Source organism: Gopherus evgoodei, chromosome 8 (assembly GCF_007399415.2).
Source record: "Gopherus evgoodei ecotype Sinaloan lineage chromosome 8, rGopEvg1_v1.p, whole genome shotgun sequence".
NCBI lineage: Eukaryota > Metazoa > Chordata > Testudines > Testudinidae > Gopherus > Gopherus evgoodei.
Window position 1 is genome coordinate 23,671,999 of NC_044329.1, and position 71,092 is coordinate 23,743,090.

A 71,092-nucleotide genomic window follows, 5' to 3' on the forward strand; every position below is an offset into this window, starting at 1 on the left:
GACTCCTCCCTGCCCTGCGCCCAGCCTGGGGTCCCTGTGCACTCTCTGTCCCCTCCTCATTCCACTTTACCTGGGGTGGGGGCTCTGTCCTCCCGCTGCACCAGCTCCCCCTGGCATTGTTGGCTGCTCTTCTCAGCAGCCCGGTCCTGGAGCCACTCCCCCATGCCTGGTGCAGCACAGCAGCTGCCCAGGAAAGTGCTTGGCGGCAGCAGCAGCAGGCTGCCTTCCACCTGGGCTTGGCTTCCAAGACAGTGGTTGAGCAAGTCAGAGTCCCCCTGCGCTCCTTGGCATGCTCAGAATCGGCTCCTGTCCTCAGAAGCTGAGCCTGGGCAGGGGGCAGCCTGCTGCTTCTGTAGCCAGATGCTCGCTCTCCCAGTCAGCTGCTGCGCTGCACCGGGCAGCTCCCCAGGCAGAATGTCTGGAAGAGGAAAGGCTCTTGCCTTGGCCTTTCCTCTCCCTGTCTGGGCATAGGTGGGGGAACTAAGAGTGCGGGAGGTGCTGTAGCACCCCCCTGCTGCTGGCCCCGCACTCCCAGGCTCCTGGCTACCAGCCTCAGCTCTTGGGGGACAGGGGAGGGAGAAGTGGACGGGGTAACAGGGGGCTGGTTTTCAGCACCCCCACTATTAAAAATATTTCAATGCCACTGTGCCAAGGCTGGCTGTTGGCACTTGACCCTTTGTGCCCCTCCCCCGAGTCGCTACTGCCAGCAGGGAGCTGCACATGTAGCTGAGCCTGGGTTTTCAGCCCCCCACACTGCCTTCAAGTCAGTGGAATGCTCCTGGTGAGGACACGCACCACCGACAGAAGGAGGGTAGTGTGGACATGAACCACCATGACACCGTAGTAAGTCTGTAGTGTAGACATGCCTGCAGGAGAGCTTGTGTAGGGGCTCCTGGGCAGAAGGAAGGAAGAGCTGGAAACGAGAGGCTTGATGCTGGAGAGTGGATCCTAGGGCAGTGGAGTGAGGAGTCTTGGGGCAGTGGAGCACTGGGGGAGCCTCTTGCAGCAGACTTGAGTTGGAAGGCCAAGCTCAGCTTTTAGCAATGACTGGACTGAGGGATTGCATGCAGGCAGATAACTGATACAAAAGGTTCTGTAGTCAGGATTCTTAGGTTGCTCTACTGCCTGTGCTCAGCTGTCAAGTGTTAAATAATTTACACTGATGATGCACTAACAGAGTAGTACTGAAACCTGGTGAGTCTTAAATAACATATAAAGCATCACTCATAGGCCTTGTCTACACGGGCAAGTTACACTGCAGAAAGCTGCTTTACTGTGCAGAAACTCCCCAGGTGCGCACATTGCCAAGCTGCTTAGTGTGCAGAAAGTGCGCAGTTGCAGCGCTGTAAAAAAACCACCCCAATGAGAGGCGTACAGCCTTCTGCGCCAGGGATACAGCGCTGTGGTGCCAGTGTAGACACCCTGGTCAATTACAGTGCTGCAAATGACCTCTGGGAGGTGTCTCTCAATGCCTGTTCTTGTCTCTCTAGTCATCGGTTTGAACTCTATTGCCCTGCCTGCAGGTGACCAATTGTGAGACCCACCCCATAAATTCCTTGGGAATTTTCAAAGTCCCCTTCCTGTTTGCTCGGTGGCACATTTAATGGTCTCAGCACATCTTTCCAGGTGACCATGCCTGCTCCACGTAGCAGGTAGTCCCCCGCTTGGAGCAGTGCCAAGCTGCTGGATCTCATCAGCATTTGGGGAGAGGAGGCTGTCCAGTCTCAACTGAACTCCAGCATAGGAATTATGATACCTATGGACAGATTTCACAATGCATGACCAAAAGAGGCCATGACCAGGACACACTGCAGTGCAGGGTCAAAGTGAAGGAGCTGCAGGACACCTATCACAAGGCGCAGGAGGCAAACTGCCGCTTCGGTGCCTCACCCACGAGCTACCGGTTCTACAAAGAGCTGGACGCAATACTCGGTGGTGATCTCACCTCCAGTGTGAAGGTCACTGTGGCTACTTTGGTTGCTTGCAAGCCAGTTGAGAGTTGACTGAGCCAGGAGGAGGAAATCTTGGATGAGGATGGGGAGGGGAATTGGGAACCAGAGGCAAAGGATGACTCGGAGGTCAGAGATGCATGCAGCCAGGAGCTCTTCTCTACCTTGGAGCTGGCTAACCAGTCACAGCTGTTGGATGTTGGCAAAGCACAAACAGGAGAGGAGGCCCCGGTAAGTGGCTTTGATTTTTGGGAATTGCTGAAGCGAGATGTTGTGGGCAGGAGGGTTGCAGAAAGCAGGCTTGTGTCTGTATGATGCACATACTACCACATGCCTAGTCTGAGTGGAAGAACAGGGTGTTGAGTGACTCCCTCACTTCATGGGAATCTGCCTCAGAGATCTCCAGGAAACTGTTATGGAGATACTAGGCAATCTGCTGCTGCAGGTTCTTTGGCAAAGCTGCTTTGTTTCTTGCCCTGTTAAAGGTAACTTTGCTGCACCAGTCTGCCATCACTGGGCAGGGGGGACACCAGTGCTGCACACAGGTGAGCCGCATAAGGGCCAGAGCAGAAGTCGCAGTCTAGAGAAGACCCTCCCTTGATTCCCTGCTGACCCTCAACAGCGAGATATCTTCCATAATGAACACAGCTCTGGAAAATGTGGGGACAGGAATGATAAGCCCCCCCCGACCCCTTACAGTGCTGGCTCTCTCCAAGAGCCATGTGCCCAGTGTACAGTATTGTCCTGGAACACTGATTTCCCCTGCCCCTGCAGTTACTCACCATTTTGGGGGTCTTGTGACTCACATGTGCATGCCTGAGGTGAGCCAGTTAGTGACAGGTGTGTGAATAGTGGCTGTGTTTTAAATCACCGAATCTGTGTTGCAAACAATACTGCTTCTGTAAAATGTTGCATTTTGGCTTCACAGAGATGACCTGGGGATCCCAGCCTCCCTCTTTGTTATTGCTGGCTGAACAGCTGTGCAGAAAGCGGCCATGAAGAACTAAAGAGGACTTTCTGCGTGATGTCATGATGCACTCTGCAGCTGAAAAAGAAGAATTGAAGGAGTGGTGGGACAGTGAGAAGAGGAACCAAAAGAAGAACACAGCACGCCACAATGAAGCCACCGAGCAGCTCTTAACATTATGGAGCACCAAGCGGACACGGAGGCACTACTAGCACTGCAAACCGAGCAGCTCTGCGCCTGCCCTTCCCTGCAGCCACTGTCGCAAAACTCTTTCCCATGTCCTCCCCACACACTGCCAACACACTCTTGTCAACCTCCTGGCTCCAGTCTGTACCTGCCTCATTCCACTCCTCCCTTCTCACAGTCCAGCACTGTGGACTCCCACTGCACTCAAACCCTCTGCTGTTTAGCCCAGCTGAAGTACAGAACCCACTACACTGTACTCCAAAGGACAAAGTTGCATATGATACCTGGACATAGACAAATCTTTAACCATTCCAGGACCCCATCTCCTCCCGGGACCCTCCCTTCCCCCATCCCCACAGTTCTGGTGTGTGTGTGTGTGTGTGGTTTTTTGTTTTGTTTTTTGGTCTCTCTCCTCTGATTGTTGTTTTTTAATAAAATAATTGTTTTGGTTTGAAAGCAGTCTTTATTCCATTTAATTGAAAGCAAACAGAGCCCTGCAAAGCAACAGGCAATTTTCTTAAACCTTCAGGGTGCATCATCTGCGCCAATCATAGTCACCTCGTAGCATTACAAGCACTGCACTTTCGAGCATAGCAACAAATTTTAGTGGCTTTCAGAGTTCATATTGCTGCCTCATGGCATCCCTGATCCTTAGGGAACCATGCTGAACCTCTTTAACGGCCCTGGTCTCTGGCTGTTCAAATTCAGCCTCCAGGCACTGAGCCTCAGTGAAGTTTTCACCCTTCCCTTCACAAATAGTATGGAGCATACAGCATGCAGCTATAAGCATAGGAATATTGTCATCAGCCAGGTCCAGCCTCCCATATAAGCAGAGTCAGTGGGCCTTTAAATGGCCAAAAGCACACTCAACCTTCATTCTGCACTTGTGCAGCCTATTGGTGAACTGCTCCTTGCTGCTGTCAAGGTGCCTGGTGTATGGCTTCATAAGTCAGAACATTAAGGGGTAGGCAGGATCACAATGGGCGTTTTGACTTCCCCTACAGTGATCTTCTGGTCAGGGAAAAAATCCCTGCTTGCAGCTTCTTGAACAGGCCAGTATTCTGAAAGATGCGTGCATCATGCACCTTTCCAGACCGGCCTGCATTAAATGTCTCTGAAATGCCCACAGTGATCCACAAGTGCCTGGAGAACCATTGAGAAATACCCCTTCCAATTAATGTACTAAGTGGCTAGGTGGTCTGGTGCCAGAATTGGAATATGTGTGCCATCTATCACCCCTCCTCAGTTAGGAAAGTTCATTTGTGCAAAGCCATCCACAATGTCACGCACACTGCCCAGAGTCACCGTCTTTCAGAGCAGGATGCGATTAATGGCCCTGCACATTTTCATCAACACAAGTCCAAAGGTCAACTTTCCCATTCTGAACTGGTTAGCGACCAATCTGCAGTAGCCAGCTTCCACAGTGCAATTGCCACGTGCTCTCCAATGACAGGGCAGCTCTCATTCTCGTGTCCTTGCGCCACAGGACTGGGGCAAGCTCATCTCACGGTCCCAGTCCCAGATGTGCATGACAATGTGATCTCACTACTCAGTGCTTATTTCTCAACCCTCAAAGTGGCATTCCACTGTGGTCAGCCCCTCCGTGAATGCCACAAGCAATCTCATGTCGTAGCTACTACGTGTGGTGAGATCAATGTTGAACTCCTCTTGCTTTTGTAGTTTAAGGAATAACTCTACTGCCACTCGTGGCGTGTTAGGGAGAGTAAACAGCATATTGGTCAACAGTTTGGGATCCGTTTCTGCAGACCGAAGAGGCAGAGCACACACTGCACAAACCGTTGAAAGATGGCACCAAATACAGACGGAAGCACAGGGATTGCTGGGATGCAAAGCAATGCATCACAGGGCATTGGGACAGGACCCAGGATGCCCTGTGACTCTCTCCGCCTTCCCACAACTCTTAGCAGCAGAAGAGGAAGAGATGCTCTGTGGCAGTGTTTCCCAAACTTGGACAGCCTCTTGTTTAGGGAAAGTCCCTGATGGGCCGAGCCCATTTGTTTACCTGCCACGTCTGCAGATCTGGCTGATCGTGGCTTCCACTGGCTGCGATTCGCTGCTCCCGGCCAATGGGAGCTGCAGGAAGCAGTGTGGGCTGAGGGACGTGCTGGCCACCACTTCCAGCAACTCCCATTGGCCTGGGACAGCAAACCGCAGCCAGACCTGTGTATGCAGCAGGTAAACAAACTGGCCTGGCTCACCAGGGGCTTTTCCTAAACAAGCGTGTCAAACCTTAGTCCCAGATTTGGACCTTAGCGTCCAAAATATGGGGGTTAGCATGAAAACCTCCAAGCTTAGCTACCAGCTTGGACCTGGTACTTGCTGCCACCACCCAAAAAATTAAAGTGTTTTGGGGCACTCTGGTCCCCCTGAAAAACCTTCCCTGGGGACCCCAAGACCCAAATCCCTTGAGTCTCACAACAAAGGGAAATAATCCTTTTTCCCTTCCCCCCTCCAGGTGCTCCTGGAGAGATACACAGACACAAGCTCTGTGAATCCAAACAGAGTGACTCCCCCTCTCCGTTCCCAGTCCTGGAAACAAAAGCACTTTCCTCTTCACCCAGAGGGAATGCAAAATCAGGCTAGCAAATCCAACACACACAGATCTCCCCCTGATTTCTTCCTCCCACCAATTCCCTGGTGAGTACAGACTCAATTTCCCTGCAATTTCCCAGAAAAGAAAACTCCAACAGGTCTTAAAAAAAAGCTTTATATAAAAAAGAGAGAAAAAATATATACAAATGGTCTCTCTGTATTAAGGTGACAAAATACAGGGTCAATTGCTTAAAAGAATATTGAATAAACAGCCTTATTCAAAAAGAATACAAATCAAAGCACTCCAGCAACTATAGACATGTAAATACATGATCTCTGTACTCACAACTTGGAAACAGAACATTAGAGAGCAGAAATACTTCTCCAAAGCTCAGAGAAAGCAGGCAGACAGAAAACAAAAACCTCAGACACAAAATTCCCTCCACCGAAAGTTGAAAAAATCCAGTTTCCTGATTGGTCCTCTGGTCAGGTGCTTCAGGTGAAAGAGACATTAACCCATTGCTCTGTGGGAAAGCTTCCCAGAGTGCACTGCTCTGAATACCGCTGTGAGCAAACACACTATTGCGCAGGCAGCTGACAGTGTGAACACACAACTGTGGTTTCCCTTCAGCGCTCTCTGAGCAGCACTGTAACTGCCGGCGGTGTAACTCTGCCAGTGTAAACATACTCTTAGTGATCCATGTCCTTTTTTCTCCTGAAGGACATTTGTAGGAGATTGAGATAGTAAGTCCAACCATCAACCTATTAATTAGCAACAAGATTCTCTAGCATGAAGGTTTAGAGAAGAGGTTCTCAGAATGTAGTGGACTGTGGAGAGCTGACTGGCTGGGTTGCTCTAATTTCTTCTTGTTTCCAGCTGATACATTTCAACATTATGTTCAAAACTGCCAACGTACATTAGATACTTAGCTTACATGCAAAAGTAATACTAGCAATCACTGGAGTTTTTCATGTTTATTACATATTTAAGTGAATAAGAGCATAACAGACATTGAAATATCAAAACCCTTTTGGTGTAGAATGGTTTTTTGGGGGAAGGGAGCATGGAACTTGGGAGATGAGCTGAATATTGGGGCACTGATCTGAGCTAGGCAATGGGGATGAGGACAGGTCTGCATCCCATTGGTGTTGATCACCCTTAATTCCCATTCATGTCAGTACTGCTTGTGGATGTCAATACCTCACAGGCTCAGACTCCAGGGGAGGCATCAGGCAGATCTGCTTTCCAGCCCTGCACCCCTATCAATCTCTCCACTTTCTAACCATCCAGGCCGTGCTCCTTGGAGAAATTAAGCCTCAAAAGCAAGACTCCAAGTCTCATACACCTGCTAAGTCTTGGCAGACTGAGACTCCCCCAGGTCACCAGATGGAGACATTATCTCTAGCAGAGGTGCGCTCTTCAGGCAACTCTGGGTCCAGGTATTTCCTACCATTTCCCTCTGTGTGTTGCTGATAGAAGCTAGGATATGGTGGGAGGAGCGTGATGGGTTGGATCACAGAAACTCCCTTGGGAGCTGCCAATTGATGTGCCAAGACTACCTCTGCTCCTGTTTTCCCTGCCAGCTCAGGACTCCAGCACCCTGTCTTGCTGAGCCAGATACTCATGTCTGCTCCAGCAAAGACCCAGGGTCTGATTTACTTGCCCCAAAGCTGTAGGTTTACCTGAAAACACCTCACAGAAGTGTGCTTGTCTTTAGCACTCAGATGCCCAACTCCCAATGGGGTCTAAATCCAAATAAATACGTTTTACCCTGTATAAGGCTTATGCAGGGTAAACTCATACATTGTTCGCCCTCTATAACACTGATAGAGAGATATGCATGGCTGTTTGCTCCCCCAGGCATTAATGCATACTCTGAGTTAATTAATAAGTAAAAAGTGATTTTATTAAATACAGAAAGTAGGATTTAAGTGGTTCCAAGTAGTAACAGACAGAACAAAGTAAGTCACCAAGCAAAATAAAATAAAATGCGCAAATCTATGTCTAATCAAACTAAATACAGATAAGATCCTCACAAGTTCCAGAATGCTCTCTTTTACAGACTAATCTTCTTTTAGTCTGGGTCCAGCAATCACTCACACCCGCTGTAGTTACTGTCCTTTGTTCTAGTTTCCTTCAATTATCCTCGGGGGTGGAGAGGCTCCTTCTTTAGCCAGCTGAAGACAAAATGGAGGGGTCTCCCACGGGTTTAAATAGACTTTCTCTTGTGGGGCGACCCCTCTCCTCACTCCTATGCAAAGTCCAGCTCCAAGATGGAGTTCTGGAGTTACTTGGGCAAGTCACATGTCCATGCATGACTCACAGTTTTTACAGGCAGAAGCCATTCCCCACATGGTATCTTGTAGGTCTCCAGGAAGACTTCTTATGTGGATTGGAGCATTCCAAGATGCATTGTTCCCCAAGTGCTTCCTGATCGCGTACTTAACCTTGCGAATTCCTTCCTAAAGAAGATGACCAAATGCCTCACAAAGCTTACTTAGCAATCAAGCAGTATACAACCAATATTCTTAACCTCAAGTACAAAATGATATATATGTACAAATAGGATGAAGAGATATAGTAGACTATAACCTTTATAGAGATATGTTACATGGCACAGGCAGCACAAAACACATTCCAGTTATGTCATATTCCCATAAAGCCTTATTGGAGGTACTGTCACAAGGATAAAGTTGAAGCCAAAGCTGACTGAGAAGTAGAGCTTCTCTGGTGACCCTACTGTGGTTAGCCAGAAGGGAGCTGTGGTGTGACTCAGGGACTCACATAGCTGAAGGAAGCAGAGTGGGGAAAACGTGGATGGAGGAACCTGGAAAATGCAGCTAATGTTTTTTGAAGCTCTGGTCTAGTTCACCAGAGTGTATGTTATTCTGGGAAATGGTCACTGCATGTGTGTGTCTGCCACCCTCCTCTTCTCTGAGCTTCCTATAAAAACAAGAAAAGAAACAACACTTTTCCTATACTGTCTTTTCAAAATGGAAAGATCTGGTGTTTTGACATGCACAAGATGTTAATCTTATAGCCTGAGTATCCCGGCAGCTCTGGCAGTAAAATAACCCAGGTGCTAAGTTTTTTCATACTGAGTCTTAAAAGGGGAAGAGAAAAAACTGTAAAAACCTGTAAGCATATCACTTCATATTGAGTGAATTCAGTATAGATTAGAAGTACCTTCCTCTACTAGGTCTCAATGCAGGTGATGTGATAGCATTTACTACGCAACCTATATGCTAGACCACAAAAGTTTTCAGCCCTACAGAAAAAGGTTTTCTAATTTTTTTTATTGCATGACTGAGCATTTAGTTAAACACATGAGCTTAGCTCAAAGAGCCAAGAAGGAGGGTGCATTTTCTTAGATCATGTTTCATAATACACATGCCATATGTGCCAGACATCTTATAAGCCTTAATGCCTTATACTTTTTCAGCCTGAGTTAAAAGAAAAGCTAACACTAGAGAAATAGGAAATCAGCTGATTCTCCTTGAATGTGGAAAGGGAGAATCTCTGTGCATGAGCAGAGCACCCCCTTGAGTACCGAGGTAAAATCCAAAGAGACATGTCTTTTCTGAAACAGACCAGGAAGCCATGCATACTACAGTATTAGCAACCAGGGCCAGGGAGACTATGGCGCTTTCTAGTGGATAACAGTGAACTTGATGAGACTTTCATCAGGAGAGAACAGATCCTTATGGAGGCAAAAGCTGATCAGAGTAACTGACATGGAGGCAAGGGTTACAACTCCCTTTTCAACTCCTTTCTCCCAGTGACAACATAAAAGCAAGACCCTCATCCACCCCAGAACTCAATTCAGAAGACTGGAGGTAGGGATCTTGCTAACAGATGCAGCATTGCCAACTGTTGTGATTTTTATGTGAGTCTCACAATATTTGATGTTTTTTCTTAAAGGTTCAGAGGCTGAAATCAAGAGATGGCAAAGCAAATCTCAGGCTTCATTTATTATTTGGTCTGGGTCATGCCTTTGAAATAATGGGGGTTGGCATTGCTACAGATACCTTTGCCACTACACCAACTGCCTCTCCACTTCCAGTGACAGGTGGAAAGTGAGGGGGGAAGAAAACCCCTGCTCAGCAGCCTCTCCTTATTAAATGCTGCTTCCTGTGTGTCTGAATCCCCTGTAACAAGCTTTGTAAATAAGTTTTTTTCAGCAAGTAAGATAGTATGATTGTGTTTAAGCCACTGTAGGTAAAATTCTCCCTGTTCAGAGGAAACCACACAAGACCAATACAACTCTGAAGTGCATTTGTCTGTCCCTCTCAGGGATGTTTCACGGAAACACGTAAGTGTCCAAAGTCTTTGGGCAGACCCTTGCTGAGGGGTGAATTTCCTCCTGTGCGAATAGATAATTTCTCCCACTTTGCCCTCTTCAGTTTGCTAGTTTCTGGATTTTCCACTTCTTTTCTGTAACTCTCCAAGTTCTGTACTTGCCTTAGGTTCATTGAGCTGTGGTTTGTGTCATACAGACAAGCCCTGGAAATAACTTCTCTGTGGTATATAGCAGTGGTTCTCAAACTTTTTTTTTTTTCATGGACCACTTGAAAATTGCTGAGGGTCTTGGCAGACAACTTAATGATCCTTCCAAATGTTGTTTGTACCATTAGCTAACTATTGTAAAGTGCTTTGGATAAAAGCGCTATATAAAAAAAACGTAACAATACACTTCTTTGTTCTACAAATAAAAGCACCTAACTCATATTTTAATATCAGTAGCCTTACCTTTCTAAAACGATGGATGTGCTCTATCTCCCCCACCATGGCAGTCCCCAAGCTGGGGCTTGGAAGGAGGGAAGTCTCTCCCCAGCCACAGAGATGAGGCTGAGAAGGAGGGGGATCTCTCCCATGCAGCTGCAGCCCTGGAGTTGGGGAAAGTCCCTGTGATGGTTTCAGTCACAGAGATCCCCTTGGGACTGTCACCTGATGTACTGAAATTACCTCTGAGCCCGTTTTCCCTGCCAGCTTAGGACTCCAGAACCCTGCCTTGTTGAGCCAAACATGCTAGCCTGCTGCAACACAGACCCAGGGTCTGGGCCTCCTCTCCCAAGCTTCAGGCTTTAAGTGAAAACAGCTCTGCAGGTTACCTGACTCCAGCATCCAGACACCCAGCTCCCAATGGGATCCAAACCCCAAATAAATCCATTTTACTCTGTATAAAGCTTATACAGGGTAAACTCATACATTGCCCACCCTCTATTACCCTGATAGAGAGAGATGCTGTTTGCTTTCCAGATATTAATCACTTACGCTGGGTTTACTAATAAACAAAAGTAATTTTATTAAGTATAAAAAATAAGATTTAAGTGGTTCCAAGTAATAACAGACAGAACAAAGTAAGTTACCAAGCAAAATAAAGCAAAAACACGCAAGTCTAAGGCTAATACATCAAGAAACTGATTACAGGTAATATCTCACCCTCAGAGATGTTCCAATAAGCTTCTATCACAGACTAGACTCCTTCCTAGTCTGGGTCCAATCCTTTCCCCGGTACAGTCCTTGTTAGTTCCAGCAGCCATCTCAGGTGGTAACTAGGGGTTTTCTCATGATCTGCTGCTCTTTGTCCTGCTCCACCCTGTTTTTATAGCTCTTGCACAAGGTGGGAGTCCTTTTGTCTGTGCTTGGCCCCCACCCCTCCTTCTGAATGGAAAAGTACGAGGATTAAAATGGATTCCAGAATCAGGTGATACGATCACTTATCATGCAAGACTCCAGCCTCCATTCTTCCTGGGCTGGCTTACATGTACACAGGAAGGTTTGCAAGTAAACAGAGACATTTACAGTTCATTGATTCTGAAATATCCTTAATGGCTTCCACTTAATATGTTTACATCAGCAATAAAGTTTATATCTTATTCTTCTAACTTCAGACATAGAAATAATACATGCAGACAAATAGGATAAACACACTCAGTAGATTATAAGCTTTGTAATGATACCTTACAAGAGACCTTTTGCATAAAGCATATTCCAGTTACATAATATTCACATTCATAAGCATATTTTCATAAAGCATATGGAGTGCAATGACACAGTTGCCTCTTTCTCTGGCTGCCGCAGCTCTGCACATCCCAAATGCCCCCCACCCCCTCTTCTCACCTCACTGCCCCCTACTCCTATCCCTTATTCACCCCAATGCCACCACCTCACCTTACATGTGCATATTCTCCAGGGTCCAGACACTAATTAGGTGGGTGGCCCTTCATTCTCTCATGTGTGGCCGTCCAGGCACGCAACTTAAAGGCAACTATCCACAGACCACCTGAATGGAGCTGGTGGACCACTAGTGGTCCATGGACCACAGTTTGAGAACCTTTGGTATATAGGAAGGCCTGCAGACCTGAACTGGTAAGCATGGAATGGTTATTGTAACATGATTCTGTGCTATATGAAAGAAAGAACTCTTGCTCCCCTTCCTTGGATGAGAACATGAGAGCTCAAATTTGTTCTGAAAGTTGAAAGCAAAACCTAGATTACTGTACTAAAGCCAGTGATCTCTCTTGCATTATAGATCAATTGCACTTGGTGAGTCTAACCTAAATATTTGCATTCATTTTTCTCATTTTATTAGAGAAAAAATAATGAATTACCTTACAGGTAATCTCCCATCTCTTCCAGACCAAAAAATATAGAGATAGGTATGTATGAGATGTCCCAGGCAGAGTCACTATTGTTTTGAGCTGAGAGCTGGGGACTGGGAGTTAATTCTTTGATTGTGTGTGACTTTGATGTAATCACTTTCTCTCTCCATGCCTAAGTTTACCCCAAATTAGACATAATACCTCCTACCTCACAGCAGTGTTGAGGCTTAAATAATGAGTGTCTGTAAAGCACTGCAAGATTGCAGATGCAAGGTGCTTGAGACGTGAAAATTATTTGGGCACCCACTGAAAATATGAGTACACTGGCACTTTAAGTTAGGGGTGGCCAACCTATGGCTCTGGAGTCACATGGGGTTCTTCAGAAGTTAATATGCGGAAGTTAATAGGAACCGACTCCGGGGCTGGAGCTACAGGTGCCAACTTTCCAATGTGCAGGGGGTGCTCACTGCTCAACCCCGGGCTCTGCCACAGGCCCTGCCCCCACTCCACTCCTTCCTGCCCCATCCCTTGAGCCTGCTATGCCCTCACGCCTCCTCTTCCCCACCCAGAGCCTTCTGCATGCCACAAAACAGATGATCAGGAGGTGTGGGGGTGAGGGAGAGGCACTGACTGGCAGGGCTGCCAATGGGTGGGAGGTGCTGGAAGTGGGGGAGAGCTGATGTGAGGATGCTGACGTATTACCGTGGCTCTTTGGCAATGTACATTGGTAAATTCTGGCTCCTTCTCATGTCCAGGTTGGCCACCCCTGCTTTAAGTGGTAAGTCTCAAGGGAAATATGGAGCTCTATTCTCCTGCCTCACAAGAATTCCTGCCTAGAGAATAGAAAGCTGAGTTTCCACTTGCAGAGTTTCCTGCTCTCTCTTCTGTCAAGGGAACCTTCCCTCTGCCTCCCACCGTAGAATGGGCAAGAGGTTCAACCACCCCAACTTATAGATCTCCCAAGACACCCAGGCCTCTATGTGCCCTGAAACAGAAGTGCTGCCATTGGCACAGTTCCCTCAATGAGTGTACAGCAGCAGGTGTGGAAGGCAGTCTACAGGAATAGGTGCTGCTTCAGGCAAATGTAATACCCAAGTGCTTTTCCTATGGGAATTCCACTGGGTGTGGAGGAGAAAATGCTTAACTCTCCTGGTCCATTTTTTTTTTGGCAAGGTTCCAGCTAGGTGGAAGAGTGTCTATGAGCCCCAGGGAAAGGGGGAATGTGCTGTAGAGTTGGTATTCCCCTTCCTTCCACGCCTCCTTTTGTTGTTCCTCTCCACTCAGGGGATCCTATTGCTTATGGTCAGCGAGTCTGGGTCAGTGATTCAAGTTGCACACCAGTCTAGAAATATGTTCTAATTGGAAAACTTTATTATAAAACCAAGATTATTCTAGCAATGTTTGAATTCAGCTTTGTTTTTAAAAAGCAATTTAATGATCTTGCAAGATACAGCACAGTTACTGTAGTTAATAGTCATGCAAATATTATGACTTGTAAAAGTAACATAAACATGTTTTCAACCTTGTAGGATTTCACTTCAATGTATGAGAATTAAAAGAACTGGAACTTCATCTGAATTTTCATCTAGAGTGATAGAATAAAGAAAACTAAAGAAATGACTGGGGACGCATGAGTGCATATATGAGAAAAGAATTTGGCCCACGTTTAAAGGTGGAGAGTTTCACTTGGCTGTCAAGATAGATATCTATATTATGAGTGTTTTACAAAGGGGAGTTTGTAATAGACATTTCTGGGGCTCAGAGCCAGATTGCAGCAGCTTTATATCAGGATTGCTTTGGATTCTACTACAGTACTTCTAACATTAGAGAACCATACCTCTGTTATCACCAGCTGATATGCTTATAGGTAAAGGAAGAATGCTAAAAAAAAAAAAAATCTGTTATAACTCTTGACCTTTTTATCACCAATACAAAGCGGAATGTAGTTGATTCCAGAGCATCAGTAATATTTTACCATGGTATGCTGAAAACAATATCTTGTAGCAGTGGGTCACCATACTTAGGAATCAGATACGTGTGTATGCATTAAAGCCCTAGAAAAGAGCCTTAGCAGCAGCTAACAGATCCTGCATAGCAAAAGCTAGGGAGAGAAGTTCACACAACAGTTCATGGAATAAAAGTTTGTCCTCAGTCTGAGGCATGAGCCCAAACGCCAAATTTGGATCAGAATCTTACTGAGCCATTTGGCCCATGCAGCCCTGAGATGTGACACTTGGGTCCAGATCCAGATACCAACTTTACCAAAACTTGGGTGGAATCAGATCCAGGATTCCAGTTCAGGTCTCTCTTAAAATCTGATTTTTGTGCATACTGGATGCATTCTGAAAGGTAGTGAGTGCCATTAATACCCACTGAATAGGAGTTGAGAGCAGCCAGCATCTTACAGGAAACTTTGCTATTGACTATGAAGGGGCTAAGATGAGGTCTTTGTACCTGTTCTATTTTGGCCAGACTGCTTTGCCCATTAATAGTGCACTTATGAAGCTGCTGTTAGGATCTTAACAAAGAACTGTCCGACTCTTTAGTGGTTACTGAACTTTGACTTTGAATTAATGAAGATCCTTTCTGCAGGGGGATAGATATTGTCTCTAACAGTAATAGTGCTTCCGATACAAGGATGCAGGATATAGCTTTTGGCTCACTTTGTAATTAAAAAAATAAAAATATAGATTCTGCATTGATGTTAAAGTTATAGTAATCTGACCACAGCATATATGCTTTGTAGAGGAAAATATAACAGACAACTCCAAGGACTATAAAAAACAATCATTAAGGATACTTTAAAGTGCTCCCACTGATCCTAAGACTATTTGTATTACTGTAGCACCTCAGAGCCCCTTATGCTAGGGGCTGTACAACCCCAATCCTGGTGGGAAACACCTGATACCAACCAAGTGATAATTGCGCCCCACCTCCAAGTAAACTATATACTCAGTATCTTCCCTTTATCTCTAGGTAAAGGCAGGGCCGGCGCTTCCATTAGGCGACGGGCGCCAAGATTCGGGGGGCGGCATTTTGTGCGCTCCCCACCGGAGCTTCCGGTTCCACTCCCTTCGCGCCTCTGAAGAAGGACCTGCTGCCGACGTGCCGCGGAAAACAGCAGCAGGCAATTGAGCAGCTCAATGACTGCTGCTGTCGCCTGCAGCATTTCTGCAGAGGGTCCTTCGCCGGCGTGATGGGAGTGGAACCGGAAGCTCCCACGTGCCTTGTGGGGCGCGCACAAAATGCTGCCCCCTGAATTCTGCCTAAGGCACCAAAAACCCTGGCTCCACTCCTGGGTAAAGGTTATAGGAAAGCTTGTGCTAAAACTTAAAATGACATTCAAATGCAATGCTTTAATGGTATCGGAGACTTCCAACTAGCCAATAGAGTCCTATGATTATCTCATACATACACACTACAAGCTGTACTTTGCTTGTATAAGCTCCCAAACTAGCTTCCTATATTTTGACAGTCTTCTCCTATATTTCATTGAGATAATCCTGGTCAGCATATATAAGAAAGCCAGTAAATAAACTGTCTGTCCAGTAGGGATCATAAAAGAGCCCGTTTTGTTCCGAGTAAAAGATCTGCAACCACACCTCATCTTCCTGCTTCAGGGAAATAATGGTTGATCCAGAGGCCACATCGTGGTTACCAGTGTTGGCATCAAAAGTCTTTATTCGGTATTGCCCATTATGGACCAACCCAATGGCCAAGTGTTTATTGGCCAAAGTGATGTCGTAAGTGAAGTAGTAAATACCAGGAATGCTGCATATAAATTTCCCACTGGAAGCATTGTAGTGCCCTCCTTCATTCATAAGGATCTTGTCAAATTTGATGGGCAGCCTCTCTCTCGGGTAGCTTTTGGTGACTGCGACTGAAAAGGCAGATTTGGCTTTTTTGGTGTCACAGCTGCATGGTCCTGGCATCCCGGTATCGCCCTTTTTCCCTTTGGGTCCTTTCTTTCCTTGCACTCCATTTTTCCCATGATTTCCCTTAATACCCTTCGGACCTCGTGGACCTGCTTTGCCGATGGCGCCTGCTTTCCCCTTTGGTCCTGGTTTGCCTGGGTTTCCAGTTCGGCCTTGAGGACCTGGGAGACAAATTGCCTTCAGTGAGGTTTTAGTGAAAAATGTGATCATGTGTGAGGGCTGTGTTATCATTACAACACTAAATTATCATATGGGAAGAAACCAGCCAGGAACCCCATCTATGGACAATTTTACTGAAATAATACCTGGGGCTGGATGGGTACTGAGATCTGTCAGTCATGTTGCCTTTTCTAACACAAATATTCAGAATGTACATTATAACAAAGGAACCTCAGTTTTGCTCACATTTTGCAACAGATTTAAATGAGTACTGCTGAAAGGGTGCAGAGTGAGCCTGACATTGTTAGAAAGTGACTTCCTACATTTATCCATGGACAACCCAGATAGAAATAGTGCAGGCTTTCCCTCCACACTATCCTCTCTTGGTGCCTTGAGCCTCAGTTGCAGGGACCACCTGGAGGAATAGGAAGAGAGTTCCGTTCACATGTCCATTTGTCCTTGGCATCTCTGCTGAAACTGCCAGTTAATACTGACTGTAATGGGAGTTTCTGTGCCATAGACATTTGTTCAAAGAAACAGGATGTAAACCTCCCAACACCTGTCAGGGATGGTCTAGGTATACTTGGTCCTGCCTCAGTGCAGGACTAGATGACCTCTTAGGGTCCCTTTCTAACTTTCAGGGTAGTTAAGCTCTGGAATAGGCTTCCAGAGGAGGCTGCAGAATCCCCATCACTAGAGGTTTTGAAGAACAGGTTGGACATTGTCAGGGATGGTCCTGCCACAGCGCAGTGGGGCTGGACTTGATGACTTTTTGAGGTTCTTTCCAGCCCTACATTTCTATGATTCTATGAGAAGGATCCCACTGCGCAGACAATGTGAAAGAACAGAGCCTAATTTAAGACAGGATTGACCTTGTGGGTGTAAGAAGCAAAAGGAAGTTGGGAAGGTGACAGTGAGAGAAGAATCTGGCCTTCATTCCCGTAATATCTGAATACTTTGAAATCTAATGTATGGATCCTCACAGCACACCTGTAAGGTAGGGCACTGCTATTATCCCCATTTTACAGATGGGGAACTTAGGCAGTGTGAAGCTAGGTGACTTGCCCAAGGTCATAGAGGAAGACTGGCAGACCAGGGAAATGAATACAGTCCTGAGTCCCACATGAGCCTCTTAAACACTGGTCCATCCTTCCTCTCCAACCACTAAACATGCTATCTCACGAAGAGAAGACTTTACAAAATGAAATGCTCCTGCAGGCACTTGGCTATGCTGGAGTAATAATGCACTATGAGATAATGTAGCGAAATCTCACTTTGGGAAGGGTCAGCAATAAGAGATATCACCTAGGACTTTCTAGGCAGGCATGAAAGAAAAGAATCATGAATGAATTACTGTGAAAAAAAAATACCCCAGTGGTTTAACATGACCTGTTTGGAACATGGTGCCTCACTTAATTCAGTCACTGTTTTATCTGAGCCTTGATTTTATTTGCTCAGAACCTGCGGAATCAGATCATCTGAATGTAGAATAGAATTACTTCCTCCTTCATTTTGATCAGCCTTGAATGCTTTAGGCAGGAATGCTTGAATTACCCTGTCTCTGAGTAGAGAAAGATAGTACCAAATTCGAGTCAGACCTGGGCCCCTTTCTGGGAGCTGCTAGATGTGAGACTGAGCTAGGAGCAGGGCTGAAACTGCTAGACAAGACAGTTGTGTGACAGGTAACAAACTTCAAGTGAAACCCAGAACTGGGACAGTGGACCAAGTATGGGTCTGGGAGCATAAGTGCTGAAACTAGGGCTACTCACTTGAAGTGGTTTCCATCATATAGAAGGTTTACAGTTTGGTTCAATGTCTCTCAGTGCCCCCACTATATGCTCAGCACCTATGTTTTCCTGTGTTTTCTGAACCTCTTCAGGCTATCCTGGTGAAGAGTAGTGTTAACAAAGCGCTAAGAGGCAGTTCCCTCTTACCTTCCTCTCCATGCTCTCCTTTCTCCCCGTCTTCGCCATCTTTTCCATCCTTCCCTGGAAACCCCATTCGCCCAATTGTTCCTGGAGTCCCTGGTGCTCCTGGAGGGCCAGGCGGGCCCTGTGGCCCTGGCATGCTGCATATGAGCTGGTGGGAACCTTTTGGAAATTCTCCTTTAACAAAGGCACTGAGAAGTTGATTAGCTACACAGGGCACAGTCCAGATGAGCAGAATCACAGAGATCATGGTGAAACCTGTTATAATGAAACAGAAGGGTTTACTGACATGTACCATGGCAGGCCAGTATACACACAAAAGTATCCCTACCCACCTTGCCGGGGGGAGGGAGGAGGAGTGTTTCTCCTTTCAGTTGGGGCTAGTTGTATTGTTTTGGTGGCTGGAGGAGTGACATGAACCACCCCATTTGAATCTGGGATCCTCTCTATTGCACAGTCACATTGTTACCCTTACCTACACATCCACTTTCCTCTTCCCCTCAATGAGAATGCCCCTGGCTTAACCCCTCTCCTTTGTTCTCTTATGACCTCTGCATTGAAATGGACTGGACAGCTGAGCCTTATCTACTCCAAGATCACTCCCAAATTGGGGTTTACCAGTCTGGTTACCAGAAACGAAGGGGGGACAAGCAAAGGGATGGGAAAGCAGGTTTGAGGATAACAAAAAGGGCCTTTGTTTCCTCAGACCTCTCTTTCTTTCCTCCGCTCCTTTCCCTCCCTGTCACCTCTTTCCCCAACCCTTCTCATTATATCTCCTCCTTTCTTTGCTATTTCTCCTTTTTATGCTTGATCCCTGAAAGCTGTGAAATGCAGAATAGCAGTAATGGCATGGGGTGAAGGGAGTGATTTGCTGCATATTAACAGAGCTAGAATCCTTACTGCGGGACTCTCATGTTTCTCATTACTCAGGGATCTAAAGAGGTAACTCCTGAATACTCCAAGGGATTCCTGAACTGTCAGCAGCACTTGTCAAGTGTGGTTGAGAACTCTACCTATTTTCACTAGAAAGCTGGTTTTGCAGATCCATTTATTTCCCAGTCTGCCAAAATCTTGGCTAAGATTTTTTTTTAAAAACTTGTTTTAGCCCAAGGGGTACAAATCCAACATCCACCTCTCCTCACTCTTAGACTTGCTGAGCAAAGATGTCTGTCTACCCTTCTGATTCCTTATCATGTCTCCATCAATTCCAGTCCACAGCAAGCAGCACACTCTACAGCCTAAAAATACACATCAGTCTCTCTCTAACTCTGAATATAGGCTGCAGCTGTGATCTCACAGCTGTCAGAGCTGGCAGGAGATCACTAACATTCTTCAGTACTTTATTCTCTGCCTCTTCACTTCCCCCTCCAGGATCCCCCATCTTGCTTTTCCTTCTTTATACTGTATTTTCATCCCCTGATGTTTTCCTAACCTCACACCAAGTCAGCTTATTTCCCGCCCCGCCTCTGTTTTTTGTGCCTCCAAGTTGGTTGGTTAAGAATTCTAGCTCAAGCCTCACTGGAAATGGGTACCATTAACTAAAATCCAAATCTGGTTGTGTCTGTTTCTTCTTGTAGTTCCTCCCCTCTCCCTGACTGTTACATTGAGGCAAATTCTGCTCTTAGTTACATCTCTGTAATCCCATTCACTTTCGTGGTGTTTCATAGACGTTAGCCCATTAGCATGTAAAATAAACCGATTTAAATGTAATAGCAGAGGCATCTACTCACTGATATACAGTACTTAATCTGGTTTCAGAGTATTCCAGATTCTGATAACCTTTACCCCTATTCAGTGATACCACTCATGGAGTGAGGAGCAACACACTGTGAGTGAGGGTGACAGAAGAGGGACCTAATGATATAATTTGGAGACAGTTATGACAATATGTGAATTAGGGGCCTGATTGTGTGAGGTGCGGAATGAGGGCACTGAGCGCCATGTAGGACTGACTCCTTCATTGGGCTTATATCACCCTCAGTAAAATTCTTTGTACGTTAAAAATGTTGGAGGCTGAATTTCAGAAGAAAGTGGAGGACAACAGAAACTCTGTATACCTGTTATACAACGTAAGGGCTTGTCTACTCGGAGAAATTTTACTGTATAGCTGTTATCAGAGGGGTAGCTGTGTTAGTCTAGATCTGTAAAAGCAGCAAAGAGTCCTGTGGCACTTTATACACTAACAGACATATTGGAGCATGAGTTTTCGTGGGTGGATACCCACTTCATTGCACTTCGTATAGCTATTTTGAATAAACTATTCCAGAATAGCTCCCCAAAATTCTATTCCAGAATAAAAGTGACTTTTCTGGGATAATTACTCCACTCACAAAGAAATTAAAACAGATAGTGATAGATACATGTTTAATTTTAGGTACTTGTATGACCCCCATTACCATAGCATCTGAGTGTCTCACAATCTTTCATTTATTTATCCTCACAACTGTGAGGTAGGGCAGTTCTATTAGCTCCATTTTACAGATGGGGGAACTGAGGCTCCAAGAGGCCCCAGCTAAATCCTCAAAGGCATTTAGGTACCTAGCCCCCACTGAAATCAATGGAAGTTTAGAATGTCTAAATACCTTTTGAGGAGCTGGGCACTAGTGACTTGTCCAAGGTCACACAGGAAGTCTGTGCTGAAGCAGGGACTTCAACTAGGTCCTGAGTCCTAAGATAGTGCCTTAACTGCTGGACACCCTTTCTCCATGTTAAGCAAAGTACATATGCTGTGCTTCTCTAGGGCTTCAGCGTAGCCGTAGACACTCATTACAGCAGCAGGAACAGTTCTCCTATAGTAGTTAATCCACCTCTCTGAGAAGCAGTAGCTAGTCTGACAGAAGAATTTTTCTATCAACCTTTTGTTGTCTACTCCTGGGGTTAGGTTGGCTTAACTGTGTCACTCAAAGGTGTGGATTTTTCACACCCTGAGCAATGTAGCTGGGTCAATTTAACTTAAGTGCAGACCTAGCTGCAGTTAGATAATACCAACTGTCGCACAAGGTGGTGTCTTCTCTGTGTACATCCCATTGGAGATTCTGAATGAGATAAACCCCATCATAATCTAAAACCAGAACATTTGACTTCATATGTTAATTTTAAACAAGAATACCCCCTCAGACTCCACTTTTGAATTATTATTAACTACAGAGGCTCCTGAACCAACCCACCAGATATAATCATCCATTTATATCCTGCTCAAACTGGCGATGGAACTGATTTTTGACTGCATTTTGGGCAGTCATTGAGCAAGATGTTGCAATCCAGTCATGAACTCTTTTTGTTGAGATCGAATGAGTACTACAGAGTCTGTGGAGCCAAGAGTTTGACTTTCTAAAAGCAGAGTTAGTCTTCTGTTTTCATTACTAACCACAGGCTGAGAATAAAATACTAGCCAAGTCAGAATTCTTTACCCATCGTATTCCTGTGTAAACAACTTTTTTGAAAAGTCCTGGGGGGCCTCGTTTCCTATTTTTACCATGAATTTTTAAGATCTCATTTGGTTTACTGAGACACAGGGCCTGAAGCTGCCCCCTTGTGCTTAACTCATGCATCTGATCTGTGTTTTCTGAACGTGGCAGGAGCATGTTTTACATGAGGCTATGGACGTCAGAAATTAATATGTATGTGTGGGTGGGATTTGCAGAAACATGTAAACCTTTGCAAAATTTCCAGCATGGTTGTGTGTTTAAATCTCTATAGAGGAGAGGAGTTTGACCATCCTGTATTCAGAAACTTTAGAAAATGTCATTTCACTACATCCTTATTGTCTCCTTCTGTGCTAAGAGTAGGTTGAATATCACAGATGTAGAACTGGTGAGAAACTACCTACATTCAGCATGGTGTTTACAAGAGTGCCATCTGTAGTGATTGGGAGCTGCATCAAAGGCCTTCAGAACCCACAGTACCTCATTTTAGAGGCCAATTTACCTCTGCCCCATACAAATATCTAATTATCTCACCTTTACCATTGCAGATTATTGACAGCACAGAAGCCAAGTCAGAAAGGGTGGTGTCTAACTTCTATTGAAATCAGGAAGTGCCTAAAAATTGAAGGCTATTAAGTGCCTAAATATCTTTGTGACTCCTACCCAATGAAGTAAAAAGATATCACTTTAATATTCCTGAACTAAGGTATTTATTGGGTCTTCCATGTTAAAAGGTTTAGTATGCTTAATTAAGGGACAAAGAGAGAGATACACATAAGAACACGGCCCCTTCCCTTATCATAGAGCTTCCTCGCCCTAGCTGTGACAGATACCCCTCTTTCTAAATATATATAGGATAAAAGATTCATCCATCATCCCAGTTGGATTTTTCTTATCAGGTGCTTACGTTCTACTAACTTAATATAAGATTAGTTTTTGTTCAGTCTAACCAGCTTCCAAACAGTTCTCTAGCACTCTTTTCTGAATATCTGTAGCTAGGCAAAGCAAGTGTGGTTAAATGGACACACATACAAGCTAGAGCATTAATTGTGACAGTATGAACTCTATTATCTGTTACCAGGCGCTTCTAGTCAATAGGAACACAGCAGTCTCCTGGGGCTACATCTGAAGCCTATTAAAGTCAAGAGAAAGATTCTCACTGACTTAAAGGAGCTTTGGATCAGGTTACTGATGTTCTGATGAACCCAGACATTAGTAACTGAGATTATTATGAAAAGTATTGTACAAAACACACATCTAACGTTCTTCCCTGCTCATGCTCTCTGAAGGGGAGGGAATATGTAGTACTGTGTCCTCCAAGAGCCACGTAACTTCTTATTATAAATCCATTGCAAAAATATGCTACAAATTAACATTGTATTGAGTGTCCCACACTTTTTCAATGTATATAATTAAAAACATGCAGAGGAGCGAGAGACATAAAACAGATCTCTGGAGAGGATTCAGTTCCTGAGCTATTTTGGTCAGCTCATTCCTGTGTTCTCTCTTGCTTCATACATATTTAAGTTAATTTACGGCTGATGAAAGGTGTCAGATTAATAGCGTTGGAGATTGAAACCACAGAACAAGTATCACCATGGGCAGATGAATAAAGGCCTTTGCTCAGTGTCCAGCAACAATAATAATTAAAAAAGCAAATAGAATGGTAGGATACCTAAGAGAATGACACTGAAAATATTATAATACTACTGGTATGCCCTGGAATTCTGTGTTCAGTTCTGTTCACCCATCACAAACAGGGCCTAATGGAAATAGAGGGCATTCTGAGCAGAGCTGGGCAGGGAAATGGTTTTCCTATCCTGCAAGAGTCTCTGAGATTTCAAAAATGTTCCCATCCTATTTGGGGGTGTCAAGGTTCTTCCCCAACTCTGAACTTTAGGGTACAGAAGTGGGGATCTGCATGGACACTTCTACGCTTAATTACTAGCTTAGATCTGGTACACTGCCACCATTCAGAATTCCAGTGTCTGGAGCACTCTCTGTCCCCCCAAAACTTTCCCCTCCCTGGGTTGCCTTGAGGGACTTCACCAGTTCCCTGGTGAACACAGATCCAAATCCCTTGGATCTTAAAACAAGGAGAAATTAACCATCCCCCTTCCTTTCCCCCCACCAATCCCTGGTGAGTCCAGATCCAATCCCCTTGGATCTTAAAACAAGGAGAAATCAGTCAGGTTCTTTAAAAGAAAGCTTTTAATTAAAGAAAGAAAAGTAAAAAATCATCTCTGTAAAATCAGGACGGAAAATACTTTACAAGGTAATCAGATCCGTATAGCCCAGAGGATCCCCCTCTAGCCTTAGATTCAAAGTTACAGCAAACAGAGGTAAAATCCTCTCAGCAAAAATACAAGTTGAGAAAACAAAAATAAGACTAACACGCCTTGCCTGGCTATTACTTACAGGTTTGAAACATGAGAGACTGATTCAGAAAGATTTGGAGAGCCTGGATTGATGTCTGGTCCCTCTTAGTCCCAAGAGCGAACAACCCCCAAAACAAAGAGCACAAACAAAAGACTTCCCTCCACCAAGATTTGAAAGTATCTTGTCCCCCTGTTGGTCCTCTGATCAGATGTCAGCCAGGTTTACTGAGCTTCTTAACTCTTTACAGGTAAAAGAGACATTAACCCTTAACTATCTGTTTATGACAGGGGGCAACCCCAAAACCTTTTTGAGAGAGAGAAACCCTTCCAAACAGCTGAGTCGTTAGGGAACTCAACAGGGCTGTGGGAGAGTCAAATTAAGTCTCTGCTCTGCCTGATGCAGAAACTGAGTCTTTCACACCCCAGATGAATGCCCTAACCACCAAGCTTTTTCACATATGGGGCAGGTATCTTGCTCAGTGGATCCTATACCCAAGAACTTTTTGTGAAAAGTTTCAGTTTTGTTGAAAAATTCCGAACCCACCCCAATTCTGAGACCAGCAACAGAAATAGACGCATGGATAAAATTCCTTATGAAGAGAGACTGAAAAGAGGAGGGCTGTTTAGTTTAGAGAAGTGATGAATAAAAGGGAGCAATATGGAGTTGTACAAAATAACAAATGGCATAGAGAAAGTAAATTGAACACTTTGGTTTACTTTGTCATAATCCTAGAATAAGGGCACAGTGGCTGATGAAAGGCAGCCAATTTAAAACAGATAAATGCTTAATTATCCCGTGGAACTCATTGCAACAAGGTACCTTTACAGTAGTAATTAGAAAAGAAAAACAGGACTTTTGGAAGGGCTATAATGCCTCGTGCTTCAGGACATAAGCCAATCACTATCTTGTTACGTTTAGGAAGAAAGCCTCCCTGGGGGCAGGATAGATGCCCACTGAGGGATTCCAATTCTCTCTCTCTCAGCTTTAAAAAGCATATTGGAACCAAATCAACACATGTCCTTGGCCTCTCCAAACTACATGCAATGATCCCAGTAGCAAAGGTCAGAAAGAAAAGGTTTGGCATATTGCAAGATTTCAGCTGAGATATTAGAGTTTGAACAACATTCAATGAGAATGTTTTCTATATTCAGGATGTTGTTGAATGTTTGATCAAAAATATATCCCTTGTGTAATAATACACAACACTTGTATAGTGTCAGACAAACATTAGCTAATTATTGAAAGCTCTTCAGGGCAGGGACTGTCTTTTTCTGTGTTTACATGGATCCTGGTCTGTGACTATGGCTCCCAGCTGCTCCCACAATACTGGTAGTAAATAATCATAATCCTCTCATTACCCCTTCAGTTTAGTACTGTCATTTTAATACACTGATTTTTCTGGGGGGAAATAAGAAGTGACTATGGAATGGGTCAGTATCAGAACTCATGTCGTCCTGCTTTTAGTTGTGGGGCACATTGTTAGGGAATACAATACGGCAAATATAAATAAAAATAATAATTAGGAAGTGAAAAGAGAATCCAATCAAGAAAAATTTTTGTCTGGACACCACGAATGAGCCATGGATGAAGGTTGGAAGAGCATCCCTTTTGTTGTCATGTACCATAGTATACATTCTGTATTGCATTTCAGCTGCCTTAGAAATGTAAAATCAGAGTAAAAATCCTAGAGCAGTTTATCCAAGTAGGAAAGTGGCTGTGTGGTGACAGATAACCTAACTCAGAGATAAATTTCCTTCAAGGAAGCTAAAAAGTACAAGTTGGAGGTAGGGGGTGTTTGAAGGTGATGAGTGAGAGGGAACCTTCATCACACAGTAATTGACAAATGGTTCTGTATTGCCTGAATAGGGACTGTAAGCTTTGACCATGCGGTCTATTAACTGGTGTTGCCTGAGTTATATTTCCTCCCTGCTGCCATATGACCTTACAGTGTTTTCTAACACTGATTTGTAAGTTAAAAGATTAGCTAAATCCTTATATTCCAGTGTTTCCCATAAATATTTGGACATCTGTTAAATAAAGCAACAGCTTCCTCACCCCAGATTCTTGTGGTATAATTCAAAAGGTTCTAATGTTCTTAAAATGACTGATTTCCCTTTTATTATAATTCTTATTACTGGTCATTATAATAAAGTATCACCCTAATGATAGCAGCAAAGCACTCGTCCACACAAAATAAAACAATGATTTGATTTAAACAAGGTGTGCTATGAATAACTAGGGTGGCATGTTTAAAATGGATGCATTTAATTGCTTATGTAGCTCAGTGAAAGTCAATAGATTTACATCGGGTCTGAATTTGGCCCATTATCTGTTGTTAGGCAAAATGCTGTTAATGTTACACTTCAAAAATAGGAGAACAATATCTCTTACGCTTTGGGTTGCATTACTGTCCCTGCCATTAAGCAAGCAGCTGATGCTTGTGCCAGTCCCTCAGTAGCTTTGTGTAGAAAACCTTATTATACAAGTCACCAGTTAAAGAACAGAGAGAAAACTTCCCTGGGCTGGCTGAGCCCAGAAAACACTATGATGAGCAATTTCCCACTGTAATATTTCTTTTAATTCAAGACTGTTGCCGTTAAGGATTCCTTTGCATAACTTGGAAACCTGACTGCTCAGTAATTTAGACCTTATTTAGCCAGGGTTTCAAAGTTAAGGATTTAAAAAAAAAAGGCGGGGGGGAATTCTACTTACCAGGACTAATCTCGTCAGTAAGATCTTGACCTGCACTGGAAAATCTACTGAATCTTAAGCAGATGTTTCATTGCAAATCGTTGTCACACAGTTTAGCATGAATCCCGGTTATTTCTGCAGACAACTTCCTTTCCGAGGGTAGTTTGAAAATTCAAGTCCACAAGCTGTGTTTTAAAAAGTTTATTCCTTTTGCTTCTATTCCCAGCTTCCTGCAGCAGCTTCAGGTTTTGGCTCAACTTTGCCAAAGGCATATTTTTATTATTGTGTAATGGGTTTGAGCCTCTTCCTTGTGTCACATGATATGGGAAGAGAATTTTTACACACATATGGCTGAAAAGCTCTTGATGCTTGGGATTGCCTCCAGCCCTGCTTTCCTCTCTCTGTTTCTCCTTTACAAACTACTCTGAAAGGTTCAGAACTTGATTGATTCATGGGTAAATGATTGAGAGTTTGCCTGATGCCGTATGTGTGTCTGTGTAAGGAGTGTTTATAGGGAGATAGATTGGTTTAGTTTGATCCAGGGAAAAAAATTCACACATGATCCTTAGCACATTGGCAGGAGAGGAAGATCTTATCCTGGGGACTGAAACTCTGTTATCAATTCTAAAATGATTTAGGCAAATTGGTGGCAGGAGATTAGTCCCAAGCGGGGAAGTGAAATAAGTAATGATGGCAATGGAATAAACCACTGACATCATCGTTAACCAGACAGTGCAACTCAACAGCTCTATATACCTTACTTTAGTTGGGAAACCTCATTTTCTCTTACTCACCTCTGCTGCATATACAAGAACAATGACACTAACTCTTTGCTTTTTATTTATTACTGTATGGTGTATTAATATTTTGAAGTTGATACAGTTATTATAGGATTGGAATTTTCTTGGCAATTCTCTCCTGTGCTTTGAAAATTATAAAGCAAAAATAAACATTTAAAAGTATTCACAAGGAAAAGCAAACACAGAATCTATATGGTGGATAAGGAAGAAAATACTAACAGCAGTTTAGCAACCTTAATTTATAGACCTCAAAATGCATTATTGAGGTAAGTATTTTCATCAGCCATTTGCTTCACTAAAGAGAGGTGAAGTGACTTACTTATGGTCACACAACAGGTCTATGATAGGCAAGAATAGAATAGTTAGACCTCAAGTATCTGCCAAAGGTCAGTGTCTGGAATGACTAGGGCTGGTCTACACATAAAACTTAAGTCAACCTAACTACAGTATGTTGCTCAGGACTGTGAAAATTTTCACACTTTGAGCACTGTAATTAGGTTAGGTCAACCTTGCCCTTGGTGTAGACACAGCTAGGTTGACAGAAGGATTTTTCTGTTGACCTAGTGACTACCTCTCAGAGAGATGGACTAACACAACGACGTTTGAAAAAACTTTTTTTTCTGGAATCAGGGTGAGTAAGAAGTTGCTCCCCAATGCACACAGCAATCTCATGCATCTGATGGCAGGATCTGACACTCAACCTTTAAATAGGCATCTGGATATGAATTGTTTTCAGGCTTGTTCATCTTTAGCATGGAGACAGAAGGGTGGCTTTAAGGGAAAGCTATATGCGGACCTTTTGCTCATCCATGCATCCTAGGTACTTATATGGCACACATTGCCAGAGAAACCGAGCACCTCACAATATTCGATGTATAGATTGACAAAACACTCCTGTGAGGTAGGGCAGTGCAAGAGACCCTATTTTACAGATGGGGAACTGTGGCACAGAGAGACTAAGTGACTTCCCCAAGGAAGTGTGTTACATAGTAGGGACTTGAATCCAGGTGTCCTAAAGTACCAGGCTGACACCCAAGCGTCTGGGCTGTAAGCCCAATGCAGCTTCCTAATACTTCACATGTGTTGAGAAACTCCTGTCCCCAGGCAGCTGGAATTCCATGTTTTGCCTAATACAGGACTTCCTGAGTCTTCTGCTGGTGGCCACCACCCTGGTGTTGATAGAATGACACTCATAGTGACAGCTGGCAGCATGTGTGCCCACCAGCATCAGACTTGTTTCATTGCTTCCCAGTGTTGATTTAATAAATCAGGAGAACTGAACTGTTTACATTTTGCAGGCAACTGGGGCCCTTCTTCCGGGGTGATAATGTGAAGCTGCTGTTCCTGATGAAGATAAGAGTGAAAAAGGAAATCCACAAACACAATCTGTTCTGTGCTCTCAGCTTCTCTTTCTCCCTTTGACCCCATTGCTCAAAGTTAATCATCTGGTGGACATATGGTGTGCAATAATACTATTAAATTTTGGTCTGAGTCCATCAAATACTGTTTGTGATGAGGGCCTAGGTTTGCTAGGGACAATGAGGGAAATTCATATAGTCACATAGATAGCATGACTAATTATTTGATTTTTTTTTCATGATAAGGAGAAAATATAGTCTTTTGATCTTATACAGGCACTAAGCTTTCTCACACTGAAGTCAATGGAAGTTTTATTATTATTTATTTATATTATAGTAGTGCCAGCCCCCAGCCCCGCCCCTTCCACCCAAGGCCATGCCCTTTCCGAGCCCCTGGCTGGAGCCCAGAACCTGCCCACCATGGCCATTGGCCCTCTCTCCAGGCTAACTCCTCCCCCCTGGCCTGGAGCACCAGGAGGATGGCTGGTATGTGTCCGCAGCCCTCCCAACCCTGGATCACTGGGAGGGTGGATGGCATGGCCCTGACCCAGCCGGGGCCAGCACTGGGGGACTGGAGCTGCACACAGACTCAGAGCGGGAAGCAGAGGGTGAGGGGTAACCTGGGGGTGGAGTGTGAGCAGGACCACGCCTGGCTGTTTCGGAAGGCACAGCCTCCCCCAGCTTATGGTACCTGCTGCCCATGCTGGAGATGACACCAGAGCTGTTGCAATACATACTCCATCCATTTACTTAAAAGCTACACTGCTATATCCTGTATAAAGGTCAGAGTACAAACTAAAGGAGACCTAGAGACACAAACTTGAACTGCGCATCCTATTGACTACATGTACTACACAGAGCCCAAGCAATGAAATGGATACAGAACTAGCTACCCTGTGTCCTTCATGGTCTCCTCCACATCAGAGGTTGGGTAGTAGAAGTCAAGTCTGCTTGCAGCTGCCCATGCTATCTCTGGACTTAGGATAAATAGAGGCCTCCAGATTCTGAGTCATAGCCCTTTCTTGAGCACTACATTAACTATTTGCTCACACTGCTCAGAATGATTGAGGAATCTGTTTACCTCAGACAAATGAATCTCATTTACTTGTAAATCACCTCAGTCAAAACATAGGGGTAAATCTGCTGCACTTCTATGTTTGTATGATTAACCTTGAGATGTTTTCTATCCAGTGGAGATTATCAGTGAGTCGTGAGCACTCAGCTAGAATCATTTTCCCCAAAGCACTCTGATTTTCATAACTTTCACCTCCTACTGCTCTTGGAACATGCTGAGATTGGGTCCAGCTGTGTTTATTTTCTTAATTCATTAAGCCACATGACATCCCTGGCTATGCAAGTATTTTACAGACGAGGCACAGAAATGTCCACAGGAGTTGCTGAAGGTCAAACAAGGGAAATTAGGACTATAACCCAAGACTCCTGGCTCCCTGTTCTCTAGATGCTAGACAATGATCCCTTCCCATTAAAAAAATATCCTTACTTTTAAGAAAAGGCATTTGATTGCAGAAAAAGGTACTATATGGGCATGGAACACTCATGGGATTCTTGAATACTTATTAGAGGGGTTGTCATGTGTGATTCCCATTAAATGAAAACTATAAGGTGACACATCATCCTGTCCCATATGAATTAGAATCAATTCATACAGGTGGTGGGTCACATCTTGTCAAATAAAAGGACTCCCACTAGCCCCGTTTAGCTGCCATAATTGCTCAGCTCTGTTTTCCTCAAATTGAAAATGCTCACATAACATCATAAGAACGACCAGACTGGGCCAGACCAAAGGTCCATCCAGCCCAGTATCCTGTCTTCCAACAGTGGCCAACACCATATGCCCCAGACGGAATGAACAGAATAGGTAATCATCAAATGATCCATCCCCTGTCACTCATTCCCAGCTTCTGACAAACAGAAGCTATGGACACCAATCCTGCGCATCTTGGCTAGTAGCCATTGATGGCCCTATCCTCCATGTATTTATCTAGTTCTTTTTTGAACCCTGTTATAGTCTTGGCCTTCACAGCATCCTCTGGCAAAGAGTTCCACAGGTTGACTGTGTGTTGTGTTAAGAAATATTTTCTTTTGTTTATTTTAAGCCTGCTGCCTATTCATTTCATTAAATTTCATTAAATAGGCGTGACCCCTAGTTCTCATGTTATGAGGAGTAAATAACACTTCTTTATTTATTTTCTCTACACCAGTCATGATTTTATAGACTTCTATCATATCCCCCCTTTGTCGTCTCTTTTCCAAGCCCAAAAGTCCCAGTCTTATTAATCTTTCCTCATACAGAAGCTGTTCCATACCCCTAATCATTTTTGTTGCCCTTTCCTGAATCTTTTCCAGTTCCAATATATCTTTTTTGAGATGGGGCTACCACATCTGCAGGTAGTACTCAAGATGTGGGCATATACTGGATTTATATAGAGGCAATATGATATTTTCTGTCTTATTATCTGTCCCTCTTGATGATTCCCAACATTCTGTTCACTTTTTTGAGTGCTGCTGCACACTGAGCGGATGTTTTCAGAGAATTATCCACGATGACTCCAAGATCTTTTTTGAGTGGTAACAGCTAATTTAGACCCCATCATTTTATATGTATAGTTGGGATTGTGTTTTCCAATGTGAATTACTTCGCATTTATCAATATTGAATTTCATCTGCTATTTTGTTGCCCAGTCATGCTGTTTTGAGAGATCCTTCTGTAGCTCTTCGCAGTCTGCCTGAGACTTAACTATCATGAGTAGTTTTGTATCATCTGCGAATTTTGCCACCTCATTGTTTTTACCCCTTTCCCCAGATCATTTATGAATATGTTGAATAGGACTGGTCCCAATATAGACCCCTGAGCAACACCACCCTCCATTCTGAAAACTGACCATTTATTCCTACTCTTTGTTTCCTGTCTTTTAATCAGTTACCAATCCATTAGAGGACCTTTCCTTTTATCCCATGCTAGCTTACTTTGCTTAAAAGCCTTTGGTAAGGGATCTTGTCAAAGGCTTTCTGAAAATCTAAGTACATTATATCCACTGGATCCCCTTGTCCACATGCTTGTTGACCCCCTCAAAGAATTCTAATAGATCGGTGAGGCATTATTTCCCTTTGCAAAAACCATGTTGACTCTTCCCCAACAAATTATGTTAATCTATGTGTCTGACATTTTGTTCTTTCCTATAGTTTCAACCAGTTTTTCCAGTACTGAAGTCAGGCTTACTGGCCTGTAATTGCCAGGATCACCTCTGGAGCTCTTTTTTAAAAATTGGCATCACATTAGCTATCTTCCAGTCATTTGGTACAGAAGCTGATTTAAATGATAGGTTACAGACTACAGTTAGTAGTCCTGCAATTTCACATTTGAGTTCCTTCAGAACTCTTGGGTGAATATCATCTGGTCCTGGTGACTTATTACTGTTTAGTTTATAAATTTGTTCCAAAACCTCCTCTAATGACACCTCAATCTGGGACAGTTCCTCAGATCTGTCACCTAAAAAGAATGACTCAGGTTTGGGAATCTCCCTCACATCCTCAGCAGTGAAGACCGATGTAAATAATTCATTTAGATTCTCAGCAGTAGCCTTGTTGTCTTTGAGTGTTCCTTTAGTATCTCTATTGTCCATTGGCCCCACTGATTATTTAGCAGGCTTCCTGCTTCTGTTGTACTTAACATTTTTTTTGCTATTACTTTTTGAGTCTTTGGCTAACTGTTCTTAAAATTCTTTTTTGGCCTTCCTAATGATATTTTTACACTTCATTTGCCAGAGTTTATGCTCCTTTCTAATGGACTTCCATTCAAGCAGGGAATGTTCCTCTCCCTTCTTCAAAAGGATGGCAACACCCTCATGGTATTGTACATTATCCCATCCAGAATACAGCAAGGTTTCTCCTGAGGTTGTTGTTAATCTTCATGATCCCGTCCATCTGCTCTTGCTGACCCCAAGCACGTGTAAGCTGTAGTGTCTCATCTCTGCTGTGACCTGAGCTAGTTTCCCTGTTGCATACATTGTCCGTATGTTTCAAAAAACAAGTTTGTTTTTTGTCTCAATGTTGAGTACTTCAGCCTTCATGCCAGTGGCTTCATGCCAGCAAACTTATGAGAGCCAGAGTGAAAGGGAAACACAATAATGTCACCCCGATTCAGTGCTATGCTCCAACAAATGACAATGATGAAGAAGTAAAGGACAAATTCTACCTTACATTACAGGCGGAGTTAATGAGAGTACCATGGCGCGACCTAACTATCATCATGGGAGTCCTCAATGCCAAGGTCGGTAAGGACAACAAAAACAATGACAGAGCAATGGGAAGACATGGTTGTGGCACCATGAATGAAAATAGAGAAAGGTTTCTTGATTTATGTAATATGAATGACCTAGTCATTGGCGGAACCCTATTTTAACGCTGTGAAATTCACAAGCTGACATGGTGTTCTCCAAATGGCAGAGATAAGAACCAAATTGACCATATCATGATCAGTGGCAAATGGTGACGCTCACTGACAGGTGAAAGTGAGAAGGGGAGCAGATGTACCCAGTGACCACCACCTTGTGACAGCCTCCATCAAGTTAAAACTGAGAAGTGTGGGTCCATCAAACAAGGGACATAGATGTTATGACATTGACAAGCTAAAGTCCCCTGAAATACAGACAGCCTTCATTCTGCAGTTAAAGAACAGGTTTCAAGCACTTGGAGATCTTGATGAAGAGGAGGGGAATGTAGATAAGGAGATCAATAAGAAATGGGACAAAGTAACAGCAATGTATAAACAGAGCAGCAGAGCCTGTCTAGGCAACAGGCAGAAGAGAAGGAAGGAGTGGATTACACCCAGCACATGGAATGCCACAGAAACCAGATGAGCCCTGAAGAAAAAAGTTTTAGACAGAAAATCCCAGAAGCTAAAGGACAAATACCACAAGCAGTATAGCAAGGTGCGCCGGCAGGTCAAATGCCTTGTGAGAGCGGACAAATGACATTATATTGATAATGTGGCAACACAAGCAGAGGATGCAGCTGCTCATGGTAAACAAGGAACCGTCTACAAAATGACACAGCTTATCAGTGGTAAACAGCAGACACCAAGAAACACTCTAATCAGGGGCAAACAAGGCCACCTATTAACAACAGAAAAAGAACAAGAAATGCGCTGGACAGAGCATTTCAAAGAATTGCTGAACAGGGAGCCACCTAAAGAGGAAGCAAACATCCAGGAGACAGAAGAAGATCTTGGTATCAACACCGACACCCCAGCTAAGGAAGAGATAATTGAAATAATCAAATCCTTAAAAAATGGGAAAGCGCCTAGCAAGGATAACTTGAATGCATAATTGTTCAAGGTAAATCCAGAGTTAGCAGCATCTATCCTGGCCCCTCTATTTACATACAGATGAGTGGACCAATGGGGTTATAGCGAAGATACCAAAAAAAGGAACTCTCAGTGATTGCAATAACTGGCATGGTATCGCATCTTAATCTGTGCCAAGCAAAGTATCATGTAAAATCATAGTCCAGTATATATCAGAGGCAGTTGATAGCGTTCTCAGAAAAAAGCAAGCTAATTTTCGGAAAGGGTGTGGATGCACAGTCCAGATCTTCACTCTATGAAACATAATAGAACAATACTTAGCATGGCAGTGGCAACTCTACATAAATTTCATAGACTTTGAGAAGGCTTTTGATAGCATTCACAGGACCAGCCTATGGCGCATTCTGCAGGCATATGGAATCCCTCTTTGTATAATCAACATTATCAAAAGCTTTTATTTCAGCTTTACATGCAATGTTGATCACAGTGAACTCAATTTTGAAGTCAAAACAGGAATATGTCAGGGGTGTGTCATGTCTGCAATCCTCTTCAACATTGCCATTGACTGGGTAATGTGGCATGCAACAGAAGACATGCCAAAAGACATTAAATGGACACCCTTCTCATCCCTTGAAGACTTGGAATTCGCAGATGATCTTGCTCTCCTATTACATACCCAATGCCATATACAAGAAAAAACAACTCGACTCAACGCATTCAGCCATCAAATTGGATTGAAAATCAACCGTAATAAGACAGATATCATGACCTTTAATATTGCCTCACTATCACCAGTACGGATAGAGGATTATGGTCTCACCAGTGTAGAAACATTCACATACTTGGGCAGCACCATCAACCAGGACCATGGAACAAGCCGGGACACCAGGAACACGATCAGTAGAGCCAGGAACAGATTCAGGAGCTTAAATACAGTTTGGAAATCATCAAAATACAACACCAAAACCAAACTCAAGATTTATCAGAGCTGCATATTTCAACATTACTTTATAGCGCAGAATGCTAGGGAATGAGAAAGTCTGACATGTCCAAACTATCTTCATTCCATACAACCTACCTCAGAAAAATCCTCTATATCTTTTGGCCCAGAACAATCTCAAACCGAGATCTATTGACACAGTTCAGCCAAGAAGATATGAGCACCATCAATGCCAGGAGGCGTTGGAGATGGAGTGGCCATGTGCTTCAGATGGAAACTGATTCTATCAACAGAGTAGCAATAAGATGGACACCTGAAGGCAAGCGAAAATGCGGCCACCTGAAAACAACATGGTGAAGAGCTGTGGAAGCCGAGCTGAAAAACCTGGGACACAGCTGGGGAACCGTTGAAAGACTTGAAAGAAACAGACAGGAGTGGAGGAGCTTTGTTGCTGCCCTAAACATCAAAGGCATAATGGGAACGTGATGATGATGATGCCCCTTTCTATTTTCCTCACTAGGATTTACTAGGATTCCACTTTTTAAAGGATGCCTTTTCTCACTGCTCCTTTTACTTTGCTGTTTAGCCACGGTGGCACTTTTTTGGTTCTCTCTGTTTTTTTAATTTGAGGTATACATTTAAGCTGAGCCTCTATTATGGTCTCTTTAAAAAGTTTCTATGCAGTTTCACATATAGTGCCACTCCCCCACCAGCATGACCTGTTCTGTCCTTCTGATATCATTACCTCAAGGCTCAGAAGGCCCAGGCCAAGCTCTTGCTTTGTCACTGGGATTTGTACATTTGGCTCAGGAGCAGGAATGTAACTGCCTTATGAACTAGAAAGTCATCTTTGGAATGAGGAAAGTGATCCCTTGTGTCAATTAAGGTGAGAGTGCACACTTGTAACCTGCTTTGAGTCAGGCACTAAAATACCACAGCGATGTATGTGGAATAGATGTCTGTATAGATAGTACCTCCTGAAGAGATCAAGGCAGTGAAATAAAGCCGAGAGAGTAAAGAGATAAAGCTAAAGACGTCTTCACAGAGCCAGATGAGACAGAGGATTTCAATCTGTCTCATTGTTGTCTAGGACTAAAACACTGGGTTTCTGTGCACACCTGAGATGGATTCCAACTACTCACTTCCCACTTTTCTTTAACTGCTGTAGCTCAGGTTTCCTTCTCAGAAAGAACTCTGAAAAAAATTCTATATACTAAGATGGTGCCTAGATTGTATTAACAACACTTAGTTTGTAGGCTCTTAGGGGCAGGGACCAACCAACCATTTTTCTATTCTGTGTTTGTATAGCACCTAGTATAACGGGCCACTGTAGCATGAATGAGGCTATTAGGTGCCACCACAATACAAATAAATCATAATAAAATGGTAAGGTATTAAAAAGCCATTAAAATGATACTATGTTTTGTGGGGATCATTTTTTCTCCTAAAAACCAAATTAAAAGACGTCCCCACTGTAAACTACTTTGAAAGTCCTTATTCTTCTTGACCTTCCTCCAAATATTGTGTCGATGCAGAGGGTGTCAAAATGTTGTAAACTATTTATTGCTAAAACATGCCTTAGCCCACACCCTTCCCCCCAGCAATTGTGATCTCATACCAGATGTGAGCTAAGGATTGAGGCAGCCTATATTCGTCTGTTCAGACTGGATAATTATTATAGCTAAAGCCTTCCACTTTGTTCCAAGCATGAAGCAGGCCAAGGGCACAGTGTACAAGGGAGGTAAAAACACACACACAAAGGCTATAAAAATAATTCTGGATAATTCAAAATGCTCAACAGCACTTGAGGAAAAAGTAAAGTGTGGAGATGGGTGCTGTAATATTTGATCCAGGATATTGTTAACTATCAGTAGTTGATTAGTTCATGTTCAGATCTGCTGTACATCAGATGCTGAGAGAGTTGAATTCTGCCTTACTTAGACTATGTGCATAGAAAGGAAACAGTTTTGAGTAGTCATGCCTTTCTCTAGCGCTTTTATCTGTAGATGGAAAATATGTCTATACTGTAATGCTTAGTCTGGGATCACCGCGTTTTGACTTAGAGGATTTTAGAAAGTTCTGCTGGAGCACATATTTGGCAATGTCCTTGTATTAAATAAACAAACTAGCCTTTCATAATATGAAACAGAATAAACATGAGTTAGTTTTATGAATTTTTATCCAGTCACTGCTTAAGAGTTACATGGGGAGATCAAGGCTTTGTCTACGCTACAGACATTTTAGAAAAAAATCCCACCACTGCTAATACTGGTTCAGCTGGTGGGGCTTTGCCTGCTAACACAGCTTTCAACACTGTGTCATTGTGAACAAATCTAATCCATACGGAGCTGAAAATTGCATCAGCAGCTAAGACCCCATCTACACTAGGGTTCCCAACACAGTTAACTTTGCAACATTGCTGAATAAGTGTTAGCAAGGCTGGTAAATATCCCTAGTGTGGACAGTGCCCTAGAGAACAGTAACCCTCAATCTGTAACTTTTTAGTGAGATTACAACTTTTAATGTGTACACAGACAAATTGTATGACAAGAAGCAGGGATGCAACCTGAGGCAGGGTAAACTGTAGCTCAGCTACCTTCTGCCCTTTTAAACATACTCAGGGGAAGGGCTAAAAGTGGCTGCTTGGGAGACAGAGGTGAGAGAATTCTGGGTTCCCTACCCAGAGATAATGGGATTGTACTGAGTTGGGGTGGTTTTTGTTTTGTTTTTTCCTATTTACTCTATGATTGTTAATATATTTTACTGTCTTGTTAGAAGCACCGTCCTTGTGGAAAAGACCTTGTTGACTGAAGGTCTTTTTCTTCTGCTGAGTCATTTCGCTAGCTTACAGATGGATTGCAGCTAGCCTAAAATATAGATGCATGGCATAGAATGGGAAAGAGAAAAGGAAGAGGGGAAGTGTGCGTGTTTTCAGAGATAAATGGTAGGATGTGGGAGATTGACTTTTTATCTGCAGATGTTGATGTGGCAAAGACATTTTCCGTCTGCAGGACTCACTGTTGAGTCACTTTTATTGCCCTAGCTAAAAGGAGTTTAGAGGTCCCTGCGTCATCTTTAGTGAATGATTGTCTTTGTCCAAAAACCCCGACAAAGTGCGTTGAAGCTCTGCCTTTAACTTAAAAGATGCCACTGACAATATCAGCTCTGCTATTTAAGAACTGCAATCTTAACACACACAGGCTATGTAGGGGTGTGGGGTTCCTAGCTCAAGCAAACATACTTGCACTAGCTCTCCGTGAGCGAGCATGATGAAAATAGCAGTGGAGCCATGGTAGCATGGACAGCAGCAGTGGCCACACAGGCTTGCCACCCCAAGTACATACCAACAAACTTGAAGTGGGTTTGTACTCAGGGGTGGCTAGTCTGTGCTGCCACTGCCTGTGCGATTGTGACTACATTACTACTTTTAGGGTGCTTGCTCGATGACAGCTGGTGTGAGTGTGTCTACAGAAATGGGAATCGCACCCTTGCTCATAGGGTAGACATACTCTGTAGTGTAGACAAGAACTTAGGCTATGTTCATAGAAGTTGTGTCACTCAGGGGTGTGAATAAGCCACCTCAAGTGTCATAAATTAAGCTGACCTAAGCATTGGTGTGTGGACAGCGCTATGTCAGTGGGAGAGCTTTTCCTGTCAGCATAGCTACTGCTTTTTGGAGATTTTATTATGCTGACTCATCGGCAGACAGCACCTTTTCCAGATGCACTACAGCAGTGCAGTTGCATTAGTGGAGAAATGATAGTGGAGGAGAAATGGTAGTGAAAACCAGACCAACAAATGAGTGGGACAAGGGAAGCAGGAAATGCAGAAGAAAATGAGTGTTAGGTGTGTATTTTTTAAATTGTCCTCTTTTATCTATGCCTTTTCTCTATACTTCAAGGTGAATAAAATGATTTATTGCCACCTGCCAAGGTGAGGCACGTATTAGATCTAATCAAACAACTAAAGACAAAGCCTTAAGAAAATCCCCACATTCTCCACCCTCACTTCAAAAAGGTTGTTGAAAAATTGGAAAAATTGCTACAAGCATGATTCAAGGTCTGGAAAATCTGCTTTATAGTAAGAGACTAAAAAAGCTCAGTCTAGTTAGTTTAACCAATAAAAGGTTAAAATATGACTTGATGACAATCTAGAAGTACCTATATGGGAATAGGTCTCTAACTCTTTAATCTAACAGAAAAAGGCATAACGGGATCCAACAGAAGGAAACCGAAGCTAGACAAATTCAGACTAGAAATAAGGTGCACGTTTTTAATAGTGAGGAAAATTGGCAAGAGGAATAAATTTAGTTAAGGATGTGGTAGAGTCTCCATCTCTCAACATCCTTAAATCAAGACTGGATGTCCTTCGGAAAGATATTCTATAGCTCAAACAAGTTATGGGCTTGACGCAGAAATTACTGGGTGAGGTGCTATGTCTTGTGGTATGAAGGAGGTCAGATTAGATTATCATTCTGTTCCCTTCTGGCCTTAAAATCTATGAAGATGAAATTTGTTTGGCGTGAATTAGGAATGTTTGTCCTTGTCGCATCACCATCACGGTGTTTATGACAAGATAGGTGTTTATGGCAAGATGGTACAAATAAAGCCAGTTGCGGAACTCAATAGGGAAATTAGTTCTATGGTTTCACACTTCAGCTAAATATTTGCTGCGGAGCAGAGGCACAATATTATTTTTTAAAGATAATTTTTGTACCATATCCCATACAATCCTCTAAAGGTCACGAGTTGGGATGACCTCAGACTGGCTGCTAATGCAAATTTAATCATCAAATGCTGATGTAAATGGAAAAGGGTCAGTTTTTCCTTGTAGTACTCAAGGAGTTTTATAAATAGCTCCCACTATTATTAGAATTCTACATTCCAGTGGGAAAACAGATGTCTTACAGTGAAGTGGAGCCAAAGTTAAGAAACTTATAAACATATTAACTAGAGCATTTGACATGATTTGTGAAAACTCAGTCAGTTGTAGAAAGATGGAGAATTCCTCAATACACATAGCATTCGCACAGGCCAGTAAACCCAATTCACTTGTGTCACTAGTCCAATGTTATGGTAGAATCTCTCTGCTCTTCAGGCAAGAGTGGAATCTCCAGATTTCAAGAAGATATTTGAAAAGTCCCAGTTAAACAGACAAAGGAAGGTCTGACAAATAATAGACAGTCACAAGTGGAAGGACTTTTCTCCAGTTGCTGCTCTCTCTGTGGGACTTTGCACTCCTCTCAAGTTCATCACAACCCTGATTTAATTTAGGGGCACGTAGCTGTTTGTCATGCCACAGAGGCTAAAAGGCCAGAACCCTGTCCAGACTAAGCTTACATCATGACCACGGTTGTGTGTAGATAAAGCCTAGGAGACTCCTTCTCTTCCTGCCCTGCTATGACAGCTGACATGTTCTCCTTCACAGGGCCTCAGTTTGCATACGCATTGCAGGGAGGATTTTCAGTCAAAGGCCTTTGACTCTGGCACTCATTTTTCTTGGTCTGACAGACCTCCGCAGACAGCGTAATGGCTTTTGACGAAGGAGTGATTGTGGGTTACGTTTCTGCCTCTAGTTGCTTGTGGAGTCAAATCTCTGTATTCATTTGAAATTGGCTAGTTTTGTATTTGTTAAATATAAACTTTCATACATGTAATTCTGACACGCACAAGTCTGAAAATAGCCTAATTAGGAGTAAGACTGTGTGTGGTTACAGAGCTGTAAGCCAATGACTACGTTCAGATCTTAAAAGCACAGTATAAACAAGAATCTGGGTGGTTGTTTCTGAGGGCTGTTGTGAGCTAACAGAGATTACACTTCGTGCCTAGTGGCTGGATGTGTTTGGTCTCATTAATCTGCCCACATAGACTTTAGTCAGCTATCATTAGGCAGAGTGAGATTTTTACAGTTCCACAGAGGTTTAAACTGTGGTAATATTTGGCACAAGCAAGAAAGCATCCGTGCCTAATATTTCTGTTGGGATTTCTGGTTAGACCATGTAAGGGAAGCGTAAAAATAAAAAATAGAGTATAAAACTGTTTTCCTCTATTTCTGTACATTATATCTAGCAAAACTAATCTACACAGAAGTACTAATGCAGCAAAATGGCAATTCTTACTTCAAACCCCAGCCCAAGATGTAGTGGCTTGCCCCCAGCCTAATAATGCAGATAATTAAAGCAGTAGCAAGAGGACTATAGAGAATTGGAGCAATTGAGTTAGGCTAGAGAAATCTCGTTTTACAAGGCAGAAAAAGGAATTCTTTTGCAGGATTTGTGTACCTTTGTTTTTCTCTTTCTTAGAGGTTAACCCCATTTCATCATTAATTATCCTGCTACTGCTTTTCCTGGTGCCAAGGCTCTCATGGCTTACTCAGAACTGGGTTTCACCCATCCAGTTCTGACTGATTAGATATCGCATGAAGATCACACCTCGTAGCAGGGTCCCATATTGCTTTGAAATTAAACTATCTGGTGAGCCTCACTGAAGGCTTTGAAGAGGTACCACATTGTACTAGATTCTGTTTTGTTTTGGCTTCAGCAAAAAATTAATCCAGCAACATTTTTGCCTGGATGTTATGCATTCCCTTTTAAACAAACCAGCAAGCTTCCTATTTCCAGCATTAAATTTGGTGAACTAAGTGGAGGCAAATTGACAGAATGTATCAGACACTGGCAGACCAGGTGCCAGCTCTTGCCAAGATTGAAGGCACTAAGAACTGAGAAACTCATAGCTGGAGACCGGACCAGTAGGTATTAGTCTTATAAGAATGTATTTAGTGTTTAAACTCTATGAAATACTTGTAAATTGCTGCATCCATTACAACTCGGAATACAGACCTGACAAGTAAGGAAATATGCAAGTTTTGCTTTATAACTTTAAAAACATTTGCTCTAAATTTGTGAACCCAGATGGGAAGAGTGTTGCTCCATCCCCGCACTCACCAAGAACTATCAAAATCAGATGGGCCTCAAGGAACATTGCAATACAAAGGATTGGTTAATGGCCCTATTGCACCGATGGAGAAGTGCAGAAGGCCTCATTCTTTCACTCTGAATGATAGCAGAGGAAAATAAAAATAGTTGATGTGAAGATTGTTCGTCTCTTTGCTGTTTGAACTCTAACATGGCCAGAGAAGCCAAGATAAAGCCAGAAGTCTTCAGGGATTACCCCTGGGGTCTACCCTGAAAGACACTTTGAATTGACAGATCACAACTGTCGCTCGTTGGATTTAGATGGTAACTCATTTGTGTGTATGTTTGCTTGCTTTAACCTGTAAATAACTCATTTATCTTTCCTACTTAATAAACATGTAGTTTATTACAAGATTGGCTACAGGCATAGTCTTTGGTATAAGATCTAGGGCAATGGTGGGCAACTTGGAGCCTGCCAGGGTAATCCATTGGTGGGCCACGAGACAGTTTGTTTACACTGATCGTCCACAGGAATAGCTGCCCACAGCTTCTAGTGGCCACAGTTTGCTGTTCCCGGCCATTGGAAGCTGTGGGAAGCGGTGCGGGCTGCTGCTAGTCTTAAGAGTTTTGTCTAGAGCCAGATTCTATCCCGAGGGGTGCATCTTACTCTAAACTCTAACTGACCTGCTAAAGCTGTGTTGTTTTATTAAATTAAACCACCCACAAAACCAGCACTCTTAGTCATTAACGCTTTTCTTTTCGCTTGCTTGCATTATGTGTTAAGCTACATCAATCTATTTTATTTTCTACTGAAGTTTTTGTATGAGTCAGAATGGGCTGACAGTAAAAGATGCTCCAGAACTGATAGGAGTGTTAAAAACAGGGACAAGATAAATGCAATACAAAATGGAGTGACAAGAAATCAATCCAACTGTATACTGTAACACACTGGATTTTAACTAGGAAAGTTATGATATCATATCAGTTATTTGAAATAGTATTATGTTACAGAATATTCTTTTCTACATTGTAATTGGGCTTCCAATTATAAAAAGATTAAAAAAGGAAAAATATGGTTAGGGTAGAAAGGATTTTATTAGCATGTGAGTAGGACTCCCATGTGTATGACTTTGCTATTCAGAGATGACCTGCAAAGCTCAAACAATGCTAATAAATAGTCCTATATCACACCACTAGAAATCAATATATCCATATATTTAAGAGAAAAAAAAGATATTACATGTTTTAAAAACGCTGTTGGGACTACTTTCTTAATCCTTCTAGCTGTAAAGTCAGGTTTTGTTAATATTCATTTACCAGTACAGACTTTTGAGGGAGAGAGAGATTATATATTTCTTAAAAATGTTTAAAAGTTTACACTGAAAATGTCATATCCAATATCTCACCCATCCAGGGACAGAACCAAAAGCTGCATCTCTGTCTCTTTGGAAATTTAGGAATCACACCTTTCCAACTGTGTAGATAGTGTATTTTAACCTGAGAGACCACAAGATATTGGACCTTAAACCTGTCACTTATAGACTCATAGACTCCAGGACTTGAAGGGACATTGAAAGGTCATCGAGTCCAGTCCCCTGCCCTCATGACAGGACCAAATATTGTCTAGACCATCCCTAAGACATTTATCTAACCTACTCTTAAGTATCTCCAGAGATGGAGATTCCACAACTTCCCTAGGCAATCTATTCCAGTGTTTAACTACCCTGACAGTTAGGAACTTTTTCCTAATGTCCAACCTAAATCTCCCTTGCTGCAGTTTAAGCCCATTGCTTCTTGTTCTATCATTGGAGGCTAAGGTGAACAAGTTTTCTCCCTCCTCCTGATGACACCCTTTTAGATACCTGAAAACTGCTATCATGTCCCCTCTCAGTCTTCTCTTTTCCAAACTAAACAAGCCCAATTCCTTCAGCCTTCCTTCATAGGTCATGTTCTCAAGACCTTTAATCATTCTTGTTGCTCTTCTCTGGACCCTCTCCAATTTCTTCACATCTTTCTTGAAATGCGGTGCCCAGAACTGGACACAATACTCCAGCTGAGGCCTGACCAGCGCAGAGTAAAGCGGAAGAATGACTTCTTGTGTCTTGTTTACAACACATCTGTTAATGCATCCCAGAATCACGTTTGCTTTTTTTGCAACAGTATCACACTGTTGACTCATATTAAGCTTGTGGTCCACTATGACCCCTAGATCTCTTTCTGCCATACTCCTTCCTAGACAGTCTCTTCCCATTCTGTATGTGTGAAACTGATTGTTCCTTCCTAAGTGGAGCACTTTGCATTTATCTTTATTGAACTTCATCCTGTTTACCTCAGACCATTTCTCCAATTTGTCCAGATCATTTTGAATGTTGACCCTGTCCTCCAAAGCAGTTGCAATCCCTCCCAGTTTGGTATCGTCCGCAAACTTAATAAGCGTACTTTCTATGCCAACATCTAAATCGTTGATGAAGATATTGAACAGAACCGGTCCCAAAACAGACCCCTGCGGAAGCCCACTTGTTATACCTTTCCAGCAGGATTGGGAGCTATTAACAACTACTCTCTGAGTATGGTTATCCAGCCAGTTATGCACCCACCTTATAGTAGCCCCATCTAAATTGTACTTTCCTAGCTTATCTATAAGAATATCATGCGAGACCGTATCAAATGCCTTACTAAAGTCTAGGTATACACATCCACCGCTTCTCCCTTATCCACAAGGCTTGTTATCCTATCAAAGAACGCTATTAGATTAGTTTGACACGATTTGTTCTTTACAAATCCATGCTGGCTATTCCCTATCACCTTACCACCTTCCAAGTGTTTGCAGATGATTTCTTTAATTACCTGCTCCATTATCTTCCCTGGCACAGAAATTAAACTAACTGGTCTGTAGTTTCCTGGGTTGTTTTTATTTCCCTTTTTATAGATGGGCACTATATTTGCCCCCTTCCAGTCTTCTGGAATCTCCGTCTCCCATGATTTCCCAAAGATAATAGCTAGAGGCTCAGATACCTCTTCTATTAACTCCTTGAGTATTCTAGGATGCATTTCATCAGGCCCTGGTGACTTGCAGGCATCTAACTTTTCTAAGTGATTTTTTACTTGCTCTTTTTTTATTTTATCTTCTAAACCTACCCTCTTCCCGTAAGCATTCACTATATTAGACATTCCTTCAGACTTCTCAGTGAAGACCGAAACAAAGAAGTCATTAAGCATTAATTAATAATATTGAAGATTGCAAGATGGGGTTTTGGTAAGGGCAAAGGGTTAAAGAAATGTGGTCATTTTTTATTTTTAAAATACATAATAATGTTGGCTGGTTGAACTGCTCAAATGTTTGGAATGTGAGACTGAATTTTGTTGGATACGTATGAGTAGGGACAGAACAGGTGAAGCAGTCAAAGTTTCACGATAAATGCAGTTTATTTCATGGGATCTCAGCATTGCATATGGGGTATTCGCATATAAGGCTACATTGTTAGCTAAAACACAGTAAGAATTTCAAAGCTCTGTGTAGAATTTCAGCTTCTTATAATCTCTTCAGGACTAGAGTCAAATATTCCCAATTAACAGACAGCATTAACATTTATATTACGTTAAACCAAGTCTGTACATCCAATCATCAGTTTTTACACATTTTTGCATTCCTAAAATTAAATGATAAAGAATTACTTTTCCCCCCACTGAGCCACACATAAAAAAAAAGTCTTGAGATGTTACAGTCTATCACTTAAGGCTTTGTCTACATAAGCATTTTTGTCAACAAAGCTTTTGTTGGTCAAGAGTGTGAAAAAAAAATATCCCACAAACAAACAAAAAGTTTCACCAACAAAAGTGCCTCTTGTCGACATAGCTACCGCTGCTTGTTGGGGATGGTTTAGTAGAGTGGCTACAGAGATCTTACAGTGGCACAGATGCAGCAGTATAGCTGTTCTGCTGTGAGGTCCCTAGTGTAGACTCTGTCCAGGTCTACATTAGCGGGGGGGGGTCGATCTAAGATATGCAACTTCAGCTACACGAATAGCATAACTGAAGTCAGCGTATCTTAGGCCAACTTATCTGGCCGTGAGGATGGCAGCGAGTCGACCACTGCTGCTCCCCCGCCGACTCCGCTTCTGCCTTTCACAAGCTGGAGTTCCGGAGTTGACGGGGGAGTGCAATCGGGGACCGATTTTATCACATTAATCAATCACTACCCTCCGATCCAGCAGGTAGCAAAGACCTGCCCATAGACTGTTACATTCATCAATTTTTTCATAACAGTGACACTTGCTGGCCAACTGGTTTAGATGCAGTTTGTTTTCCTGAATTGATAGGTTCCCCTCTCCCGTTATGATGAATTTTAGAAGGTATCAACTTACCCTTTCAGTAGTACAAGTCTGTACCAAGTATACTTTTTTTAAAAAAGAAAACACTAGTATGCTTATAGCACCAGTCATTAGCTTCATTCATAGACTTCTTTTCCCTGGCAAAAACCAGGCCATTTCTGCAAAGCAGACTTGTGCAGGTTTTTTTTTGTTTTTTTTTTTTTTTTACAGAAATGCGGCAGAGAAGTTCCAGTTACTGGTTTACCAAGTATCATATACATAGCCAGTAACTATGTGCTGGAATGTCTTTCACATAATTACTGTCCAAGGAAGGGGGCCATGGGATCATCAGGTCTTTGGCGTTTCATTCTATAAGCCTCCATTTCCTCTTCTGTAGGCTCCCGTGTTTCATACATGCTGTTATATGGCCTCTTCCTCTCATCTAACTGCATGATTTCTTTAACCTGGAGGAGACGAGCCTCTTCTGCATTTAATGCCTGAAGAAAAGCAGAAACAAGATAACAATCATGACAGATTCTAGTACTTTAAGTAAAACACGAGCAGGAGACAGAATACTGCAATTCTATAATCCACACAAAAGCAGCTATTGCTAATTCTCATTTTACACCTACAAGCCTTAAGTGTTTAACCCCCAACTACAGTGCCAAATTAGCATTTGTCATGCTTAACATTTTAAATTTTGCTGTCAGTTTTCTCTGTTCACATTATTATTTAATGTAGCCATTTTAAAAATTTGTGTAAATGTAGAATGTAGTAATTTTAAGGATTCCTGAATTTTCAGCTAAGTTTATGTATAGGGTGAAATTCTCTAAAGCGTTTTATTGACTTAAGAGCTTGAGAATTTCATCCAGACTGATCAAGAATAGCTTTTTTCCCCTTCTGTTTTTTAAAGACATTAAATATTCCTTCCCTACTGTAGTGCTACTGTTTGCTATTCAGCAGAAGCTGTGGTTTATCCAAAAGATGGTTGAAGTACAGTATATCAGTGTAAGATTCCCATGCTGTAACTGATTGTACACAGGCAGACCGCTGTATTTCTGTGGAGCCCCATTCAATGACTTCATTGGGACTTTGTACACTTACCGTAATCTACTCATGCACACCATCAATTTCAGGATAGAGCTTAATTTTCTCCTTGGGATAAAAGGCACTTTAAGGAGAGAGGGATTTTGTTGGTTTGTTTCCCACCTTGCTTCACACAATTAGGTTCGTATTCCACTTTTCTGCTATCACCCACTGTTCTAACCATTTACTTCAAAGCAGCTAAACAACTCTGTCTAAAAGTCACTTCAACTCAGCGTCACCAGCAGAGAAACCTTATATACAACGCCATAAGAACCATGATTTTGGGACTCTCATACTACTGATCAAATATTTCTTAATAAGAACAAGAACACTGTCTGAAAAACACAGTGCACCTTTTTCAGTTTTTCGTGTTTCTTTTTCTCTTCACCCTCACTATCTGAATTTGGACTCTTCTTTTGCTTCTTCTTTTTCTTTTTTTTCTCATCCTTCTGTTTTTCTTGATGTATCTGGGAGGTAGAAAAGCAGGAGTTTGAAACCGAAATGCCAAGGATTATGCACATGCATGTCCAAGGAACTTATCTCTAGGATCCACTAACTCTATATCTCAGGAGTTTAATTGGGAACATTGAGAGATGAGACATTAATGATCCAATACTTTATAAATCTCCTAGTCAAGCTCAGAAGAGATGGCCCATGCAACTTCATAGTACAGTCACTACACTACTCCACCTTTTAAAACTCCCGATAAACAGAATGTAAAAATCTTCCTTCTCAAATCTTTTCAAGTAGTTTTCCTTTTATAAAAGGAAGACACGTGGGAGGGTAGGTAACCTACCTCCATCAACGTTTTGGATTTTGCCATATACTCTTCCTCTGTAGGTTTTTCCTCTGGTAAGTCTGATGCAGTATTCTGCATAATGAAGATAAAAGAAAGGGCATGAAAACTCACTATGCGTGTACCAAAATGAAAAAAAAAGTTGAATTACTAGTCTTATTTTAGACATTTTTATAGCAGCATCCCATTATTCTAATGTCTAAAAATGAAATGTTACTTACAGCGATTTCTTTCCCAGCTTCTCCTGTACAATAGGAATACTTGACAAACGAGTGGCAGCATTTATATCCCCATCTGCCTTCCTTCCAATATGAACCCCATATACACTGCAAGACAGAGATAGTACTGAAGCAATCACGTAACAGGAACATTGCAAATCATGCAAGATTTTTGTTTAACTCTTTTCGGAAAATTAGTAGTTCATTCAAAAAATCTTAGGAGGAAAAACTGATGAACTTAGAAGATTTACAAAAATTAGCAAGTAGGGGAGATTTTCAAACGCAAAGGACAGCTAGGTGCCTAACTCCCAGAACAACTCAAGGGGAGTTGGAAGCATGACTGCCATTTGTGCCTTTGAAAGTTCCCTACACACTCTCCACTCTTCACACACAGCTCCTGTTAAAGGTAATTAAATTCTCCTGCTTGGAGGGAGAGACTTAAGCAAGCAACTAATCTAAAAAGATAAATTCACTACTTCAGTAGACAGTGCATCAGTTCCCATGGCACTGGGTCATATTTCCTCTGCTTTACCAGGAAATTTAGCTCTTGCTATTGTTTCTCAGTCTAGGTGCTTACTGTGTGGTTGTTGATAGTTACATCCTCTTCATACTTAGAACGGACAATAGCTTTCTCTTGTCCTTTGATGACTGTTCCGTGTCTAGAATATTCCACATAGTCTTCTGTCTGGGCTAACAGCAGTTCAGCTGGTGGAGCATCTAGATGTTCTTGTCCTCCATACTACAACAATACAAGCAACATTTTTGAAGATCTATAGCAAAAAAAGTCATTTAGACTTGCAACTGTATCTGCATTTCAAACATATCACCTCAATACCTTCCCTGTGGCTTTGGGTGCCATGCAAGCACTTAGAACATTAAAATGGAAAATGATCAATTTTTTGTGCTTCTGACTTGCTAGCTAAAAGATCTTATTTTCTGCTACAGTGGTAACACTTCAGATTTTTTTTTTTGTTTGGAGAAATATTACCAGCTCCAGTGATATATCCCAATTTAAGTATAGAAAATCTTGTTTAAACTATTAGAAGCTTTCAAAGCAAAACAAAGTTAGAAAAACAATCCAAGTATAGAACAATAAGACAATATGTTGTTTGTTGTCAACTTGTGCTTAACAAACGTTAGCATCTTCATGATTTTTACCACGTTGTCTAAGTAAAATTGATAATACAGCAAAACAGAAAAATGTTTATATAAAAGGAAACATCGCTCACTGTGGCAATACCAAAGTCTGAAAAATGAGATTTTGAAAAGCATTTATTTTGTATGAGTTGTGAAATATTTGCAAATACTTAGTCTAAACTATCTCAAGTTACCTTCTTCCTAAGAGATCAATTTTAACAATACAAAGACTGTTTTCCACCACTTGTATGTATTTTAAAACATAAATCTGGACCCCCACATCTTACATTGCCAAGTTTTCACCAGAGGTAAATTCTGACAGCTGAACCCCGTGACCATAGAGAAAGAAACGCTAACTGACCTTCAACTATACTGATGTGTCTATATTGAAAAACTTACCAGACCCAACAGGTATAAAGGCTACATAATTTTAGAGTTTGATCAGGTTAACAAGTGGTTTGACTGGCATTATTAAGGATTTTTTTTTTTAAATTAAAAAATCAAAAACCCCAAGCTGGACCCTCTCTTTACAGCATTCTTCTTCGTTGGGCATTTGTCTGTGTTACCTTTTCTAGGATGCTTTCTTTCTGCTGTTCCTTAAAATCTTCTTTTTTCACCTTGAAGGATTTGTACAGGAGCTCCAGTTTTGTAGGGTCTGCTTGAAGATGAACTTCAGAGCCTTTGTCATAAGCCTCCCAAGCAAACACTATATATAAAACAAAGAGCCATCACTTAATTAAATGATCATTCTGAATCCTATACATGCTTTTCAAATAGACAAAGAATAGATTAAAGATGCTAAGAGTCATCATGAAGTCAAGTTTATCTGTAACAAGATACATTTCTTCCTTGGCACAGAAATATGGCACCTCAATTTTTAAGGTATGATTTTTCTGACTAAATGAAATACTTACACTGAGTTTGTGCCATTGAAATGGTATCTCCAGTGTAACGAACAAAATTGTCACCTGCATAACCGACTCTATCAAAAAAAAAAAAAATCCAACCTAATTATTTAAGTAATGTGCAACATCTTTACTCCCTCTTAAGTTCTTTCATCCATTTCTGGCATTCTGTTACTGTCGTAATTTTGAATCTCTCTTGCTTGAAAAGGACATGTCACCAACACTCCCCAAATGGTAAGACCCTCCTGCAACACTGTTTCTATTCCCCACCTGGGCCACAGAAGAACACACATAAATGTCATTCACATCACTGCTCCTCTGCTTTCTCCCTTAGGAGTTTACACATTAGCTCTGCAACATTCCGAATGCTTACTGGCCCAATCTATGGATTCTAACGAGTCTGTGACAGGGAAGCATGAAGTTCAATTTCTGGACAGTGGGATATTTGAATTTGGGAGTATTTTTGCTGTGATAATTGCAGATCAAGAGGAGAATAGCTGCAAACATCCAACTACTGAAATATATTTACGTATACATCGCTGTGGTCTAGAGATACCATGTGGTCTACTATAGAGGGGCTCTGCTGTAACCTGCAATTTGCTGTTCTGCCCACTTTACAATTTGTATTCAAATAATTAGTATCAATCCCATGGTAATTAAATTGACAAGATCACTTTAAATATCAATACTCAACAAAATGATCCTCATCAGCATTGTGTGTGTCAACTCGTAAGTTAGAAGAAAAAAACAAAATAATCAGAAGAACATAACCAAGAAAGTATTAAAAGATTCCCTCCTCCATAACTGACTAGTCACTCACTGGTAGCAAGATTCACAGGACAGCAAAGAGAAACAAGCTTAATATTAAGACAATTTTAACTTTAACGCATTTTGTTAAAGATGTGTAGCCAAAACCCCCGTTTCAAACTTACTCGTCTGGATTCTTGCCTGCATTGGCATATGGGTTCTCCCTCATTGCTCTCGTTTTGGGATCATAATAGGCAGAATTTGGATCTAGATTCCTCAAGTACTAAAATAAAGGAGATATACAAAATGTTTACTTAGAAATTTGGGATTCTAACAGAACTGAAAATATTACTGTCATCCCTTCATAGATACTTTAAAAAAGTGTTAGATGACATGCTTCAACGGCTACTAGAGCAGCTTCATTTTAGTTGGGATAACTATGATAGGTTGCCTACCTTTGTAAAGCACCTGATGCTCTGTAGGTGAAAAGCAGTATTTAAAAGTCAGAATTTTTATATGTTGACAGAAGGGGAAATGGGTAAAGGGAGGTCATGAGTTACCCAAGGTGACACAGAAAGATCAATGGCAGAGCTGGGACCAGAAACAAAGTCTATAGGCTCCAAGCCCCATGCTGAGTCCACTAGTAGTAACTACTAGTTAAGAGAACGCACCCTTAGAAACAAACAATAAGTTATATAAATACATTAAAAAAAAAAAGAGAGAAAAAAGTCATAACTATATAACCCAGTTCATTTGCTGTGGCTTACTTTAGCAATGTCTTCCCGAATACGCAAGTTTCGGACTGTAATACGTCTTTTGGAGTCAAAGTTCTGTCCAGGCATGTCAATATCATCTGCATATTTATCTTCATCTTCATCTTCACTGTTATGATCTCTTTCCTGAAAACAGAGTCAGAAAACTACTAAGTAAAATGATGAGTGTTCAGTCTAGGAATAAATACAACCTTACTATTAGTTTAAATTGATTAGTTAAAAAAAAAAACCCTCAAGAACCCCCTCATCCCATCCCCCTGTTTCTCTAATCAGGCATTTCCAGTGTAAATTCTGGGTTAAGTGTTAGAATCTATTCTACAGTTACACTGAAAAATTTAGAAATAAATCTGCTACAGGATTTCCATTTCTACTTATGAGACCCAAGAGTTAAAATACACTTAAAATAAAACTGCAATAAAAAATATGGCTACTATTCTTGATATGGCCTGTATTTTCTTTACAGGTCAGTTATTCTCCTGCCTGGCAACTTGTTTCTAGGAGTTAATACCACAATAAAATTCAAAGACAAAGAGCCAGATCTTGGAACCCAACTCCAGCTGCTTTGCACCACTCTGGGAGCACAAAGCAGCTGCAAAGCCAGTAACTCTGGGCCCCTGCTGAGCTCCTTGCTCAAGGAATCCATAGATGGCATGAAGCCACCATAGCAGGTCCTATTCCAACCCCTTCCAGCATCTGGTTTTCCTTCCTTTGAGTGATGCATTTGATAAGTGTCTTACTGTCTGTGAATTTGATTCCTCTTCTTCCCAGTGGTGTCTTGGGGAGTTCTGCAGAGGGAAAAAAAAAGCACATGAGCAGAAAATACAAAACTTTAGGGTGGGAAGAGATTTGAGAGAGAGAAGTAGAGGAAACTGTTGGACAAACAATCAAAGCAGGTCTTACCCCAAAGGCAGTGGAAGACATGTGATAACCATGGAACAAACTGCAGAAAAGATCATTGCGATATACAATTTTTGCTTTAGAGTTTACAAGCCTCTTACAGCACAGAAACCTTTTTGAAAAATATTTTAAATTATTTTCACATCAAACCACTATATCTATATAATCTCTCTCTCCAAGAGTGATGAGTCCCTGAACTGTGAGAGTGTTGCATAAAGTCAGTTCTACTGTCTATCAACACTGATAGTTCCAAATTAAGTTCTCATGAGACCTTAATATGTTATGTTATTTAAAAAACAAACAAAAACAAAAAAAATCATAGTTTGGAATTGATGATTTAACAGGGTTGCAAAGTACCTTGGTCATTTTGTTTAGAGACCAGAACCCATAGCTTAACACAGAGGAAGCCAGCTAAAGAGTTTTAAGCAGGACCAATTAATTTCCAGGTTGAGGTGACCTCTGGAGTGGAGGAGGAGGGAAGATCCATGGACACTGGTGGAAGGACCAGGAGTCCTAGGAGAAACCCATCTAGTTCCACTCCACATTCCCTCTCCCAGAAATCTTTTCCTGCATTCTTAACATGCTCCACTTCTGCCACCTCCCTTGTACCAGGAGTCACAGGGGGAGGCTGAAGGAGATCTAGCATTGGGATCAAACTATGGAGAGTGTGTCTGAACACTCAGAGAAGGGAAACAAAGAGCATGAAGTTTTTCACCCTCAGAGAATGGCTTGTTTTGAGGAGTAACAAGGCCTTTCTTTTGGCTCTGAAAGGGAGATGGGGGTTCCTGCTGGGGAAGGGAGAAGGAAAGAGATGGGAGCTATCTTTAATTAGCTCTGATTGTTCTGTTTAGTCCTTAGGAAGAAGAGTAATCCTGTGTCAGGATTAGAGATCAAGTTTACTACGCCATCTAGCACAAAAATTGTGGCTACATTCCCTAGAACAGGGGTAGGCAACCTATGGCATGGGTGATTTTTAGTGGCCTCACACTGCCGGGGTCCTGGCCACCAGTCAAGGGGGGTTTTGCATTTTAATTTAATTTTAAATGAAGCTTCTTAAACATTTTAAAAGCCTTATTTACTTTACATACAGCAATAGTTTAGTTATATGTAATAGACTTACAGAAAGAGACCTTCTAAAAATGTTAAAATGTATTACTGGCACGCGAAGCCTTAAATTAGAATGAATAAATGAAGACTTGGCACACCACTTCTGGAAGGTTGCCGACCCCTGCCCTAGAATATGGAGGACAAATAGCATAAATTCTTTGGTTTGTTGTTGATCAGTAACAGAGTAAACATAGTATACTATATTCCGAGAACTGCCCTCACTTATAGCCATCTCTATGTTTAATTTTTTTTTAAGACAAGCAAAGTTACCATTAAATCCTCTTACAAGAATATTCAGTTAATTTAATTACTAAGGCCCTAATTATAATCCAAGAGCCACTAGCGAAAAGGAAAATGAAAACTAAAACCATGGCAATTTAATTACTAAGGCCCTAATTATAATCCAAGAGCCACTAGCGAGAAGGAAAATGAAAACTAAAACCATGGCAAAGAGATCTGCAAGCTAAGAGGAATGTGGGTTGATATTCTCCAACCTCAAAATAAAGCTTAACCAAGAACCTACAAATACTGGCACAAAAAACTGAACAAGATGTAAAGTACGGATTTCAGATAGTGAGCAGAGTTCATACATGCTTATACTAACCATTGACAAATCAACCAATGGGAAGATTTCATAATTAGAAAGCTAGTAAAATAATATAAAACCTCTTACGTCTAAGTATTTCCCTGAATAAAAGTTACTAATAGACAGCAAGATTCTCTAAGCTCTGTTTTGCATGTCTTGGCAAGGCTATCAATTGTCAGGACACGGGAGCCTTACTATTAACCCTTTTTCACTTAATTCAGAGTATTTTAAGAGTAAAGTATATTTTTCTTGTTAGTGTACTTACTTTATAAAAATTATTAGTGTATTGGACAATATAGGATAAACAGACTTCATAAAAATGCCCTACAGACAAAAAAAAAAATCATTGCTCTATCCCTTGCCCCAGTGCTAGGTGCTACTCCTATCAACGGCATATGCTGAAAAGCAAGCAGATACAAAACAGAAGCTTCAGATCTGCACACAGATCTGAAGATACAAGACAGCAAATGAAGCACATATATGTTGTAATGCCCTCTACTAGTTGTTTGGGCTACCAGCATCTGAAGGCAGAGACGATCTGTTCTATTCAGAACAGGAAAAAAAGGCACTTTTTTGGTTTCAGTTTTAAGAAAAATGTGCCAGGTTTTAGCTTACTTACCACCTGCTCCATCAGTTTTCCTGAAGCCAACTCTTCCTGCAACTTCTGGGCTTTCAGAGTACGTTTAGCCTAAATATGGAAACAGTGTTTTTATTTTATTTTGTTAAATAAAAGTGAATGATCAAAAACACTCATCATAAGCATTTCTGGGTGCATTTAGAACTTTAAATGCACTAGTTAGGACCCGAATTTGTTGCTACCAACCAACTGGTAGTGAACAGTCTCCAGGTTTGAGAGCCCCTCAACGTATGTCTACACTGCAACGAAACACAAGCTGACTCAGGCTGGAAGAGGTTGGCTTGTGGGGCTAAAAAATTGCAATGTAGATGTTTCAGTTTGGGCTGGAGCCGGGGCTCTGAGACCTGCAAGGGAAAAAGGTCTCAGAGCCCAAGCTCCAGCCGGAGTCCAAACATCTCCAATGCAAGTTTATAGCCCTGCAAGCCTAAGTCAATTAACTCGGGCCAGCCTCAGGTGTTTTATTGCAGTGTAGACTTACCCAAAGAATCCAGTGCCCCAAAGTCTTTATACTGCTCTTCCAAATCTCTAGCTACTGGCTACATCACTCGAGGGAGGGAAGAGTATCTAAAGGCCATCTTACTGTCACAACCAGTTTACTTAATATAAGCAAGTTTACAGAAGCATACTCTCTAAAATACTCCAGTTCATTGGGCTGACACAGTAAGGCATGTCAGTTTCACTGAGTTAAAATTAAGAGTGTCTGCTTTCAGCATTGGCATTCTTATCTGCTACTGAAAACGTTAAGAGTCCAGCTAAGCTCAAATATTTTAATTCTGTGGTAAATCATTATCAATATTACCTAACCCATATCAAGTATTTACTGTGGGTGATTATACATACAGAAAAATTAAGTCGATGTAAGAAATGCTTGCAACAGTGTGTATGCAACTCTGATCTGCAGTTCATTTACAGGATGAATCCCCCTGCAATTCCATTTTTATTTTTGAGTTTTTAGTTCAACAAGAAAAGAAATCTAAGCAACCAAAGAGAGAATCCACATATCTTTTGGATTATGAATGCAGCACATGCTGAAGAATGTTTAGTAAGTCTATTCAACTAAATACCTACATACCAAGTCAACTTTGGAATATTCTTCTACAATCTTCATGTGCTCTTCTGGGTTATAACCATTCCAACGATCTCGTTTCCCATCATAATCAAACATTAGTGTAGGCTGCACATGTTCATCTGGTGCAATATTAAGGCCTGTGAATTTTGCTCCAACTTTCCGAGGTCTCTGAAAGAGGGAAGCCACCATTACCTTTGCATTATTTTAGTCTAAAGGACAGCCACATTACTCACCTATATACCTCTCTTTAAAAAACTTAATTCCTCTTAGATACCTTGACAATACACTATTTGCAACCTGCAGTTCTAAATGTATGTTCATTATTACTTCTAGATTGTATATACTGAAGTTGGCTTAAAAAGGTATTGACTTAAAACAACTGACAAAAGTGTAGCTGCTTTTATTTTATCTACTGCTGCCAATAACACCTAAAAGAACTCTAACGGGAAAATTAGTTTTCAGTTCCTTCACTGTGCATTTCCCAGTTTAGGCAGTTAGGCTGCATCAACAGAGGTAGTTTTTTGGAATTCTCCCACTATTGGATCACTTCTAGAAATGGCAAGAATGCTAGTATAGATTAACACTGGTGTTTTTGACTACTAATGCTAGTCAGAGGAGATCTGGAGAACATAGGTAGTGTAAAACAATGTGGGTCTACACTAGAGTTGGTGGAGCTCTACCAGTCCAGTGCTAGAACAAAGATAAGAGGATTTCTGCAAAGTCATACATGTGAGCAAAACCTGTGTGTCAGTTTCCCCTGTTTTTGTGGATCATACACTCAAAGGAGACTGAAAAAAAAGTTTTGTTTTTTTTAAATAAAGTGTGATTGTAAAAACCACCAAAAAAAAAGTTGACATGAAGACTCAGAGGCAAATGCAGTACATGAAGTTACTTTTTAAACTGAACAGATTGAACTTCATGTCCCATCATCAGACAACATCAGAGTATTTTAAGAAATCCCATTTTAACAGATTTGGAGCTGAAAAAGGTATCCTGGGCTGTGCTTTACATAAAACTGGTTTCATTCAACAGCCTTCAAACACCTCAAACTGTTTTTGAGAGTTTGATTAAAATCACTTTGAAGAGCCAGTTTAGATGCGCCAAACTACATATTTTCCATCAATGCAAATTCACAGTAATATTTTCCAAGAAACAGTCAGACACCAAAAATAGTCAGGTTTACCTCCAAACAGTCTTTCTTTGTATGTGTCATTGCACCACAGTTCTCACAGGCTCCTTTGCGGTACCTAGTTGTAACAGCATTCTAAACATAAGGGAACAAACACTATGATATAAATAGCATGACTAACACACACATTCCAAATAACCAGCTTTGGCTGATTTGCATTTTTCATTAGCCTGATTGAGGGTGAATCTGTGTACCCAAAATCAGCTCTACAAAGCCAAAACACACAGTTTCAGTTGTTTCCCAAATGCTCTGGAAAGCCTATGGCAAAGGTTTCCCTTTTCACTCCCCCGCTCTGCCCAATCAGAACAGAACCAGAAGGAATAGATATTTCAAAAGAATTGATAATAGAAATCTATAAACTCCCACTGATTTCAATAGTGCTGGATTGAGCTCTCAGATTTTTTCCTCTAGACTCGATTATTCACTTAAATACATTCAGTTTTGAATATAAATTAAAGTAATTTAATTTGATTGCTATTTAATGACCTATTTTAAAACAATGGTCTCATTTTAGTTATTGGTAGCAGTTTCTACACTACCAAGAAAAGTGAAAGCAATTCTGCCCTTGTTGGATCTTTGTACAGATGCAGAGAATCAAAACAGTAATAAAGACTGAACTATTCTCACAGAAACAGTCCCTTTAGAAAAGATCTGAAGCCTATTAGTGGAGCCCTGTGTCTAAATAAACTACAAAATTAAATCTCTGGATTACAATCCAACACCATTTTAGGGTTAGTGAGAGATTACAGGAAATTTTACATTTCTTTAATACAGTTAAGGAAACCACTGGATATCAAAGGAGAACGAAGATCAAACTTTTTGGGAGCCATTCTTGGCAATTCTTACACTAAAATACAGTGCACATCCCCAATTTTTCCTCTATGAAGAGAGAAACTAATATTCCGCTCCAAATTTTTTTTCAGTAGTCAGATAAGATCACAACAGAAAAAAAACAAACTAGATATACTGTTAGTGCTCTTCAGTCTTTGTGTGTAGGGGTGCAGCTCTTCCAGCAAGTGAAAAAGAAGGAACAAATATTTCTATGTGGGATAAGTGGGGACAAAACTGAACACTAGAGTTACCAAAACTTTGATTTATCCTTGTGATGATTTTATTATGAAAAAGTGTTTCACTATAACTAATCTATTTCATTCAAAGAAGATTCTCATATATTTGTCACAATTCTTCCCTTTCCAAAAATATGTTCCATAAGTCTCATCTTTGCTACACCATAAGATATTTTACCTCTTGAACCCCTCGTTTGTACCATTCCACAGATGAGGTAAACTCTTTCTGCTTTTCTGGCTGAGGTCTCTGGTGCTTTAATGTAGGTCTTTTTGAAGGATCTATGTACCATGGCACTGAAGAGATGTACTGAGGAATATGAGGGTTGATATCTCTGTAAAAAGATATAAAAAATATTTAGACACATGCAAATGATGTAAACAACGTGGCATAAGTGAAAAACAGTACAATTTCTTTTAAAGATGTCTTATATTACATTCAGCATTAGTCTTTTTGTGACAGATGAGCCGCAGTAAACATGATCTTAAAGAATTTAAACTAGCTATAATTGTCAAAATAAGCAAACAATGATTTTCCTTTATTTTGTTGCAGTCAATTCACACAGGCTCACATCCTGCCTCCAAATGAAGTAACTTGGCTTGATGCTACAGTATACCAGGGATATACACTTTTCTGAGGTGCAAAACTGACTATTACACCATGACTACTACTCTAGGCAAAAAGTAGTGACATAGCCTTTGGTACAGACTGGAAGTAGAAGAAAAGAAATGGAAATCTGCATAACAGACTCTCCAGTCCCACCCTCTGTCTAACACCATAATCTCATTTTATGCAGCCACAAGAGCCCCCATCTATATTTGGCATCTCCACCCACTGTACACTAAATCAGTACTAGTTGTTCGTTTGTTAAAGGAAACTCTACACTTGCAGAAAAGTAGGGATGATTTAGGCCTTAACAGCTAATTCATAAAGTTCAACTTTCACAAATAGTCTCCCCAGCGCTACTGGAATTTAGCCATTTTCCTCAGCATTTTCTTTAGTAATGAGAAGGGCAAGTGTATTTTATTGTAACAGAAAATCAAGCATGGTCTTAGACGAAACTTACTTTCCTTCCTCATCCACTTCAGCTGGCGCATTACCCAGCTTTCTCTGTTCCTCTAGTTCCTTCTTTTTCCTCCAGTCTTCTCTTGTCATCTTCTTTGGTTCCTCCAAGCTTACATCATTCGACCCTCCCGCAGGAGTAGAGTTAATTATTTCAACAGTCCCAGATGCCATCGTCTTTTTCCTTTTGACATAAACACATATGGGTATATTGAAAAGAGCAATAGATTTAACACTATATAGAATGATTAAAAATTAAAGGAAAAATCAATCTTTAATATATTAGTTATTTTTATCTGACATCAACCTTTCATATTTTTTCACATCATTTAGTTCCTTTCAGTTTTCTAGTTAAGCCAATATGCTTGACAAAAATCACTGGCATTTATGATTTATAACCATGTTAAACAGTTAAATAAGTATAGAAACTAGTACTGAAAAATGCACAGTCAATACACTATACTTTCTTATCTCTTGCAAATGAAGTAGGAAATTGTATAAAATATGTTTTTAAAAATCACCGTAAGTAGTTTCAGGACTATCAATAACATGTCAATGTGGCCAAGTAGATCATAGATCTGTAGTAACAAAATACAGTTCTTGTAAAGAACAAAATATACTTTAGAGACAAGTTGGGTGAGGGAATATCTTTTACTGGACCAACTTCTGTTCTGGGATGCGAGCAGATACCGTGCCCTTATACAGTACTTTTGCAAAGACTTTTATGAACATGCATAAAAAAGGTAAAGTTGCACAAAAGTCAGGTAAAGGTGATAAGGATTATCCCAATCTCACAGACAGAAAAACAGCAACGCACAGCAAGGTCAGATACTTTAAGCAAGAGGATAAGTCGGGGCAAAGCTGGCTATAAAACTCAGGAATCCTGTCTCAGATCATACAAGCCTTCTACGAAAAATCACGAGATAGTCACCTGGTTTCGTTACCAGCTAGTCACTGGCTCCTGGACTAACCAGGCTCACGAACCTTTCAGAGAGCCCAAGCTGCAGCCCTTGACACCTGCCTCAGCCGCTCCCCCATGTCTGCTACTCGCCCTTAGCGCACCGGGACCAACCGCTGAGGGCAGTGACCCGACGCCGGTTCTTGTCCACACGGCCCGGCCTGCGCTGTTACTGGGGACCCGGGATTCGGGAGGGCCCCAAGAATCGCGCGCAGGCAGCGGTTTAGCGGCCTAGGGGCTCCCAGCACCGAGGCAGGGGGACGCGCATCCGTGGATCCCCTCTCCAGGCGGGAGGGTCCGTAGTCGAGGGGGGTTACGCTGTGCCTAGCCCGACAGGGCAGGTAGGTGCCTCCGCCTGGCTCCGCTGCCCCTACTCTATCCCCCCACGCGACCGCAGCGCCTGAGGCTCGAGAACAGGACCCGGCCAGGCCGGCAGGCGGGACACAGCCGGACTTACCCGAAGAGCCGAGACGAAGCAAGACAGGCACCAGCTCCCTGTTTACCAACTAGGCCTCAAGTCATCCCCCCTCCCCTCCGCTATCCCATAATGCACCGCGCCGCCGGCTCTGGCTCCGCCTCTTAAAGGCGCCTGTTGGCGTGGGCCGCTGCTCCTGTCAACGCCGGGTGGGCCCTCTCCTTTCCTTTCTCCCACGAGCCGTGACGTGCTCGGGGTGGCTCCGAGCGCAGCCGTGCCCTGAGGGGCTTCCCCGTCGCCCCACACGGCGGAGGGCCGCGGGCCCCGCGCCGCACACTCGCCTGTGCCTGTGCTACGTGTGCGGGGGGCTCGGGGCTCGGACAGTCACACGCCCTGAGAACGGCCACAACGTCGCGGGACGCTGCGGAGCCCTGCCCGCGGCAGCCGGCGCTAGCTGCGCGTTAGCCTTCCCCGCCAGGCCCCCGGCCGTCCCCTCTCCGGCGGCACTTAACGCGGCTTCGCCTGGCAATAAAATACTTCGGAATGGCACCGAATTAAATGCGTCCACGTGCTCTTTGTGTAAATCCCAACCCAAACGGGTCCGGCTTGGATTTAGACACATCCTGCCGTGCTTATGAAGTAAGGGCTGTAGTGCTGTGGGTCTGTGCCTGGGGTGGTGGTTGGACGAGAGTGTTATAAATAGATGTCACTGAGGGCCCGGGGCTGAGCATCTTCTGGGAGAGGCTGAACTCGCTATGCTTCCCGGAGAGGAGCACATCCAGTGCCCCCCAGGAATTGCTCAGCGCTTGGCAGGATTGGGCCTCCAGGCCTTAGATTGTAAACGTCTGGGGGCGGGGGTTGTCTGTGGGCAAGACAGCTGCAGCAAGCAGATTGTGCCTAACAAACAAGCACTACGTATAAAATAGTCCCACAGTTAGTAGCGATCTAGATTATTAGCTAAATAGCTCATGAGAACCAGAAAGCCGAACCATTTTCACTGCCCAGCCTCAGTGAAATGCAAAACAATAACCAGCATTCAGGGGAGAAGGGATTTAAAGCTCTCAGGCAAACTGACTTTAAGCGTGGCCATCAGCACAGGCTGGGAATTGCGTGCAAGTTTGACCCGCAGAAGCCTAGGCCACACAACCCCCGCCCCCCCATTGAAAACGACTCCTCCTTTCCCTATTGGTGGAGAGCAGCCCAGAAACAACTCGTCAGCCATTGGCTCAGCCAATGAGCAGCCGGAACGTTAGTTCCGTGTCAAGCAGCCAATGGGAGAAAAGGTTGATGTTTAAAAAAGGCCCCGCGAGTGGGGGGGTGTTATGGCTTGAGGTTCAGGTGGTGTCTGCCTGCGTCATACAGTTGGTGAGTGCACTGGGCGGGCGGCGCTGGGTCTGTGTAGAGGCTGCTCTAGGCTGGTTTGCTGCAGGGGCTCTGGGTTGTGGACGTATCAGTGCTTTTCCTTCTCTCTACGGGCGGCTGCCTGCTCCAGTGAGCTGCTGAACTGCCCCCCTGCGGGGGGAGAGCAGGACTTGGGTTGGCTTTCTCTTCCTGCCTTGTTAATCTCCACTACTTCTGGCTTTTCTTGGGTATGGAATGGAGGCTTCCCCAGCTTTTGGGATGAAGCTGTGGCTAAGCTCTGGTGTATGGGTGCTTGGTTTGTGTGGTGGCTTTTTTTTTTTTTTTTGTGGTGGTGCCCAGAATGGATCCAAGCAGAGCTGTTTAGTCCATAGGATAGACTAGGGAACTTGCTGTCAGCCCTTTGCTTTGGGGGATCCTGTACTTCAAGGAGATGTGGGGGGCTGAGAGGGGTGCTGCTGGCAGCAGTGCATAACCTGGCTGCAGCTCTAGCCTCATGGCTTGTGGTGCCTCTTGAAGGAAGGGCTGGAATGAGACAGGGTGGGGACTTGGGGGAAGTGGGAGGTGGTGGTGGAGGGGGGCTGGGGCCAGGTCCCCTACTAATGTCTTGTGTCCTCTTGGACCCATGTCCCCCTGAAGTGTGGGGGTCCCCAAAGTGTGGGACCCAGGGCAGTTGCCCCAGTCTGTCCTGTGGCTGGGATGGCTCTGAAAACATAAGCCCAAACTTGGTTGAGCTGAGCCCATGTTCCTGAATATTGGTGGCGCATGGGGGGCCCATATGACCTACTGCCTATGCTCTTTTGCTCTCAGCAGGTTGATACGTTGCTGTCTCCTCTAAGAATTGCATTGTTCTGGCTCCCCCTAGCGCTTCCTGAGGACTCTGGCCAGGTAAATGCAGGCTCCTTTGATAGTGTGGGTGTGAATGGGTAGGTGGAAGGGGGGACCGATCAAAGTGTCTGATATTTTCAAACTATAATCTACTTCACTGTAATCCCTTGCAAATAACATCATTCTGGGTAATGTTTTCTTTGTCACATCCCTGAGGGCACAATCTTCACCCTCTCATCTCTTGAGGTAAATGGTGCAAGTACTACCTTGGCTTGCTGTTTTGGGCTTCTTCCTCTGTCCCTATTTCCACTTAAGATGCAAAGTGCTAACACTTGTGGTGGTGGTCTAGTTACTGCCACCTCATTGCATGAGCTGTTCTGGTGCAGTAACGCTAATCTGAGTTTAACAATCTTCCAGAAGTGTTTCCCCTTCATCAGACTTCCATGGTCTACTGATTAACCCAAGGCTGAGGAAACAGACTTGTCTTAGCTCCTTAAATTATAGTATGATTAGTGCCTATAGTGATCATTTGTGCCTATAGTGTGAACTATAGGCACAAATGATGCTTGTGTGGGAAATTTTCAAGTTGATGCTTACTTTGAAGTCTCTATTGAAAACTGCCTCTTTCTAACCCTTTAACTTAGGAGCTGACTGCAGACTACTAAAGCAGGCTGGGAAATCATGTGATTGGGTTTCCAAACTTGACAGTTTGTCATTTTTGGCATTATAGTGGCAACATTAATTTGCACTTGCAAGTAGTCTTCTTAATAAGAGAATAAACAGAACGTATTAAGATGTAATTAAGCAACTTGGTTAATGTTGACCATTTTATTCTAATTTAACAACATTTTCTGTAAAAGTAATCAAGATTGGGCAGTGGGACTTGCTACACTAAGATGTAAGGCTTAAAGCTCAGCAAGAATATGGTGCCCAAAATAAGGCAGAGGGGGGTGGGGGTGTGGGTGTGTACACATCTCTCAATACAGCTTTTTCAAACTGGGGACAGGTCTCACTTAAACTGACTCTCATCTAAGAAACAAATGGAGAGCATAGTCATAAATGCTCCCTCTTGAAGACAGAATCCCCAATGCATGCTTGTATTAGGAGAGGCACCAAAGTCATGACTGTCCTCAATGCATGCGTTCCCTGAGGACTTGGCAGTAACTCAACAAACAAGTGTGGTGGTTGGGTTTTTATTTTATTTTTGCAGTGATCTCATCACTGAAGATGACAACCCTTATATTCATAGACAAAGAGAATGAAGGAGATGTTGGTGCTCCTTCTAAGGATCGGCTAAGGTTGTCGTCAGTATCTTGTGAGTATATGTTGCTATAGAAATTGAACTTTTGCATCTGTGAACCAAAACAAGATGTCTAGTGTAATAAATCAGGAACGTGCTTGGTTCACTGTTTCTTCAGATCTGAAAAAATAACATGAAAGTTGTCAAAGATTCAGTGCTGTAAACGCCTATCCTCAGAACCCCATGTGAGCTACTTTTACCTTCCCATTGTCCCTTTTAAGTGGTATATTGAGAACCTGTAACAGAGTTCAGAGCTAACTCCATCTGTGTCCACTGGAGTGGATGTGACTATAGAGAATTAAGCATTTAAGACATTGACTACATTGGCATGGCCCTAGTGCAGACACAGGTTACACTAACAGAAGGAGCCTTTCTGGTGGTATAGGAACAGTACCTCCCCAAACAAAGTTATTTATATGAACAGAAGTTCTCTCCTGTCAGCGTAGCTGTATAAACACTCAGGTTGTTTGTCAGCATTGTTGGCAGTCTGGGTGTGGGGTTTTTTACACCTCTGACCAGTGTAGCTATGCCAATAGAGGTTTTAAATGTAGACAACACCTTTGATTCTTAAGTCACGTAGTCATCTTACAAGGCAGAAAACTTGAAATAGCTAAAAGTAACCTGTCTCAAGCACTTGCAAAGCTATGTACTGACTCATCTAAGTAAAACTCTAAATTTCTCCCTGCAGCAAAAGTCTTATCTGAAAGATCACAGACCCAGACTCCACTTGTTGGAAGAACAGTTAATGCAACTCCAGCCAGGTCTCAGTCTGTCAGAAAGGCTCTGGGAAATGTAAACAGAACTCTGGGAACTACAAACAAGAAGGAAATTCAAAAACAGAAAAAACAGGCTTTGCCTGCCAAGAAAGTACGTACATAAAGGCTTCAGCAGGAACTGAACATGCACTATAGCTTTCTACCTGCTCAGTTCCTGGAAATAAGCACAGAGGCTGGATACTGGTATTTCTGTACAGGGAAAAGGTGTCTGAGTGCAGTAAGACTCCATCTTTATGAAAGTTAAAGAGCCTATTGCTAATAATCCAAAAATCTTCCCCGGATTATAGGAAATACTTTCTTTTCTGGCAGAAAAACAGAGAAGGGAGTGACCCTGACCCAATTCCCAGTAATGGGATCCAACATATTACTTTATCTACCTGATCAACTAGACCCTCCCCCCAACCCTCCAAATCTGTCTGCCCTGTGTAAAATGAGCTGGTCTTGCCCAGTATCTAGTGACCCCAGAGGTGAAAGTAAGCCGGTACGGTATGGTGTACTGGCAAGAGCCAGTATGCTGTGCTGGACCGCATTGACTTCCACGGCAGGGATTGAAAGGGCTCTGGGCTGCTCATGACTGCGGGCAGCCCAGAGCCCTTTCAATCCTGGCCACAACTCTGGTGGCCGGGCCGAGGCTGGGATTTAAAGGGCTCAGAGCTCCCTGCAGTGGCAGGAGCTCTGGGCCTTTAAACCCCTGCCCCAGCCCCACAAAGCTCAGGGTTCCCCCTGGTGGCCAGAGCCTGCGGCCCTTTAACTTGCCACTGAGCCCCAGGGAGCTCCCAGCCACCTCTACAGCTGGGAGCCCCTGGCTGATTTAAAGGCTCTGGGTATCCCAGCCACAACTGGTTCCCCAGGGCCTTTAAATCTTGAGACCACGCTTCTTCTGGGAGAGGCCATGCCCCCTCAGGACTCAGGCAGTACTGGTAAGTCCTGTAAGTTACTTTCACTCCTGAGTGAACTACATGTCATCTGGCAGATAGTCCTTTGTGTCACCTGTGGTCTTATAGGAACTCCCAGCAATCAAACTGGAACACTAATATTTTATTAAGAGCAAAACTAGCTTAAGGAATCTTGCTTATATGCACATCTTGGGAGGCAATTCATCAATATAGAGGACAAACAGTTTAAATTAGACTACTGGAGGATGACTAATCATAAACTCTCTCTTAGATTACTGAAAAGACAACTCAGGTGGAAAGCTGCAGTGTGGCCACTGAAGAAGCCTATCCAGAAATTGAAAACTTCTTTCCCTACAATCCTCTTGGTGAGAACTGATGAAAATAAGACATATTTTTGTCCTAGCCTCTTAAGTAGACCCAAAGATAAGTCTTGACTTTCAGGCTAACCTTGCTTTCCAAAGGAGGGTTTTAGCTAGACTGTTGTAGAGCTAACTTAGGATGTAACTCTTGAAAGCCCTTGGCTAATATCTTAGACCTTGGTCCATCTCATGCTTTGCTGCACATTGGGCTACCCACATTTGCCATCCTTTCCTGTCAACTGCTCTTCTCTCTAGATCTTCCTATTTCATGTTGAGGTGCTTGATGTCGTTCAGAACTGTTTGTTTGTTTCCATGTTATCTGCAGTCTTCATCTTTCTTCTTGCATTTTCTGGCTTCCATTCAAGGGCAGTATTTTGGTAAGTGGTTCTTTTTCCATTCTCAGCACATGTCCCATCCACTGTCTTTTGTAGATTATTTGTGAGAGGGTGCCTTGTCAAGTAATTTTTGACAACTTCATTAGTCTTCCTATCTCTATGTACTTTCCAATATTCTTCTCAGACACTTTAGTGATGAAATGCATTCAACTTGTCTCTTTTTTGGTAAGTTGCTATGTCTCATTGCTATATATTGTGATTTGGTGGTAACAATTGCTTTGTATACATTCAGTTTTTTGCCTTGAAGGAGATGTTTGAGTCTTCCAAATGCAGCATTTGCCTTCCTGATTCTTCTTTCCTCAGAACTATTACCACCTTGGCTGATGGTACTTCTAGTAAGGCTTATTACAACACACATAAAGGAATCTTGGTAGATATTGGCAATACTTCTGAAGTAGTTTGAAGGGTATCTCAAGAGAATGAGATCGTGTTTATAAAAAAAAAAATAAAACTTGCTGAAGTGGTTCCATGTCTTGTCACAAGATGCGATGGTAGGCACCCTTGAGCTTTCATGCCAGCTCTGAATAAATGCTTCACTTATTCACGGGGGGGCGGGGGGTGAGCACTTAGTGCCCAGCCTGCTAGAGATTTTAGTGCAACAAGTAGCAGGTCATGCCTTATGCTAAATTGCAATTAAATAATTGCATAATGAGACATCCCACAGGGATGTCATATAAACACCAATGAAGGTGCAGGCAAATGGAGTGCACAGCCTTTGCCTACATGATTCCATATGCTGTCAAGTTCTTACTACCTGCTATCTTGAACTGAGTAAACATATACTTGTAGCATCTAGCTGCCTGTGAACTATCAGTCTTTAACACATGGTCAGGTCTAAGGGGATAGACTTCACACTAACAGTAGTCTGGTGGAAAGCCATGCAACTCTGTCAAACCTGAAATAAACTCATTTCTCTAAACAGACTTTGAGAGTTTTGATGTTCCTGAAGAACACAGATTAAGCCACATGTCCCTGACTGGGGTTCCTCTGTTGATACTTGACAAAAATATACCTGACAGATGTATAAACATGGTCCCTTCACCTGTGAAGCTGTCTCCCATTTCGTGGGAATGTGGTAAGACCGTGTTTGATGGAGTGGTGGGTGGATAGGAGGACAGGGAATGCATGGGTAACAACCCTTAACAGTTACTGGGAATTTAACCTACTTAATAGAACATTAGGTTTCATGAGAAATTGACTTGCTCCCTTTTTAACTCTTCCAGAATTGCTACAATCAACTGCCAACTTTCTCTCTACCTTGGATGAAATCATTGACTTGCCACCTTTGTCATGACTCTAAAAGTGAATTTGGAATTTTTTTTATTGAGCACTGAACAGCTTTGAATCTTTTTGTATCCCTTAATAATAAAGAAGTAGACTAACTTGCATAACCTAAGACTTGGATCTGATCTATGTAGAAACAATCTTGCCTACAGCAGCAGGGGGTTACCAGAAACTGCAGTGACAGAATGTTAGTTTGATGACAAAGGATTGCAGCAAAACTAGAGTCTTGCTTTTCAATTGAGCAACACCTGAAAGCTAACCAAAGCTAGCTAGGCTTTTGTCTTAGCAAAGAAAAACTTTAGCCAAAATCTCTACTTGAGTGCCTAACTGAAGTAGCTTTATTCCTGGGTTGTGGTGGAAACAGAGCTCCTATTGCCTTCATTATAACTTTCAGGTCTCTAGCACAGGTGACTTGGGGTAGGCACTCTTCTATCTCACAAGATTAGAAACTGACCTTGGTAATTGCTGCATTTGATGCTACTCCCTGCATTAAGCATAAAGTTTCTTTTCTCTGTAGAAATACTAGCCAAAACAACTGGATGAGCTAGGTATAATAGCATAAATACATATTTTACCCTTTTCTCCCTGTCCTTCACTTAAATTGAATACAACTCTCCTCCCTGCAGTGAATATCCAGCCTAGTGGATTGGGAAGCAGGATACCTGGGTTCTACTCCTGGCTCTTCTGCCATGGGCCTCCTTGGTAACCTTGAAGATGGCCTTTCACTTCTCTGTTCCTCCATTTATTCACTGATAGCGGTGATCTTGAGCTTCATAAAGCACTAAATGAGAGCTAGGTATTAGAGCAACTGCCCTGCATATGAATTCCAGTACTGGCCATGATCCATCTAGTTTAGTAGCCTGCCTGAATAGTCGCCAGCACCAGACCACCTCCACAAACATACAAGAAACCCTGCAATTAACAGATGCTGGATAGCTTGTTCCAGTCCTAGTGCCTACCTCAGGGGTGGTGACCTGCTAAAGCTAGTAGGCAGTTCTCACATTGTTTCCAAGAGGCTTAACTTCTCATAAGGATATAAATGTCCAGTCACTTACCAAGTCCAGATTAGTTCTTGGCCTCTACATTCTGCATTACATAAACAATTCCCTACTATCCTGAATTTGTTGCTTAAGTCCCCACCCCTTGCTGTTGCTTTAAGGAGTGTCTCTCCTGCAATCTCTCATCTGTCTTTAATATACATTTTCCTTATCTACTTCTCAATCTTCTCTTGTTTGTGCCCCCATCATTCTTACTACCCTTCTTTAAGTCTCCTGATTCTGTGGTCCCTTTTGTGAGATGCAGTGACCAGTACTATTCCAGCTGAGATTATAACCTTGTTATGCAGAAAATATTAAGCAATTAATACTCCCCTTTTTAAACCTTGTATTTGTTATCAAATAATAGTGAAGGAAGTAGTCTGCTGAGCTGAACTTAAAGCAGAGGCTGTAAGTGACACCATTATGTACAGGCTACACTAGCCAGTGAAAACAATGAGGTGATTCACAACATGGTTATTTCCTCAATAACCATTTAAGTTAACCCTCTGACTAACTGGCATGGGGGAGACTTCAGCAATTAGTGCAATATCGAAGGATAACTACAATTGAAACCAAACTCAATCTTGCTACTACTAGTTTAAAAGTAAAATTGTATGATGATTGATACTCTGCTCTTTAGAGCATGAGGAATCATAAAAGGAGTGGGCTGGTTGCCCACCCACATTTTTTCTAGGAGGAACGATCTTACAGAGGAGGGCTGCAGAAAGCTGACTTGAATCAAACAAGACTGCTTACTTGTCTGCGGCACTTCCTTTGGTGCTTGCTTTTTGGAAGTCTTGGTATAGGTTCTCATGTTAAGTGGTAAGTCTAATTTGTTACTTTCACTCTTTTGTTAATTGTCAGTAAATGCCAACTTAATAGCTGGAGAAGTTCTTTGTGTTGCTTAACTGAAAGGGAAACAACCTGCATTCAGCAGTAGGGTAATGACTGACTACCATGCTCTGATTAAAAGAAGAGCAAATGACCTGGAGATATGGCCCTATCCCAGCTGAGACATGCCAGAGGCTTTGAGTTGATGTCAAGTGAGTAAGTGATTTATCAATTTTTTCATTAAATTTGATTTCTTCATGTGAAAATAACTCATGATGCAAGGACAGAAAACAAGCTGTGCTAAGACATTGTTATATAAGCAATTTATACAATGAAATTCACTAATTCCTGCCGAGCGGAGTAAATGCTTTGCTTTTCCTGGTAGCTTGTCATATAAGCATTTCTTAAACTTATCTAAAGTAGAGCAAGCCAGCTCACTTACTAGTGAAGGAGCTACACTTTCAATCTAAAATTAGTGGTCATCCTTCCCTACAGTTTAATAACCCTGTTTAGGGGTTGAACAGTTCTTGTCTGCTAGGATCTCCTGTAACATGAAATATACATGCAAACTGTCACTTTTATTTTTTCCCCTTTAGAGAGACCCATGCATTAAGTAAATGTTTAGTGGAGAAAGAGGCACAGTTTCAGAAATCCTAACTGATACTACACAATCAAACTAAAATAAGAGAGCATGTAGCAGTGAGCTAATAAACTTAAGTTTGATTGCTCATTCTTTCCTATCCTGTAAAGTTCATTCAAATCAGCAGTGGTTCCCACAGCTAAATAAATTTAGCAGCCTTCACAATAGGGCTTTACAGCTACCTTTTTCAGAAGCTGTAGCATGTTGACAATAAAACAACCTTCTGCCATTGATATGACTTTGTTCAGTAACTGCTTGCATAATCCTTAGTTCAGTGGAATCTTCCACAACAGAGGAATTTTTGGCAGGTGTAAT

The 71,092-nt window shown here is 42.3% G+C and overlaps 3 protein-coding genes across 11 annotated transcripts; 1 reads left to right on the forward strand and 2 right to left on the reverse strand.

Moving 5' to 3' along the window:
- Positions 1-15,493: 15,493 nt before the first annotated feature.
- On the reverse strand, positions 15,494-27,024 carry C1QTNF2 (C1q and TNF related 2). Its single transcript, XM_030573024.1, has 3 exons — positions 26,800-27,024; positions 18,290-18,541; positions 15,494-16,357 (listed from the first exon to the last, which is right to left on the reverse strand). The coding sequence occupies exons 2-3, from the start codon at positions 18,531-18,533 to the stop codon at positions 15,744-15,746; spliced, it is 858 nt and encodes a 285-aa protein (XP_030428884.1). The 5' UTR covers positions 18,534-18,541; positions 26,800-27,024; the 3' UTR covers positions 15,494-15,743.
- Positions 27,025-45,522: 18,498 nt separating this feature from the next.
- On the reverse strand, positions 45,523-61,214 carry SLU7 (SLU7 homolog, splicing factor). 3 transcript variants are annotated; one of them, XM_030571934.1, is made up of 16 exons: positions 61,115-61,214; positions 59,704-59,883; positions 58,818-58,971; positions 57,567-57,647; positions 56,387-56,551; positions 55,297-55,365; positions 52,825-52,872; positions 52,082-52,213; positions 51,500-51,597; positions 50,577-50,644; positions 50,229-50,368; positions 49,103-49,264; positions 48,529-48,633; positions 48,308-48,382; positions 47,865-47,978; positions 45,523-46,922 (listed from the first exon to the last, which is right to left on the reverse strand). In XM_030571934.1, exons 2-16 carry the CDS (start codon positions 59,871-59,873, stop codon positions 46,743-46,745), a joined length of 1,761 nt encoding a protein of 586 aa, XP_030427794.1. In that variant the 5' UTR covers positions 59,874-59,883; positions 61,115-61,214; the 3' UTR covers positions 45,523-46,742. The 3 variants fall into 3 exon arrangements, with proteins under 3 accessions (XP_030427794.1, XP_030427795.1, XP_030427796.1); XM_030571935.1 differs by having other exon boundaries at positions 59,704-59,910; positions 61,115-61,209; XM_030571936.1 differs by lacking the exon at positions 61,115-61,214 and adding an exon at positions 60,631-60,913.
- Positions 61,215-61,320: 106 nt separating this feature from the next.
- Positions 61,321-68,381, forward strand: PTTG1 (PTTG1 regulator of sister chromatid separation, securin). Of its 7 annotated transcripts, none has more exons than XM_030571937.1 (7): positions 61,321-61,711; positions 63,242-63,319; positions 64,470-64,574; positions 65,248-65,426; positions 66,503-66,596; positions 67,908-68,060; positions 68,209-68,381. In XM_030571937.1, exons 3-7 carry the CDS (start codon positions 64,487-64,489, stop codon positions 68,277-68,279), a joined length of 585 nt encoding a protein of 194 aa, XP_030427797.1. In that variant the 5' UTR covers positions 61,321-61,711; positions 63,242-63,319; positions 64,470-64,486; the 3' UTR covers positions 68,280-68,381. The 7 variants fall into 7 exon arrangements, with proteins under 7 accessions (XP_030427797.1, XP_030427799.1, XP_030427802.1 ...); XM_030571939.1 differs by having other exon boundaries at positions 63,245-63,319; XM_030571942.1 differs by lacking the exon at positions 61,321-61,711 and adding an exon at positions 62,004-62,437 and having other exon boundaries at positions 63,245-63,319.
- Positions 68,382-71,092: the final 2,711 nt, after the last annotated feature.

What these genes read in the sequence shown, in the direction of transcription:
- C1QTNF2 (XM_030573024.1), bottom strand. Translation starts at nt 18,533, where the DNA reads ATGATCTCTGTGATTCTGCTCATCTGGACTGTGCCCTGTGTAGCTAAT. An exon ending in AGGAGAGCATGGAGAGGAAG is followed by an intron (nt 16,358 to 18,289) that starts GTAAGAGGGAAC and finishes TTTGTCTCCCAG; the next exon opens with GTCCTCAAGGCCGAACTGGA.
- SLU7 (XM_030571934.1), bottom strand. Translation starts at nt 59,873, where the DNA reads ATGGCATCTGGGACTGTTGAAATAATTAACTCTACTCCTGCGGGAGGG. An exon ending in GCAGGCAAGAATCCAGACGA is followed by an intron (nt 50,645 to 51,499) that starts GTAAGTTTGAAA and finishes TTTTTTTGATAG; the next exon opens with AGTCGGTTATGCAGGTGACA. An exon ending in TAACTATCAACAACCACACA is followed by an intron (nt 48,634 to 49,102) that starts GTAAGCACCTAG and finishes TCTGTCTTGCAG; the next exon opens with TGTATATGGGGTTCATATTG.
- PTTG1 (XM_030571937.1), top strand. Translation starts at nt 64,487, where the DNA reads ATGACAACCCTTATATTCATAGACAAAGAGAATGAAGGAGATGTTGGT. An exon ending in AAGGTTGTCGTCAGTATCTT is followed by an intron (nt 64,575 to 65,247) that starts GTGAGTATATGT and finishes TTCTCCCTGCAG; the next exon opens with CAAAAGTCTTATCTGAAAGA. An exon ending in CTTTCCCTACAATCCTCTTG is followed by an intron (nt 66,597 to 67,907) that starts GTGAGAACTGAT and finishes TTCTCTAAACAG; the next exon opens with ACTTTGAGAGTTTTGATGTT.